This window comes from Rhinolophus hipposideros, assembly GCF_964194185.1.
Source record: "Rhinolophus hipposideros genome assembly, chromosome: 16".
In the NCBI taxonomy this organism is placed as follows: domain Eukaryota; kingdom Metazoa; phylum Chordata; class Mammalia; order Chiroptera; family Rhinolophidae; genus Rhinolophus; species Rhinolophus hipposideros.
Window position 1 is genome coordinate 6,510,642 of NC_138062.1, and position 72,089 is coordinate 6,582,730.

Below are 72,089 nucleotides of genomic sequence, written 5' to 3' on the forward strand. Positions count from 1 at the left end.
GTAAACACAGAGTAATATGGCCACAGTCCAGAGTCATAAGAAAGCTCACCTGGACAAAAATGCAGATTATCAACTAGTAACATTACATTTAATTCTCTTTTGGTATTTGAATATGGCTTTTAAATTTTCTCTCTTCATTGCAGTCTGCTTGTTTACTTCATTGTAAGTGTTTGAAATTTCGTATCATCTGGTTATTGAGAATATACTGGAATTTTGACTACTCAAATTTGATGCTGAACATTTTAATTTTATTAAAATTTAGAAACAAATGAATTGAGCCTTGAGTATTAACAATCACCAATATTTAAAATCTAGATATGTTTCTCATTTTATGCTTTGTAAAATATTTTCATATAATTCTGTGAACAGCTGGAAGAATGGGAATTATTTTTCATTTATAGATGACAGAACAGTGATGTGGAACAAAAACCAGCAAAGCATAGATGCCTTTTCAGGTCTCCTGGACACTCAGTGCTCTTTTTAATATATTACATGCCATTTAAAAAACAAAATTTCTCCAAAAATTAAACTACCAAGAGAATGGTCCTATAGAAACCTATGAAACGAAGTTTTTGTTGTTTTGTTTTTATAAACGCTACATACATTAGCATTGGTGCTAACGATAATTTTGCCAGAAATAAAACACATAAGGTGTGATCACAAAATATGATGAATGCTGCTGCCGAGTGCCATCCAACAGCAAGGCAGGGATCTTCAATACAGGAAGCGGCACGTCAACCTTAGTAATAGTGTGTGACAAGTTTCACTTTGTGCCATGCAGTCAGTTGGGTGTGAGCTACGGTTGAGAGAAGGTGTGTTTTAAAGTGTGTTATAAATCATGGATCACGAACATGAAATTTTGTTTCAAACTCCAGAAAAGTGCTAAAGAAACACACAAAATGTTAAAATTAGTTTATGGTGATGCGGCAGTGACGATAAAGATGGGTTATAAGTGGTTCGAGCGATTTTGTAATGGTTGTGAATCGATTGAAGACAAGGAGAGATTGGGATGTCCTTCAACATCAAAAACCCAAGAGAATGTTGAAAGAGTAAATGAAATGACTGGATCAAAGAGGCAATTGACTATTAGGGGAATTTCTGAGGATCTGAACATCTCTTACGGTTCCATTCAAAGCATTTTAACAACAGATTTGAACATGAGGTGAGTGAGTGCAAACTTTGTTCCATGAGTTTTGGCTGTGCAACCAAAGCGACAGCATTTGTCAGTTTCTTTGGAGTTGTGCAATCCTGCTGCTTCAGATACCAGCTTTTTAATACATGTTATCATGGAAGATGAAACTTGGGTCTACAAATGTGGTTATGATCCTGAGACTAATGTTCAGAGTTCTCAATGGAAATCACCTAGTTCTCCTCAAGTGAAGAAAGCGCGTCCATCAAAATCTAACATCAAGGTGATGTTAATTATGTTTTTTGACCTTAATGAAATTGTGCGAGCTGAGATTTTACCCAGGAACACTATGGTGAGCTCTAAATATTATAAGGGTTTATTAGAGTGTTTAAGAAATGATATGCATAGAAGACAGCCTGAGAAATGGACAAACGGTTTCATCCTCCATCAACAATGCTCTATGTCACACATCGCTTCTGGTACGGCAATTTCTGTCCAATAAAAACATTACGGCGTGTCCTCATCCACTTTATTCACCATATCTGGTACTATGTAACTTCTGGCTCTTCCCCAAAGTCAAAATGGACATGAAAGGTAAACGTTTTGAATTGACTGAGGACATTGAGGCAGCCACAATAGCATAACTTAAGACACTCATGAGAGGACTTCCAGAACTGCTTCAGAAAGTGGCAAGAATGATAGAATAAGCGTGTTTGAAATGAGGGGGGTATTTTGAGGGAATTAATGGCAATGTGTCTTTTACTGTAGTACATTTTAAAAAATTTAAACATTTGCAATTGTTTTTATCATACCTCGTGTAAAAGATTTTTCAATTTAGCTTTTGAATCCTTAGTGGATGGAATTTATGTGTCATACCAGTAAATAGTACTGTTAAACAAAAAACTTGCATAGTTGAAAGCTTTTCTGAAAGAAAGAGTTTATTAGCCGAATGCTCACCAGAAGGTGACCAGGTCCTGAGGCATGCAGTCTAAACCACCAGCATCAGCGCCAAGTAGACAGGACAAACATGTCCACCATCCTGGGACTAACAGACATTTTCATACATGATGTATTGGGGAAGAAAGATGTAAGTCGTTTTGTAAGAGTTTACACTGGCTGTGGATAAGGGGTCGGGAAAATGTGTAGCAGGGACAATACTATGATAGGTGCACAGCTTGTGAGGAAGAAATAGGTACAACTTTTGACTGGTGGTGGGCTGCAGTCCTGCAAGGTCATGCCTGTGCAGGATGTGCTGGCACCCATGGTCCTACAGAAGTTGATTCAGAGCTCCAGCACCTATTCAGGAATGTGAGCAGTCTTTTGCTAGTCGGCCCACAGCTATTAACTGGTTAACTGCTGCTGTCTCTTTCTCTCACTTGCTGCCAGAGGTAATTTAATTTAGGGCATCTCAGAATTTTTCTCTGGTCAGCACAATGCCATTAATCCTCAAGTTTCACCGAAAGGCAACTTAACAATAACTTATTTATGCTTGCTGACTGAGATCTCCGTGAAAAGGGAGGAACGCTTTTTTTTTCTTCTTTTTTTGCTGTTGTCGTTTCAATGAATGAAAACACATTCAGTTGTGGATCTGTGGTTTTGTAGGTGTTTTGTTTTGTTTTGGTTTGTCTTGGTTTGTTTTGGTAAAGACATTGAGTTTGGATCAAGGCGCTGTTCCAAAATCAGTTTATGTAGAATGGCTTATCATATTTCCATCTTCCTTCTTTCCTATACTCCAAGATAACCAAATGCCTTATGGCAGCTGTCCCTTTCCCTACACACTCAAAGCTGTGTTGACAACAAGCCAGATTCTCACTTTCTGAAACTTGCTGGAAATCCTCCCAGAGGTTTTCCTGGCGACTGAAGGTCTCTGCATCCAAATTTCAGAAACAAGAAGAAACTCACGCAGTCATCGGGCCTTCTTTCACTTCCACTGATGTTTCTTCAGGTTTCATAACTGTTTCCCATCTCATAATTAAGAGATAATAATTAAGAGATCATTTATTTCCAAATCTTCCTACAGACAGAACTTTTCCATTAAAATCATGTCAGGTTTTTTAGTTTTTAGATTTTGTAAGGATTGTCGCTCTTACCATAAATTCTTCCTATTACAAAATTCATAAATACTAAACATTGCTTTTAATATAAGTGCTCATTTCTCTTCTTCTATATATACAGCACAGAATAACTATTTAACATTTTCCTAATAGATTTTATGAATTTGGAGGTAATACTGACTTGCCCTTCCCGTTACGGTATTTTCCACATTTTACAATCTCAGTTTGCTTGACTGTTGGCCATGGTCCCTAAACTGCTTTTCCTCCAACTTAATATTCAGTAATAACAAATACAGAATCTTGGCTGTGTCTTTTTACTTACTTTGGTGACAATGAACAATTTATTTAACATGTCTAAAATCATTTCCTTCGTTAAGCATGGGCAATAAAACTTATTTCGTATAACTTGGTAAGGATTACAGGCACGGTAACTGTGTACAGTGCGCTTAGCACAGCGCCAGACACACAGCGCTTGGTAAACCATATTCTCTCCAGGGACCTGAGCAGAGGAGAGCACATCGTTTACAGGATAGTTCTTCTTAAACAGAAAGAGGTGCTAAATGAGCCTTTTACCAACATTCCTGGATTCCCCGGAAAGGGTTTTCTCCCCTCTGTGGCCAGTCACAAGTGCTGCGGGTCCTTCAGCCCTCTACCTGACTTAGCAGGGATGGGCTCTGCGTGTGTCTCTGCCCATTGGCCTGTCCTAAGTAGGCTATTTCTTTGCAATGTCTCCTCTGATTGCCTTCCGCCCGTGTATTCTGCCTGCTGTTCTCATTTCCCCAACTCCTGAGCTGCTGTTACTATCCTTCAAATTGAGGGCACCCAAGGATGGAAACCTGCAGGGCAGCAGAATGAATTTAATCCCGCTGTTACTCTCTGTTCTAAACTGCTCAGCAAGCCAAGAGCAGGTCCTTACAGAAGGCGCTGCCTCCTGCAAGTGAAAGGGTAAGGAACTGTGAAAGCAGTTGGCTCAGTCCCCTGAAGCCACTGCGGGGTTAACGTCCCATAAACACGCCAGCAGCCAGCGTGACATCTCCTCTGCCCCGGTCTGCAAATTCCCAGTGTAACTGAGTCTGTCTTTAAAGAAATTTCCTTTATTGGGAAAAGTAGTGAAACTTAAGATGAACAAGAAACATTCTCAATTCCTTGTGGTAGAAAACAGGTAGGTACTGTTTAATTTCCTCCCAGTAATTCCAAAGAGTTGATGCTTTAATCGGGGAAGGTAGATGGATGTTTTTGCCTGTGGATTGAAACCATACAAATATAAGTTACGCTGCTTGTAAGAAGCTCCGTATGGATGCTCTTCTTTTTCTTATGACCTTACTGTCTATAATTTGATTTAAAGAATTCACCTTCAGTGCAGACACATGTCCCCTGCGAAGGCTAATAGGAACATCAAGGGAAGACTCTTCTGGAAAAAAAAAATTAAAGTTTTTACTACAAATAAAAGATAATTGAAAATACAAATCTGGTCCTTTTCCTCTCGTATACACTGTATTTTTTAAATAAATTTTTAGGGGCAATGACAGGGACCATTTGTGATATTATAGTCAATGTGATTCTAAAGACATCCTTTTTTTCAGAACTTTGTGTACCCTTCGTCCAATACAGGCAAAGTGAGAAGAGATAGCTAATTTTGTTTATTTGGTTCATATTACAATTTTTGTTGTCCTTTAGCTCTTTTTCAAATTATAATATTGTGATGAACCAAACACAGTTACAAATCTTGCAATACTGTTATTATTATAGGTTGTTCTCAAAGATAACTATTTTGCTTATGACATGAAATTGCAGAATATTTCTTCAGAAATTTATTTAGGGGACCAAATGCTATCACTTTGAAGAAGTGTGTACGTATGTCTCCTCTATAAGTCTTGACTTTCAGCTGTAAGATTCACCTTTAGTTTCAACAAGTCTCAGCAATCTCTTCATGGCACATCCCAAATAAATCACAGGTTCCCACTGCCAGACCTATCCTGCAGTTTCATTTTCATAAATAGAATATTTCAAAATATTTACTAGTTGTGGAAGAGAAACCTCGTTGCTAATGTTAATTTGGCTTTTAATCTGCTTCTATTTCTTATTTATCTTCCTTATGTTTTAGCTTCGTTACTAACACGGCATTCATTCATCAGGTGTAAAATTGTGTGCTACCTCTAGTCACTAAATCGAAAAGTATAGCTGCATGAAAACACTGCAATTGATCCTGCTTAGTCAGAAAAGAATCCTTGTCTGCACATAAAAATCCCATTAGTTGTTTTGATGGAATTAATTTATCCCACAAAATCCATAAACCATCAAACAGTCAGCATTTTATGAAGGACTGTGCTATCATTTACACTGACAACCTAGATTGAACGTACATAGGCTGGGTCTATAGTCTTTGTCACAATACCAGAAAAAGCAAAAAACAAAAACAAAAAACAAACAAACACAAAAGAACATCTTATGTAAACTTTGGGGACTAAAAAATGAATATTTTCCCTCCCACTTTCCAAGACTCTTAGCTGGGCTAGCAATTCAAACAACATACAGCAGACTAACAGGTGAAAATCAAATTTTAATAACTGTGAATGGGGCACTCACATGAGCATGAAAATTGCGAAGATAGTGAGGTAAAATCGGATATATACATCTTTTGGACAATGGAAAAGGAGGAGGCAGAGGTCTGAGATTTCAAAGGAAATAGGCAATTTACAGGTAGTTGAAGAAGAGTGGATGAAACATACATGGCAGGTAAATTTTTACTAGTTGCAGAGGGTGATTTAGTTAACAGGCCCCTGCGTGGAGCCTTCCGTATTAGGCTGAGGTGAATATGCTAAGATCTCCTTCTCAGAGCAGGTCTTTCCATCTGAATCTCTAGGGCAGGAAAATGGGGAGAGCAAATATTCTTTCTGAATCGTTTGTGGCTTAATAACCAGGTTAAAATCAATATCCCAAAAGGCAGTTTTAGGATGGCAAAACTTGCATCTTCTTCAGCTATAAGAGTTAAATTAGAATTATTCACACTTAATCAGATCATCAGTGACGAAGGAAGTTATTAATAAATGAATAAGGGACAGTTATCTGAGTCAAGTCAGTTAATTTAGAATATCATTTGCTAAACTTAACAAGTCATGTGGTGGAAAAAGGAAAAAAGAGGCAACTAACGTTTGTTTTGTGCCTCAACAGGTGTTTCACATGTATTAACCTTCATAGCCTTGTAGTGAAGGTATTATTATCTTCAATTTGCAGAAAGGAAGCTGAAGCTAGGAGAGGTTAAGTAATTTGCCTAAGGGCATAATGAGAGGCAATGGTAGACACTGGATTTGAAATTAAGTCTGCCTAACAAAGTTCACACCTTCCCTGTTGCCTGCTGCCCATGCAGGAAGCAGTTTCGCACCCTTAGCTGACACGTGGGGTTGTAACCAGGGAACCTGTAATGAGTGGTGCTGTAACGAATCATGTTGACATGGGTCCAGCCAGTGTACAGATTGGCAGCTGAGGCCTACCTACGTAGATGCAGGAAAAAGGTTAAATGAGCCCCCAACGAATAAATCATATTTTAAAATCCTGAGCTGGAAAACAAGTTCAAAATCTCAAATTATTGTGCTTCAGGGGCTTTTCTTTTTCACCTGGAAATAAATTCACTTGGTAAATAAATAAGAGATATCCCGTGAAGAAATCTGCCTCCACCGTGAACCCATGGGCTCAGTCCCGATCCTTCTCCCAGATGTCAACCATTGTTTCATGCAGACCTTACTGTCATCTTTCTTTTGCAGAACATAAGATACACATTGTTCTGCATCAAGCTTTTTTCTCACATGACACAATACCGTGGAGATCTCTTACTGTTAGTATATAGATAACTTCTTCATTCATATTTTATAGTTAGTGCTCCATTATATAGACGATAATTTCTTTAATCAGTCTCCTACTGATGGACACGTCTTTCACATTTCTTGCCATTTCAATTTTTGTTTCTTTGCCCTACATTCCTCTTTTGTTGGGCAATTTCTCACTTTCAATGGATAAACTTGTATCTTCATCATTCAGACGTGTAGATGTCTGAATGTGAACACTATCAAAGAGGGATTTCTGGATCAGAGTAAATGAACGTGCAGTTTTCTTATGTATGTAGTTTTCTTTACTTTCTTAATAAATAAATTGTTTTCCTTGGGTATGTAGCAGCTTGTACTCCCACCTATTGTGTGTGAACATGCTGATTTTCTCATGCACTTTTTAAAAAAGGGTGTTTTTTTTTAAAAGATCACATTTTGGGGCTTTTGCCGTTCTGATAGATCAAAAAATACTATTTTAGTGTATTTCTTCCGCTATATGTTGTACTTGGTTATTGCTTGTATATGTGGAAACTGCTATTAATACATATTAATTGTGTACCTCACTGCTTTATTGAAATCTCTAACTGCTTATGGTGGTTTTTTAGCTGATTCACTTGGACTTTCCCAAGTATATGATAACAAGATTTGTACGAAGTGATAACTTTACCTTCTTTACAAACTCAACCTTTTCCTTTTTTCTTTTTCAGATTGTAGTGGTTACTAACTTTAAAACGATATTAAATAGTAATGGTGACAGTGAATTTTCTAGACTTATTCTATTCTTGATTTTAGAGGGGTGTGTCTCATACTTCTTAAGCATAAAGCTGACGTTTACACTGAGAAACATATTTTATCCTCTTTCTAGTGTTTTTTATCAAGAACTATTGTACTTTCTCAAATGTCTTTTTAGCATCCATGAAGTATAATACACACACACACACACACACACACACACACACATATCCTCTTTCCCCGAAAATAAGACCTAGCCTGACAATCAGCTCTAATGCGTCTTTTGGAGCAAAAATTAATATAAGACCCAGTCTTATTTTACTATAATACCCAGTCTTAGATTATAGTAAAATAAGACCAAATCTTACACTAATTTTTGCTCCAAAAGACACATTAGAGCTGATTGGTCAGCTAGGTCTTATTTTCGGGGAAACACGGTGTATATATTTCTCGCTGTATTAATAGCTTTCCCAATGTTGAATTCCTGCAATTAATCCCGTTGGTCATGATAAAATACTTTTTAATGTGGTGTGGTCCACTGATTGGTGATGTTTACTTAAGACTTTCCGCGTTAAAAATGAGTGAGATCAATCTGTTGTTCTTTCTCATGTAATCTTTGCCCCGTTTTGGTATCAGCTGACGCAGGCAGTCCTCTCTTTGCACTGTGCTGTCAAACTGTGAAAGTGACCGTGGTACTGAAACTATGCAGAGTGATGATAATCCTTAGACTCTGGGTATAACTTTTCCAGCAGTGGCCTTATTTGTGGTAACAGTTTCACCAGAGAACTTAACTTTTTAATCAATCCATGCTAACTTCTGATATAATGAAACCAACCTTTACTGGCAATGAAAGGTTTTTTTTTTCTTCAGTCTCCGCATACTCACTGTATGTGATTTTAACCGTAGTGGCTTCCTGTCCTTAGTACATTTAAACTAAAAGATCTTAAAGGAACTTTTGTTTGTTTTTCATATTCATCAAACTCTTTCAACATAATTTGTACAATAACTTCATGTAAGCCTAGAGCTCATCCTGTCTGTGCTTTGCTGTGGTGAGTTTCAAATCTTCTAATCACATTTGGATTACTACAGTGTCATCAATTTTCATGTCTTTGATCTACTTTAATCTTTGTTGGCCAATTTCCTCCTTCAATTATCCAGTTTTGTTAAATGTCACAGGGGTTTATCACTGTGACAAGGAAGCTACACAATTACGTGTTTTGCTGTCTGCGTGTGAAATGAGTAAAGATACTCAGTGACCAATCACCAACAAGCTTTCAAAGACGTGACATGGTAGTCACTGATCATCATGCATTTCTGTTACGTACATAATGATTTGTGGACTGAAGAACTAGCAGTGACGCTTTTACTTCATGCAATACTTGTAGTTAATATATCATGGTGACTGTAATTTGAACCCCATTGTTGAGGGACTAGTATTATTTGAACTGAAAATCATGCATATCATAACCATGTAATATGAAAACTGCATACGAAATATTTAAAAGTGTTTTTTTAAAGAACATTTTAGAGTAGTTTTAAAAACATTAGAATTTTCTGTTCTATGTCAGATAGAAGTCCCTTGTGGAACCATCTACTCTTGCTTTTTTTTCCAAGTTAGCTGTGTTTCTTCCATTGAAAATAAAATATTTCAAATTTTAAAAATCTTTTCTGGAGTCAGTGATCGTAAATTATATTGTCCAAGAAAATTGTTCATTTCATCCAGGTTTTCAGATTTATTTGAGTAACATTAAACAGCTTTCGAGGTGTGTCTAGATACTGGTTGTCTACTTCGGGTCTATCCCTTAAAGAAAGTATAGTTTTGCTGCTCTTCTCCCAAGCTTCGGAGACATTCCTACCTGCTCACAGCAGACCTACACTTTTGTCTGAGTATGTGACTTATGTGTGTCTTCTACTAATTACACTATAAATGAGCAGGATTTGTTAGTGTTCATGGTTACTTTTGCATAATATCCAGAAAGAGGAAAGGAAAATTGCCGACTTGCTTTTCATGTTTGTACTGGATATAATCAACTGCTTTTTCAGCACAGAGCTAAACAATTTTGTTATTTAATATGTATCTGTTTACCTCAATACTGTTGGTTTTATACACTAAATTATTTGTGAATTCTTTTGTTATTGTGGCTGCCAGGGTCTTCGTTTATGAGAAAAAGGTGATTATGAAAGGAAAGTATGAGGGAGTTTTTCAGGGATGATGGAACAGTTCTGTATCCTGATGGTAGCAGTGATTCTATGAATGTATGTGCGTGGTAAAATTTCATAGAACTGTAAAATACTGAAGAAAAAAAAGTGCATGTTAAAACTTGGGAAACACAAATAAGGTCTATGGTGTTTTTGTTTGTTTTAATGGTATTGTTTCACTGTCAATTTCCTGGTTTTAGTAAGTGAACTATAGTTATGTAATATGTCATCTCTTGGAGAATCCAGATTAAGAATACAAGAGAGCTCTCGACCATTTTTGCGAGTAAAATTAAAAGTTTGCTAGCGTTTGAGCAAACCCTTGCTTTAATTCTTAGATCGAGTTCTTCATACAGAAACTTAAACCTCTTAGATATTTAGATATACCTAAGAGATAGTAGGAAATTCAGTAATATTGTTTAGTCTCTTCACATTCAAGGTCTTTTGTGTGTTCACCGCCATACATAGTCCCAGCAATTCTTGGTATAAAGGAGGAATAAATATCAGTTAATGAATGAATGCTTTGGAATAGGTTTGTGACCAGAGAGAAGATCTACAAAATCTAGAAATTTAGGATGTTTTATGGTTTTTATTTATGTGTCTTATAGTGTCTTGTTTATAATCCCCAAAACTGTAGAGAAGAACAAGCATGCTGTACAAAGATGGAACCCACACAACTCACAGAAAAAATTATGATTTGTGAGGTGATATACCTAGACTGGTTGATTATGTTAGAATTCTTTGGTTGATACAGAAATCAACGCAAGCTAAAGGAAGTGTGTTTTCAGTATATTAGAATCTCACAGAATTCGTAGGAAATGAGAGGAATGTGGACACGGGCAGAGTTCAAGTCATCTATAGATTCTAGAAAAAGGAGTTTTGTGCAGCAAATAACCTTGGAAATATAGTGTCTCCTTTCAGTGCAGAGGACAGATTTCTTTGCTGTCCAAGATAATAAAGACAGTGGCTCTCTTCAGGGCAAAGGTTGAACACGTTGGCTTGTAGCCCCGTTGTAAAACTGAGGGCTTCCCAGGTTCAGGGTTCCTTAGCTGTGATGTCCGCCTGCTGTGCATGTAACACCCTTCTGGGACTGCCTCTGCATCATCCCCGGAGAGCCTGGGGACACGGAGAACTAATGCAAACATGAAGCTCGTGATGCCTGCGGTGTTCCGAGTAATAAAGTCCTTTGTCTCTGAACCAAGTCATGCGTCGTCTGCTGGTATCTATGAAACTGGCAGGCGGACTTGTGAGCTTGTAAGTGGGTTAAAATCAGAGCCGTCACAATTCTTACTATGTCTCCATTGACATAAGCAGTATAGCTGACGTGTTCTAGCTGGGGTTTCCTAGCGTATACTTCCCTCTCCAAATTACATCCTGAGTCCCCCGTGAGGATTCTGTATTCCCTGTTGGATACTATCTCAGGAACATAATTCAGTGTTCTGTCTTTTCCTACTTTAAAGATGGGGGTGTGATTCAAGCTAACCTCACTGGAACTTAAACAGAATGACACAAAGACAACGAAAACAATTGGTATTCATTCTTCCCAGCTCCCTTAAATAAATATTTCCTGCTATTTTTACACATCCTTTTTCTAGAATCTATAGATGACTTGAACTCTGCCCGTGTCCACATTCCTCTCATTTCCTACGAATTCTGTGAGATTCTAATATACTGAAAACACACTTCCTTTAGCTTGCGTTGATTTCTGTATCAACCAAAGAATTCTAACATAATCAACCAGTCTAGGTATGTCACCTCACAAATCATAATTTTTTCTGTGAGTTGTGTGGGTTCCATCTTTGTACAGCATGCTTGTTCTTCTCTACAGTTTTGGGGATTATAAACAAGACACTATAAGACACATAAATAAAAACCATAAAACATCCTAAATTTCTAGATTTTGTAGATCTTCTCTCTGGTCACAAACCTATTCCAAAGCATTCATTCATTAACTGATATTTATTCTTCCTTTATACCAAGAATTGCTGGGACTATGTATGGCGGTGAACAAAAGAGAAAATGCTTTTTCTCTCTTATTTTGTTTTATTCTCACATTCGTATTTAACTCATAGCAGATTTCTACTCTTTAGTTAAAAAGAGTTCTTAAGCTACAAATCTTTCATGGGCAGAAACCTTGCTTTTCTTTTCAGTTTCTATGATGGTGACTAGTTGATATTAAGTATTCAATAAATATTTACTGACTTAATAAACGAATCTTACTTTCAGTGGGAAGTTGTTGCCATTGAACATCTATCTGCATTATTGGTTACAAGCAATTGTCCACGGCAGAGATTAAAAGCATTAGAAGGGGGTGAGGAGATAAGCCAAGTTCTCTTTGTATTTAAGTGAGGCCAATCTAATAATTTTCATTAGTATGAATGTGGCAGAATACATTCTCAATGTTCAATAGACACTAAAAATCATTCCTTATTAAATAAGAATTTAAGTAGAAAGTATATATTCCACTTAAATAGAAGTAATAAATGTGAAAACTACAAATAAAAAATAAATGTAGGAATAGAATTTAATCTACAATTTAATGAAAGTATTTTTTGCACAAATCAAATGAGATATAATCCATAACTTTAAAATAAGGCAAAATCACAGTCTTCATTGATTGATTTCTGTCATCTCATCTTGCTTTCTCTTTTAGAGTCCCTATTTTTGTTTTAAGATCACATTTTCTTTTATTTTTCATCCTGGTACACTTTTCTTCTTTTACATCATCAATTTTGTTCCATCTGTTTTTGCCATGGATCCAACTGTTTCCGTTTCAGTGTCTATTAAAATGTACATCCCATGAGTTATTACCAGGTCTCAGACCAAATGATTACTGTTATTGCACCAGAAGGACTCATGGTGGAATCTCAGAGAAAGGGTAGGGGAGACGGGGAGTGTTGTGTCTGTGATGTGGAATGGGACTGACAGCTCACACTTACTCTTTTTGCATCCCTAAAAACTGCTGGCTTTCCATGCTTGCTGGGCAATTGAAGGACCAATGGATATGTTTTCTTGACGTTGGTGACAGCTACTAAGTTCTTAAAACAATTGACTGAATTCAACTTAATTGTCTCTAGTACAAAGAGGTTAGGTCAGATTATCAGCTAAAAGCAATCAAGCAGTCAACTACACATGTTCAAACTAATAAGAGATGAATAATTGGCGTGTTTTTCTGTTATATTCAGTACAAACTGAGTGAATAGAACAGATGGGAAATCAGTGATGAGAAAATACATACTATTTGATATTGAGTTTAATCCCTCTCTGAGCTTTGGTAAGCCAAGAGTATGTTTTAACAAGTGGCCTAAAATAGCAGAATTTAAATGTTTCTCACCACACAGCTGTTTCTGAATGAAAAGAAAGTGCAATAAAAAGAACAGTCATTGAATGCTTAGTATGCACAAGACTATTCAAAAGATACAAACATGAGTGAGACTCAGTTCCTGTCTAAAAGATTACAGTGGGAGAAAAGGAGACAATGTGTCTGCTTAATGCAGAGGAAAACATAAAACTCAATATGAAATACCACAGTAATTAAAAAGAAGTGCTCTTTGGCTTGGAGATGGGAACATCGATCCATGTGAGAAGAGAAACATAGTTGTGCAGGAACATAGAATGTTCTAGCAATAGCGAATATGCCAATGGGAATTGGGAGCAGAGGCTTTGGTGCATATCCAGTAGGGCTGAAAGGCGAGAGGAAATGGAAGAAGTAGCAGCTGGAAAGATAAGTGAAAGGCTGTCTGTGTAGGGCTTTTTGAGCCATGCATTGGCTGTGCCATTCTGTAAGAAATGAGACCTATAACAGGGTCAGAGGTAGGAGTATACCATAATCAGAATGATGTTCTGAAAAGATAGCTGGTGGCTACATGTTAAGACTGCACAGGACCGTCTAAAGGCCAGCCGAAGAGTCTGTGCTGTGATCGGAGCCATGCTTGAAGAGAACTGATCTGCCGTCAATGTGTAGGGTTGGACAAGGCACAGAGGAGAGAGTGCTGCTGAAGAAGTGTTCCTAGGAGAATACCACACACTTAACAGAATGGCTAACATGAAAAAAGTGACAATACCAAATGCTGGCAAGCATGCGAAGAAATCAGAGTACTCATATTGCTGATGAAAATGTAAAATGATATCAATACATACAATTACTCTGGAAAAATTTGACTGTCTCTTATAACACTAAACACACAATTACCATGTGACGTAACAATTGCACTTCTGGGCATTTATCCTGGAGAACTGACACCTTACGTTCATACAGAAACCTACACACAGATATGGATAGCAATTTTATTCATAATAGCTCAAAACTGGAGTCCGCATTCCATCGATGGGTGAACAATTAAACTGAGGTACACACATACCAAGGAATACTATTCAGCATTAAAAGAAACACAACACAACTTGGATACATCTCAAGGGAATTCTGCTGAGTGAAAAAAAAAAAAGCCAATCCAAAAAGAATACATACTCTGTGATTTCATTTATATAACAATTTTGAAATGGAGATTAGATTATTTGCAGGAGCTAGGAATGGAGGGGCTGGGTAGGAAGTGGGTAAGTGTGGTAATAAAAGGGCAACCCAAAGGTCCTTGTAGTTATGGAACTGTTTTGTATTCGACGCTTGTGGTGGATGCAGGAACCTACTATACATGCAATAAAATTGAATGAAACTAAATGCATGTGTGTGCGTGCACACAAAAATGAATACAAGTAAAACTAGAGAAATCTAAGATCAGTGGTTTGTGTCAACATTAATATCCTGCCTGTGATACTATTCTGTTGTTTCACACAATTTTGCCCAAGGAGGAAAATGGAGAAAGGGTATATAGGATCTCTCAGTATCATTTCTTACAACTGTATTTGAGTCTACAGTCATCTCAATAAACATTTCAGTTCAAAGGACTGACAATACCAAGTGTGGGCAAAAATGTGGAGAAACTGGAAATCCCATCTATTGTTAGTGAGAATGCAAAATGGTACAGCAACCTTTTAAAGTGTTTCATCTTTTTCTTATAAATGTGAACATACATTTATCTCACAACCCAGCAATCCTACCCCTGGACAGATGAAATCATATGCTGACACAAATATCTGAACAAATGCTCGCAAAAGCATTGCTCATAATAGCCAACAACTGGAAACAGTTCAAATGTCTATCAGCTTGTGAATGGATAGACACATTGTGGTACATACAGCATGAGAATACTGAATACTACTCAGCATTAAAAGCTGTGCTACTCACACAGGCTACAGTGCACCATGAGTGAATCTCAAAAATATTAGGCTAGGTGAAATTAGCCAGGCACAATATTGCCTAGATGATTTTTTTATATGACATTTCTAAACAGGCAAAACTATTAAAAAATCAGACCAGTAATTTGCCAGAGGCTGGGGTGTGAGGAGGGAATTGATTTTAAAGGGGCATACACAAAGACACTTTTTGGAAACGGAAATGTTCTATATCTCAATTGTGGTGGTGTTTATGTTTTATAAATTTGTCAAAACTCATCAAACTACCATATACAAATGTGATTTTTATTGTTTGTAAGTTATACCTCATTTCAAAAAATAAATTTAGGAAGACTTCTGAATAAATGGTCAATATACTGAGATCAACTATTTCTCTATATAGCAACACATAGGAAGTGAAATAAAAGTACCATTTACAACAGCATTGATAAGAAACAAATTACCTAGTAATATATCTAATAGCTATACATACTTCTACACAGAAAACTAAGAAAAACTACTGAAAATAAAGATCTCAATAATAAAAGATATAAGTTCATTGATTAGATTACAATGTATAAACAAATCAATTCATCCAATTCCAAATTGATCTGTAGATTCAGTGTAATCTGAATCAAAATCTTGGCAATTTTTTAAAAATGAAATTGAGAAGCCCATTTTAAAAGTTCTATGGAAATACAAAATGCTAAGAAAAGCCAAGACAATCTTGAAGAAAAAAATGGGAGGATTCACACTACCAAATATTAGAACTTAATATGAAGCCACAATAATTAAATGGATCTGATACTGGCTCAAGGATGGAAAAAAAATGAGGTCTTTTTATCACCTGGTTTATGACAAGGGTGATACTAAAACACACTAGGAAATAGACAATGTTGGATTAAATTGATAATTAAGGTAAAACAATAAAGCTATTAGAGGAAAACACAGACGACTACCATCATGACCTGGGATAGGCAAATATTTATACAACAGGACACGAGAAAGCGTAACGACTAAAAAAGATTAGATTTCATTAAATAAGAACCACTATGAAAACATGCCCTTGAGGGTGAAAGGAAAAAGCACAGAATCTGAGAAGATCTTTGCTCTGTATATATTATAAAAAGCATTCAGATCCAAAACAAAAGAATTTCTACAAACCAAGAAACCTAAGGAGATAAAAGGGCAAATTTCTTCACAAGACAGGGTATACAAATAGACAAAAACCCTATGTAAAAGTGCCTAATTTCATTAGTCATTTCAAAAATGCAAATTCAAACCTCAATACAATACTAATACACAACCAAAAAGAGAAAAAAATTAAACAGCACAAAATGACGAAATTTTGGCAAAGATGTAGAACAATGAGACTCTTGCCCTGCCTGGTGTGAATAAAACTGACATAAGCACTTGGAAAACATTTTTAAATTATCTACTAAAACTAATCATACTCATAACCAGTAATTTCATTCATATTATTAAAATGTATACATTCAGGCACCAGACACATGTATAAAATATCACTGCCTGCAGTACTCTTAAGAGCCGAAAGCTGGAAACAATCCTGATGCCCAGTAGGAGTAAAATGGATTTGTAAAATATGCCATGTTCACACGACGAAGTATTATACATTTTCAAAAGGACAAACAGAACTATATAGCAATGTAAAAGGACAAATCACTGTTATGCAACCTAATGTTAAGGGAAAGAAACCAGCATAAAAGGGATATATTGTTTGATTCCATGTCTATGAAGTTAAAAAAAAAAAAAACTCAATAGTAATCTGTGGTGATGAAAGTCAGAATAAGGGTTTTCTACGTTGGGGGGCAATGCCTGGGAAGGGGCCAGGGAGGTTTCTGAGAGTGTGGTTAAGGTCCGTATCTTCATCGGGATGATGGTTAAACAGGTATGTTCAATTTGGGAAAAATTACAGGACAGCAGCTTAGGCCTTGTGTATTTTCCTGTCTCTGTGTTATAGTTTACTGTAAGTTTATAAACAAAATTGGAGTCAAATGCATTGAAAATGTAGCCTCAGTTCTTTTGGGACATACCATTATATCGCTTTTCACACAGGTAGACCAAGAATAAGTAAAAGCTATAAATACATAGGGAGCTGCTTCTAAAGAATAGAAATGTATTCTTTTAAGAGTATGGTTCTCAGGGACGGCCAGATGGCTCAGTTGGTTAGAGCACGAGCTCTGAACAGGGCTGCTGGTTCAATTCCCACGTAGGCCAGTGAGCTGTGCTCTCCACAACTAGGTTGAAGGACGACTTGGAGCTGATGGGCCCTGGAGAACACACTGTTCCCCAATATTTCCAATAAAAAAAAGAATATGGTTCTCAGAATTTAGTTGCATTTTGCCACTGTGGTAATGATAGTATTTAAGAGTATAAATCTAAACATGCAGTACATTTCAAATGACTTCAGTTTAATATTGGATAATTTTAATTCTCCTCTAATAATAGCAAGATAAGCAGAGGCCTTGCCTATCTTGAAATTAAGATTAGTGCATACATTTGCTTGATGACTGAAAATTTCCCAGGAATTCAGGCATCTAAGTGTTCAGTGTGTATCTCATGACTTAGTTGGAATCCTCCCAACTGCGAGGGCAAAGGAGTGAGGACATTAGTTATTGACAAGTTCTGAGTGTATTTCCTTAGTCCACCACCTGGGAAGCTCCACTTATTTAGTCAACTGGTCTATTTTAAAATTATTTTATGTACATGACCTATTTGTGTTTAAACATTATTAAAATTTTTTTCGAATAAGATTTGTTACTCCAATAAACTTATAAAGAATATAAAGTAATTACTGCAGAACCATGTATAAAATTACCTAACAGAAAATACCTTGCTGGCCTTTTTAGAAACCACTGTTTGGAGTAATAGAAAACACATCACACACACACACACATACACACACACAAACACAACATTGTGTCCTGTTGGGGTAAGCAGGTTATGAAGAAGTGACTCAAGTTTACTGAGTGAAGAATGCATAGAAATTTATTTAGAAAATGAATGACCATGTTTGCAATAAAACCCCCAAATATCAAATGTACGATGGCCATAATACTCTGACCATCAGGGAGCATACATACACACAACTTATTGGAGTACTGCAATTTCAGAGTCATGAAAGCATGACATGGTGAGACATAGTCTGTTAGCAGTAAGGAGAAACAACAAACATTAAGTCCTTATGGAAGCTTTAGGAAGATTTATAGGCTAGATATTTTTGTTTTTCTATCTTCCTTTGAAAAGTATTCATATCCCATTTTTTCATGAATTTGCATGTTTCCAAATCCACTTGCTCAGTATTTATTTAAAATAATAATGTAAAACAATGTACAGTTGTTTTACTGTAAGCATGTCATGCATCTTCTACTGGCTCGAGAATAAAGTTAAAACAAGATATCCTCTGTAAAGCAAATATATTTATTATGCACTTTCATATACATAGGGATTTTTGCTTAATATAATACAAGGAATAAAATAAAACTTTTACAATGTGAAGTTCAATGTACATTTTAGGCTATTTACATACCCCAAACAAATGGAAGAATAAAAAGAAAGTATTTGTGTGTAACTACATTTGCTGCGACGTGTAAATGGAGGACAGTAAGCAGAACAAATAGTTGCATAGCTAGACAATATTGAGAAAAAGTATTTACTCCTGTGTTTGAAGTAGTGAACGATTTTTGATGGGGATTCCAGTAGGGGTGGAGGTGAGGGTGAGGGACAAAAGATACCAGCCATCCTTTGCAGTACACACTGAGTTCTGGTCAGTTTTGCCTTCCAAAACCTTTCCTACAAGCATTCAGGTTTTTATTTTTCATTGTTGCATTTTTTTGTCACTTCTCTTATTATCAACTTGTGACTTTTAGAAAGGGATGGTGGACACAGATGGAATATTATCAAAATGTCGTAAGCACATGGCATCATAGGTGTGTAATGGCATCAGGTGATTTACAAAATTTAAACATTTTAATTTTTAAAATAGCTATTTAGGAGTTTTATATTTCGGGGAGTATTTTTACTATTCTTAATGGGGCAAAAGTCCTTTTCAGTCATGATACTAAATCCCCCACAGAGAGAAATTGGCAAAGCCAGTCACCTCGACACCCTATCATCCTTAGCCTCACTAAAAGGCATTTTTGTCCTATTCCAAAACATAACATACAAACATCCAGAAGAACACTTACTTTTGAAAATCATATATATCTCTTCCTACCAACTGTTTCAAGTGTATACAATATGGATATGAAAACATTTAGCTTTTTGAAAAACATAAATCCCTTCTGTAATGAGTCACATCTTTGCCCTTTGGCCACAAGGTGCATTTTTGTAAAAAAAAAAACACAATAAAATTAAATAAATACAATTCCAATAATTCAAGGTTAATAGAAAAACTGGCAGCTTCCAGGGTTCTTTCTAAAAAAAAAAAAATACACCTAATAAGAAATGAGAGCTTCATCTTCTACAGTAATGTAAATGTACTGTACTTGAGATATGTGTAAGATTGGTTCTAATAATAGTATGTGTTCATATTTATTAATAGAATCATTAACACTTTTAAGGCTACTTTGCAAGAGTCCTATTAAGTGTATTTATTAAATGTCCCATAGGGACAAAAATTCAATACTTGAAACATTCACATTTGAGTTATCAATATTGCCATGTCACCTGACTATCGAATGAACTTATCTCCTATTCCTGATGATGACATAAACAAAATGAGTTTTGCTGACTTTAAGAAAAACAAAAGCCTTACACAAAGATTCAAGTGAAACACTTATCACAACCAATGACACGTTTCTATTTCTGTGAAGAATGCATCACATGTGTCCTTCATATATGAAGATGACGTTACTGACCTCGGTTACTAAGATATTTCCTAACGGTTCTTTTCCAGTAGTAGCAATGATCTTGTGCTGAATCTCCAAATTCTCTTTCCTCATTCCTCCTCCTCAACAGTACATGGAAAGAAGAGAATTTCTGTGTTTTTTAAGATTCTTGGGGCTTACTCAAAGATTAAACCCACAACCTTGGCTTCTAAGTGTCCTTTAACCTTTGCAGACCTACCTAAGCTGGCTCCCCTGGCTAGAGTCCATCCACAAGGCCAAGTCTTGGGCCACGTGCTCATTTGAGCCAGTCGACTCTCTTGTCCTTGGTCACAGACTTCCCCCTTAACCATGGCGCCCAGTCACCCTGCAAGTCATTGTCCAAAGAAGAATGCAGGAAAGGGTATGTGGCCAGAAAAATTATTGTTACCAAATACCAATCAAAGATCCACGTGTGCTGTGACTGACAGTTAGTGGTGTCAGCTGTGAAGGACAGCACACATTACATTCGAGAATATTCATCCAACTGGCCACTGAAATTGAACCAACTGATTTTGAGTGGGGGCTATTTTCCTCATGCCGTGATTTACAAAATGGAGACCGCTGGCAGAAAGAAGCCAGCTACAACTTAACGCTAGTAAATTATATTTTGTTTAACTGGACGGAGAGATAAGGGTAGTCGATGAATTGTTCAGGGATCAAAAATCTACCCTCAGACAGACAGGAGTGGCTCCCTCTACATACACACGCCACTGAGGACATGGCTTTGTCCCTGAGAATTGTCACACCTCAGGAATGATTGTCTGTCTCCGTGGAGGTGGGATGACAAGTGAGTGGAAGGTGAAACTGCACCCCAATGAATGAAACAGAACTTTGTTCTATCACAGTCTTTTTTTTTTGGACACTTTTAGCCAGAGATTGGAAGGATTCTACTGGGAAACCCCAATATAAACTACTTAGAGCAGCTCCCTAAAATACTAGAAATTAAGTTTTTTTAATCTGTCAAGAAACCATTTTTTCACCTCAATGTGGCATTAAATAGAAACTCATTTTTAACCAATGCTGAAGGTGTAGTGAATATAAATAGTTGCATGATTTATTTTATTGAGAGACATTTTTAAAGATACAAGAAACAAGCCATACACTACAGCAATGTAAATGTGACTGAAACAGTAGACTTAAGTTTCATTTGCCACAAAAAGAAAAAAATAAATACAAGGAACACTGCCTTTTCATATATATTTGATCATGGCACATGCACATTTATCAAATCTTAACTTAAAATACTTTACTAAAAATTTTTTCAGCTTTTATCAGGGAACTGCAGTATACATCTGCATTTTTTAAAAAAAGTGCTTATTCTTGTGTAGTGAATACAAAGCACACAAAATGAAAAAAAATTAAGCACACAGGGTTACACTGAGAAGGCAGCCTTACTATTCAGGCACATTACAGTAATTAAGGTAACTGTACTGCAGATATCACATTCTTCTTTTTTTTTTCAGCAATCAACAGGCATTTAATGTTTTCATCCAGTAGCTGAAGAACCACTCCAATCACAATGTCTTCTGTTTCACAGAATAGGAAACTAATGCAAAAGTTAAAAAAAAATATATTAATTTCTACATTATCCTTACATAACTACATGTAGTTTTAAGACCCTCTATAAGAATATATATAGTTACTAGTATGTAAAACACAAAGTAGACTTATCTATGAGAGATTCATTATTTAACTTATAAATCACTTTTAAAGATTCCACAAAATGTTTCTTAATTCATGTGTTTTGCTGTTTAATTTACATATTTACACTTTGCCTTTACAAAAGATATTATGAGAGCTAGAGGATTACACCATCAGAGCTAAACATTATTAAAATAAATCACATTGGAGAGTGAATTAACTACTTGACACAAATCATTTTGAATGAGATTTGACCAGTTATTTTTAGATTTATATTGAAAGATGTTTATTATTAGAAGGTATAGGAAATTTATTTGCAATTATGTTTCATCTAAAATACCCCTAAAATATATCTCCAAAGACAAAGGAAGCAAATGAAAGGTTTCAATTAGCTACAAGGAAAGAGTAAAGTTTTGTTAGAGGAGGTAAATGATTAAGCAAAGTAGGATAAACATACTGCAATAAAAGTTAGAAAAGATTCCTAATGAAATCTTTGATTTATCTCCAATATGAGAAATGTGCTCCTAAAAAAGTACTCAAAATATAAAATCATGTATCTATTTCCCCATTAACTTCCCCTAATAATTAATGAAGCATCTATTGAGGAGGAAAGAAGAAAAATGTCTGTGTTTACGTAGTAAATACGACTTTGAGCCTTAACCATTTAATCCTTAAGTCTAAATACAGTGGACCATAAAAATCCTCTTGCCAATAAGTCAGTTTATCATCTTTCCACACCTCTTCTTGGCGTGTGCAGACTTTACTTGGGAGAGTCTTAAGAGATCTGTGATAATAAAAATGATCTTTTCCTGACTTCTTCCAGAGTGAAAAGGAAATTAACATTTACTGCCGGCTAAGCACTACCTACACTATTGTATTCTAACTAAGAAGTGACTGTTCTGGAAATAGCCCCTCCCTCTGTTACCACCCAAGAACTTGTAAGAGCGAAAATAACTGCATAGGAAGGAATTCTTAATATGAGATCCAAAAATAGTATATTCGTTTCTTCATTCAGTCGCTTATTCAACCCATTTTTGCTGAGAAACCACTATTCGTACAAGCAGTATCCCAAATACACAGAATAGAGCAGTGAATGAAACATAAAACTCCCTACCCTCACAAAGTTTACTTTAAGGTGGGAGGAGACAAACATAAACACAGTAATAAATATATAAAGTATGTTAAATAGTAAGTACTTTGGATAACATAAAGCAGGAAAGGAGAAAGGGAGTGCTGGAGGTGGGAGAATTCAAATTCAAGAGAGCGGCAGTAGGAGGTCTTGCTAAGATGACATGGGCAGTGATTAGGTGAGGGAACTGACTACGTGAGTATTAGAGAAGAGTATCCTACGTGGAGGGAACTAGACTTCTGGCATTTTATTCTGTATGTTGATGAAGTGTTACCTTTTACAATGGTGTTTCCTTTTTATAGTTGAAGCTAGGGTCAGAACCCTCCATCTGAAGCTTCAGGGCTTGTTTAAGGCTTAATTCCGTCTCCGAGGAAGGATATCCTTCCAACACTTCCTGATGCCCTCTATCTTGTATTGTTCGTGGGACTGAAACCCTACCCAGAAAAACCTGGTTGCTCTGAAGATGGTAGTTTGGATTTGTCATTATTCCATTTCTCTTCTTCTGTTCCCCACTTTGTTGGTGAATCAGGAACTGTTGCTGAGACCGACCAATTTCTTGCTGAGTTGAAGGTATCATAATTTTGCATTGAGATTCTGCTGGCATTTGTTTAGGTGGCGCACTAGTCCCAGATTTGGCTGCAGGCCCTCTTGTATCAAACTGAGTCATTTCATATTCTAAAACCTTTGGCTGTGAGGAATTATTTTGTTTAGCTTTTTTCCCAGCTGACCCAGATTTGCTGGAATTTTCTGACTTCCCCCCTTTATTTGTTTTAGTTGACTTCAAACTGGGCTTTACTTGACTCCACTCAAATTCACTGCTCGGTGAATTATGGCTCTGTCCCAAGGACTGTGTTGTGGAAGACGGGGAAACAATTGACTGTCGGCTTCTACTGCGTGGCAAGGAATGCTGCTGAATTTGTTCTGTAAATGACAAGTTATGAAAGCTATCGATGGGCACCGTTTGAGCCGTTGCTGTAGATGAAGTAGTTCTCAAAGATGAATTTTTTGAGCTTTTCAGGGAATTATTTGACAGTGATGACTTCTGACGATCAACTGTCGAGTCTGGAGATTCGGAAGGAGAACTGAACGCATGCGCTGGCCCGTTGGGGAAACCACGGAGTGAAGGCTGGGTGTCCCCTCCCCCGGTACTGCCTGAGCTGTTGGACTTCACTGTTAGTGACTGCATTTTTGAAGATGCTGATTGTAGAGGTTTTTGCTCCATTGTGTGAACAGGAGAGGGGGAGCAGCCATTCAGACTGGACGCACCGTATTTTTCTAGTAATTTAATTATTTGAGAGTGTCCGTTTTTGGCTGCAACACGCATGGCAGTGCGTCCAAATTGATCTGCATGGCTTGGATCAGCACCGTGCTCCAGTAAAACCTGCACGACATCCATGTGCCCTTCCTGGGCTGCGATGCAGAGAGCAGTTGCACCTTGATTACAGGTGTGGTCGACAATGGCACCATGTTCAATCAGAAGCTGAACCACTTTGACGTGGCCCTGCCAGGCTGCCGACTGCAGAGCAGATCGCTTTTCATTGTCTGCAGCATTGATGTCAGCATGGTAGGTTATCAGAACCTGGACCATCTCCAGATGGCCTTGCCAGCAGGAAACGTGAAGTGCTGTCCTTCCTTCGGCATCACTTGCTTCTACATTGGCACCATTTTCTAAAAAATACTCAGCCATTGCAAGTTGGTTTTCCAAGGCCAAGATATAAAGTGTAGGCCTGCCATCGGCGTCTTTGTAGTTAACGTCAGCCCCGTGGCTAAACAGCAATTCCACAACGTCCCTGTGTCCTTCTAATGCAGCGACCCGCAGTGCGTTTCTACCGTCATAACCTCTTTGATCAACGTTGGACTTGTTTTCCAGTAATATTTGAACACAATCATAATGACCCTCTTGTGAAGCCAGTATGAAAGGTATTCGTCCATCATTATCAATCTCATTTGTTCTAGCACCTTGCTCAATAAGCGCTTCACATATTAAGCGGTGACCTTCAAAAGCTGCCATGTGCAATGGTGTCCAGCCAGCATCATCTCTGTGGTTTTCGTCTAACCCGCGATCTAGGAGAGTACGTACGACCTCGACATTTCCCTGGGCTGAGGCTATGCTGAGCACCGTCCTGCCTTCACTGTCAATGCTGTCCACGGCTGCACCCCAAAACAAAAGCGTGTTAACCACGGAAGCGTGGCCCATAGAAGCTGCTGCCAAGAGGGGCGTCCGGCCATTGTTATCGGTGTGGTCCACGTCTGCTCCCCCCTCTAGAAGCAAGTCAACCACGTCGACGTGGCCTTCGTAGGCAGCTACCAGCAGTGGGGTCATGCCATCTTTATCACAATGATCGACTTCAGCACCTCGGTCGATTAAGAGGCTGACGACTGACGCGTGCCCTTTGCTTGCGGGCACACAGAGCGCAGCTACAGAGAGCGCAGTCCTGCCGTCCGCATCCTCGTGATTCACTTCCGCCCCGTGGTCCAGTAGGTGTTCCACAATCTCTCTGTGTCCCATGTATGCAGCTGCTATCAAGGCAGTCCTACCTTCGTTATCGGCTTTGTTGACTTCAGCGCCGTGCTGTAGCAGATTCAGTACAATGTCCTCGTGTCCTCCCCAGGCCGCCGCTCGCAGAGCTGTTCGGCTGTCAGCGTCTGCACAGTCCACTGTCACACCGGCGTACAGGAGCGCAGAGACCACCTCGGTGTGCCCGCCCCAGGCGGCGGACCTCAGCGCCGTCCAGCCATCTTGATCAGTATGATTAATGTTTGCTCCACACCCAATCAAACAATTAACCACCTTGGTATGGCCTTGTCTAGCAGCCAAGGTGAGCGGTGTGTGTCCATGAGCATCCTCGATCTCTAAATCTGCTCCCCTGGACACAAGCAAATTCACCACATCAAGATTGCCGCTGTACGCAGCGTTAGCCAGTAGTGTTCTCCCGTTGGAATCACACTGATTGACTGACGCACCGTTATCTAATAAGGTCCGGATGGAATCCTCTCTTTCTAAGGCCTGACGGACTATGCATGATGTGCGGTCGTCTTCACTGTTGACATGCGCACCGGCTTTAACCAACAGCTGGAGCACTTCTTGTTCCTTGGGAATTAAAGTCAACAGGGAGTCTCTAACAGGTGTCCCATTCCATATCATCCACAGAGCTAACTCAGCTGTCTCCAACTGTAAGTTTGAATTAATTAAGTGCAATGCAAATTCTTGGGCTTCCAATGGTGTTAGAGTCTTGGCTTGACAGGTATAACTCATAGCCAACATTCTGTGTCCTTCTGCTGCATTACACAGATACTTCTGGGTGCAATGTTTCACGTCCAGAAGCCACTCTGCAAAACTGTAGTGAAACAATATCTTAGTATTTCCCAGTCCATCAACAAGAAGTTTGGAAAGGACGTCTAGCTTGCGTTGGAAGTCTTCCAAGGTTAATGACATGTTTTTGGTCCATACTGCATGATATAATTCCGTTATGGTCAAAGGTCGGCAGGCTGCTAGAATCACATTCAAAATGGGCTGAACCTTTGCAAACTGTTTTCTTACAAAAAGTCTTTGACACAGCCAGAGGTATAGACCATTGAGAGTTCCTGGGATGTCACGAATCTCTCTTAGCATAATAAAATTTTCTACAACTCCATCTAGAACGCGTTCTAGATAAAGAAAGCACCCACTGCTTTTAATGTGCAGTTGATTTAACATCTCTGCAGTTTCTTTTGTGAGGTGTTGTCGCAAAGCTTCTTCTTGATCTAAACGATGAAGAATGTACTGCTGAACATCCTTAACAATATATGCTTTCCGAAGGTCATCTAAACTTATTTTTCGAAAACCTAGAGAAAAAACAAATAGTAGATGCCATTAGTTGAAAACGATTAGAGAAGTTGCCAAATACTCCAAGAGAATGTCTTCAATATATAATAAACTAGTAAGCAAATACATCAATAATAAATCAACTAATATTAATAAATTAATTAATATTTACTAGTATATAAATCAGTTTTCAATCTGTAAAAACACATTGATGGCAGATAAATGATTTCATTTTCTGATCTATAAATGGAACTATTTCTTATTCTTTTAGTGGCTCGGTGCTCCTCTCAACTTCAGTGATAGCTAGTAGGTAGTCTTACATGTATCCATAAAAGCATGTCAAGATTTTCTGAACTCTCAGGTAATTAGGAAAAAAAGTTTCAGGAAACATAACAAATAAGGTTTGTTTTGTTTTCACAAGCTGAACTTTTTCATATGAAAAATTTACATATTTCCATCTATATAACTAAATGTACACTAGCTTTAATTAGGGTATTGAATATTTATATCTAATTAGAATATCACGGTCAGTGCCTTTAAGTAACATTATTTTACATGTTAGCAAATTAATATAATTAAATGTAAGACTGTCAATAAATAGCTTGAACCTTAAGATGCAACTTGGTCAAATTATGCTAACAAAACTTCAGCACTGTAAAAATAAAGCAACTTAATAAATTTCAAACCAACAGAAAAACATAATAGTTATAGCTATATGAAATTCACTTTCAAGTTTTTTAAAGGGAACCATAATTTCATTTTCTGAAGGGTGATGATATCCTGATTTATAGACTCAAATTTATTACACAAGTGTGTATTCATCTTACAGAAGAAAAAACTGCTGAGTGAATGAACTTTCATAGGAGACATAAATCTAGAAATTCAGCAAAGATTAGTGATGGTCAATTAAGACTGAGTAAAATACTCTTTTATGTCACCTACCTACTAGATGTCAGGTAGATAAGACTTTTGTGATGAAAAGTCAATAAGGAATTTTGACCAGATTTGCATTTTGAAAGACTACTTATTCTAACATCACTAAAGTGGGAGAGTTGGAGTGAGTTAAAACTAGAAACTACCTTTTAAAGAGGCTGTGAACAAGTCCAGGTAAGAATTACTAGGGGCCTGAATGACCACAGCAACAAAGATAAAAATAAAATGAATGAATTTGGGAATTACTAGTAAGAGCTAGATTGCATACGGCTTAGCAAGTACAGAGAAGGAAAGAGAGGAGGAGACAAAGTTAACATTAATTTCTGGCTTGATCGAACAGAATAGAAAAAGAGATCACTGAAGGATAAATAACAGGTTTGGAGAGAAAGCTGATAAATTTAGTTTTGTGATACTAAGCTTGAAGTGCTTACATGAAATAGATAAATTTACTGAAAACACAACCTACCAATAATGACACATGAAGAAATAACAAAAGAGAGTTGAAAAACTCTAAATCTATATAAAAAAATGGAATCTGTAATTATATATATGTAAACATATGTATATCTATACATACAATTGATTAATTATACATATAATTATTTTCAACGGAAATAATTTCAAAAGATAAATTTTAATTATGAAAAAAGACACTCTTGATCTAAAGAGTTTAAAACATGCCTAGAAATTTAGAACAAACTACATTTACCAATGCCATGAGGTAGCCTGCCTCCAAATCATTTTTTGTGGATTCATTTGCTCTTGGCTTTATAAATTCATTAAAATAATTGGCATGCTGCTAATAAGCATTTTAAAAAATAATAACTATCTTACATTATACAGTATTCTAGTTTCCAAAGTGATCTTGTAGATGCTGATTAATTTACATGAAAGATCATAGTATCTATTATGAATAAATACCTATAATTTAAACCCACTTAAGATTATCATGATTGAAATGAGATATTAAGTTGGTGCAAAAGTAATTGTGGTTTAAAAGGTTAAAAATAATTGCAAAAACCACAATTACTTTTGCACCAACCTAATAATTAGGCTAGAATCTAAGTAACACCTCCATAGTAAGAAACTCAGTTCCTGAGAAAAAAATAAAAGAGATCAACAATTTTTTAGAGTCAACTAGTTTTAAAGCAGCACTTCAAGTACGTATCATACCAACCCCTTTTGATGTCAAACCTATGAGGTAAGTTTCCCTACTTATAAAAATGAAGAAGCCAAAGCTCAGAAAGGTCAGGTGAATTGCCCAAAGAAGTGCAGCTGGTAAATCATAGATACAGGATTCTGACTGTTTTGACTTTGAAGTTTGCTCTTTTCATTAAGATAGAAATGGGCATAAAAAGTTGTGAAAGAAAATGCAAGTGCTTCATAGCGGAGTGAGGGTTAGAGAGTAGAAATGGGATTGATTCTAAAAGAAAGCAGAGAAATTTCATAAAGTATAGATATAAAATGTTCGCAATTAAAAACTAAAACTCTCCCACATCTAAATATACTTAGTAACATGAATTTAGAATCAGTTAACTTACTGTTCATCACTAATGACAGTTATCTGTTCATTAATATAGAACCAACAGTATCTGTTAATCAACAATTTGAGTACCTTAAGTTCAAGTTACTGAAAATAACTTTTTTTATATTGCAACTTCTGACCATCATATATGTCCCTTCTTATGAACATGCACAATTTAATGCACTGCCATCAAAACACCTTTTAAAAAATTGTAAGTCTGACAAATGCCCCCAAATTTTAGGGGAATAAAGACATGATTTATAAAAATGTCGGACTACTTCTCTGTTGCAGCATTTTTTGTATTCTTACTTAAGACATTTCTCAGAATATGAGACTACTCAGTGCTGGTGACAGTAGAATGATAAAATGAGAGAACCTGTGCCGTATTTATAAACTGATGCTCACTGCAATTATTTATTATTCTGAAGAACCTATGGGGATGGAGAATAGAAAAATAAAACCTAAAAGCCCAAGAATAAGAAAAATAAAACCTAAAAGCCCAGTGAATCCTGGCATATTGATATACTAATAAACTATATCCATTAAAATAGTTATATTTAAAAGACAATATAATGACACTGAACAGCTTATAAATTTTAAATTAACAAAGCAGGAATTTGAATGGATATAAAGTATGATCTATCTCAACTAGGTAGGATAACATATATACTAAATTTAACCCAAAGTGTGAAATTATTACTTTATCTCTGAATGATGTACTATTTGAGTATGTTGTCATTTAACACATTATTTATATGGAGCATGTACTATTTTATAATCAGATTAAATAAATATGTATAAAAATCTTCAAAAATCTTTGAAATGGGCTGCTCTTTCAGTCCCATAACAAGTGTTGATAGCTATTAGCTTATGATAATACCTGCATTTATAGTATACGAATTCTGCTTAAGTGCCAAGTAGATTTTCATTAAAATAATCTCAAATCGTTAAATAAAAGTGCTACTGGTCAGTATAGTATCTAAATGAGGAAAGAGGAATTCTATTTCCAAAATGTTACATGCTCTAATATGAGTAGGTGAACTCATTTAGACATAGTAAAAATCTTAATGTTACTGCCCTGTGGTCATGCACCTGCCAGTTTTAATTTTGAATGCATAGGTCTTAATTCAAAACCCATAAATTTCAACTGAAAACATTAGTAAAAAGTAGGAAGGGATGTGCAGGACATTTATAAGAAAAACTGAAAAATCTAAGTAAAAAGCTGAATAAATGAAAAAAATAAGTTATGTTCATAGATGGAAAGAAAGCATATTTTAAATCTCAAACTCTTCCTAAGTTAAAATAAAAATTTAAACCAAATTCAATTATTTCTCTTTGGTTTATATAACTGATAATTATAATTTTAAAAGTATGCTATTAAACTCAATCGGGAGGAATAAAGTAAAAACATATAATTTAGAATAATGACATTGATGGCAAAGAGATCTAAGAAGTAACTGTACCAGAAAATTAAAACTATTAAACCAATATGGCATTTGTATAAAAATGCTGACAGTTTAGAAATACATCAATAACACACTGACATCCGCACCCATACCTAAACTTAATGTATGATAAAAGAGGCATCGCCAACTAATGGTAAAAAGAGTCAATAAACAATGCTGAAAGTAGATTTGTGGTTTGGTAAATTATCCTAGTAAAGACGATACATTAGATTACATGTAACAGGCTTCAAAAGAATTACAACAGCTCTCCCCTTATCCACAGGGGATAATTTCCAAGACCCCCAGTAGATGGCCGAAACCACGGATGGTACTGAACCCTATATATGACATTTTTTCCTACACATACATATGTATGATAAACTTTAATTTATAAATTAGGCATAGAAAGATTATCAACAATAACTAATAAAATAGAACAATTATATCAATATAATAAGTTATGTGAATGTGGTCTCTCTCAAAATGTCTCACTGTACTGCACTCACCTTTCTTCCTGTGATGATGTGAGATGATACGGTGCCTACTTGTGAGATGAAGTGAGGTGAATGACGCAGGCATTGTGACGTAGCGTTAGGCTACTGTAAGGTTACTTGAATGCAAACAATCCAAAAACCACGACAGTGGATCTGATACCCAAGAAGCTACTAAGTGCCTAATGGGCAGGTAGTGGATACAGCATGAATAAGATGGACAAAGGGGTGATTCACATCCTGGGCAGGACGGAGTGTGATGGTGAGAGAGTTCATCTCGCTACTTAGAATGGCTCACAACTTAAAACTCATGAATTGTTTATTTCTGGAATTTTTCACTTAATATTTTTGGACCACAGTTTACCGTGGATAACTGAAACTGCAGAAAGTAAAACTGGAGGGACTACTTTATTACAATTTTTAAAAGCTTATGGAAATAGTTGCAAAAAATAAAAGACTATGAAATAAAAGCCCTGTTAATAATCAATATGAATACCACTAACTTCCTGAAGGAAACATATGTAAAGGTGAGAAAATAATAAATCATGGAAAAAAAAAACAGACAAACTGATAAAATAAGCATGGAGGGAAAGAATTCAATAGTAAAGAAGTGTAAATAATGATACCATATTTTTACATACAAAATTTGCAATAGTTTTTAAAAAGATATAATTCAATACTATGGAGGTTCATATAACCCAACATTCTCAAGTAGAAATATAATGCAATATATACCTTTCTAGAAAGCAATTTGGTAATATGTATTAACAACTTTAGTAATATTCTTCAACATTTACCCCCAAATTCCAAATCTATCACCAACAGAGATATGGTCAAATGCTTTTATATAGCCCAGAATTTTCAATAATTAGCAAGATTTCAGGAGAAAGGGCAGAGTAAGAGAATCTGACCATAATTCAGTTCCTTCTGATTCCTTCTTAGTTCACTGCTTTTTTTGCTAAGACATGGTTCAAAGAAACAACAAATGCATTTATTTGCACGTAACTAAATGCCAGCTTTGTTCCAAGCTGTTCTAGATGCTGGGAAGATAGAGCAGTGGATAAGACAAGGAAACTTCCTATTTTTACCGAGACTATACCCTAGTGGAGGAGACAGACAAATAAGTAAACAAATATAAAAATATAAACAAATTTTAAGTAGCCATTAGACATATGAAGAAAATAAAATAAGATATAAAGAATGACAGCATGTGATTAAATAGCTGACGAGGCAAAGACATAAATAGAAAAACATGGAAGACACCAGTGTGAACTGACATTTGAGCAGAGATGTAAGACAATAGGAAGTTCAGAGGATCAGCAGTCCAGCCAGAGGGGGCATCAACCACAAGACCCTTACGCAGAAAAAAGCGGATCTGAAAATCACGAACTGATGGGAGTGCAGAGAAAAGTGAAATCTCGTATGTTGGTAGGAATACAAATTATTTCAAGCAAAGTAGATACCAATTTGGCAAAATGAACTGAATTTCAAAATGTACACACTCCGTAACCCAGCAACCCCGTGTCCAGGTTTATAATTTAAACCTTTAGCACGTGTGTCCGTGAAGCTGTGCACAAGCATGTTCACGGGACATTTTTACGAGTATGTCCATGAATTGGACGATGGAAAATAAGCTAGAGATTTCTTCATGGAAAGGAGTAGTATATAGCAGTGAAAAACAATAAGCTGTCTTTATAAGCAGTCATAGGAATTGGGCTCCAAAGTAATGTTTTTAAGAAAAGGGGGTATGATAAAAATAACAGCAGCGATACATTTATGAAGCACTGACAATGTATTATTAGGCTTATTCTAAATGCTACACATGGAATTTGTCATTTAACTTCACAAAAATCCTATAAGAAAAGTGAATAGGAAAGTACAACCCCCATTTTATAAATGAGGAAACTGAGGTACCGATAGTATATGTAGTTGTTTAAGGTCACACAGGCGATGAATGGTAGGAGCTAAGATGGGATATGCAGTGTTTCATTACTTTAAACTATAAAAATACACAGAATGTAAGTATTACTTGAAAGGATATGAAATAAACTAATGATACTGGTTGCCTCTATTGCAGGTCAGAAAGGAATCGAGATGACAGAGCAAAAGGGGCTTCAACTTTATCTGTGCCTGACATACTAGTAAGTACTACACAAGTATTAGCTATTGTTATTTTAATCCCCAAACTTTTATTAACAAAATTTTTATCAAAAACGAAAATGGATACTATCATGGAAACAAAGTGCTGCCATCAGTAGCAACGAAATCTAAAAAAGACAGCCTGACAGAGAGAGGAAAGCTGGTTACAGGAAATCATTTTATCAAATTAACAAGGTTTCAGCATATTGTAAATTGTACAGAACTGAATGTATAGAACTACTTAAAAGTGACATGGCTACTTAACCAATAACTTAATTATTTTCTCTCTAATTACACTAGAAAGTCTGTGAGTGGTCCTTTTATTTCCCAAGGCACAAAGAATGCTTTCCCTAATCTATCAGGAGTAACCACAACTTTATTGTGAAAGTAAGAAAGTAAAACAGTCAAGTCAGAAAAAAAAAGTAAAAATAGAAAAAAACTAACTGATCCTGTACTCTTTCACATCATATAGATCGTTTTCTCACACAACAGAGGTTTTAAAAAAAGGATATATGACTATTTCCAGAGGTAGCCCAAAAGGCTATTGACACTTTCTCTCCTTTCACACCAGGAAAAACGTGGTGGTAACTGGTAGTGACTTTTCAAAAGGCACATTCACTGCTCTCAAGATGCTCAGTCTAGTTAGAAGAAATACCACACGGCATAATGGGCGCAGTCCTACAGATACACAGCCGCTGACATGGCACGGAATGCTCCCAACCTTTAGTCAGGAAGTAGGAAAAGGTAATGCTAAAGGATCTTAAAACATTCTACGGCTTATTTTGAATACAACTTTAAAAAGCTATAGTTGAGAATAGCTGCTAGAAGGAGCAGAAGCAAAACCAGATTCTCAGTGGCATACCCTCGCCTAAGAAATAAACACACTCATTCAAGGAAAACCATTTGAGGATGGCAGGAAGTAGTCGTGCTTACCGGTAAACATTTTAGTAACAGCCTTGCTCTGTTTTCGGGCAGAACAGAGAAGCAGTAGCCACGGGGGAAAGAACTCGTGGTGACCAGCTAACAGCTCTGCCACAGTCCCAGATAAGCTGGTGGACGTCTGTTCACCGTCAGTGATGCTGCAGCCTTCATCAACCGAGTCCACAAGCAGGTACAGGCTTTGCTGGGGAGGCTTCATTCCCAAAAGAGGCAGCAGGACACACCTGGAAAACACACCCATACAAGCGGTGGGAGTGTTGTTGGCTGTGATGTTAACATTTCGTAGCCAGACATTAGTATTACTAGTTATAAATCTGTTCTAAGACATGAATTAAGTGTTTAGAATAAAAATATTGGACAGGTTTCAATTCCTTACTTTAAGGAGAATACGGCTCCAAAATAGTTCACAGTTCCAATAACACTTACCACAATAAAGTGTATGAGTGTGTGTGTATTAGCAATTCAACATAATTAGGGAGAAGGGCAGTAGGAACTTGAGGAAACTAGATTTCAATATTCTCTTCCTAATATTTTGAATCGATAAAAAGCTTGCATTGTGTATAACAATGCTAAACTGTGTTTCAAAGGGGGAAACACAAATTTGAGGACCACTTTTATAAGAAGAATCAAAGATTCTATAGAAGTGTTTTATCATGTCTCTCACAAAATGACTACTGTATACCAGCTTGTCACACAAATTTTATTTGGAAAGATTGCACAAAGATAAACTATAGTCTAGGGCCCATTAGATGTATCTTCAAATTTCAATGTAAAGAATAAATTCATGGGTTTAATTCCACTGAATATACTTCCTACTCACATAATTTATAGTACAGTTGAATATAACTTTTTCATAACTAAAACAATGCTTATTCATTTTCAACAAATATTTGCTTAATGTGTGCTATATGCTAAGGTGCTGAAACATACAATAATGAAGAGGACATAATCCATGCAGTTAAGAATGCCAGAAATTTAGAGATAATTCTTCTACAACTCTCTTCTTAATCTTTTAACCTCACAGCAACCAAGATCCAATTTACTTTGTCCTATCAAATTTCTTTATAAAAATCTCTCCAGCCCACCTCAGTCTGTAACAGCATCACCCTAATCCCAACTAACACCATCTCTCTCACCTGGGCCACCATAATAACTCCATGCCTCCCAGCACTCCCTTCCAGAGTTCGTACAGCAGCAAGGGTACCCTTTCCAAAATGTTACTCCAGCCACAGTAGTCTTCTTTATTAGATACAATCATACAAGGACCTTTTCCTTTCCAGTTTCCTCTGCCTGGTATGTGCTTCCCTTCTCTCATCATGTAATTAACTCATTAGGGAAATACAAATTAAAACCACAGGAAGATACCATTAGAATTGCTGAAGTAAATGAAACCCTGAATTGCTGAAGTAAATGAAACCTGTTAGAATTGGTTGGAGTATTTCAACCAAGAAACCCTGAAAATACCAAGAGCTGGCACTGATGCAGAGCAATAATACAGCCATTTCCAAACGGTACAGCCACTTTGGAAAAGTTTTGCACTCTCCTAAAAAGTGAAATTGACCCAAAATCTATGGGATGCAGCAAAAGCAGTCCTAAGAGGAAAATTCATAGAAGTGTAGGCCTACCTAAAGAAACAAGGAAAATGGCAAAGCAACAGTCTATCTTTACGCTAAGGGAACTGGAAAAAGAACAGCAAAATAAGTCCAAAGGGAGTACAAGAAAGGGAATAATAAAGACAGAGAGGAAATAAATGAAATAGAGACAAAAAAAAAATACAGAAGATCAATGAAACCAAGAGCTGGTTCTTTGAAAAGATAAACAAAATTGACAAACCTTTAGCCAGATTCATCAGGAAAGAGAGTGAGGACCCAAATTAATAAAACAGAAATGAAAGAGGAGAAGTGACACCATATACCACGGAAATACTAAAACATTTAAGAAAATACTGTGAGCAACTAAACGCCAACAAATTAAGACAATCCGGAAGAAATAGATAAATTCCTAGAAGCATACAATCTTCCAAGGCTGAATCAAAAAGAAACAGAAAGTCTGAACAGACCGATTACTACCAACGAAATTGAATCAGTAATCAACAAGCTCCAAACAAACAAGAGTCCTGGAACAGATGGCTTCACAAGTGAGTTTTACCAAATATTCAAAAAAGAATTGTCACCTATTCTCCTCAAACTATTCCAAAAAGTCCAAAAGGAGGGAAGGCTCCCAAGCTCATTTTACGAGGCCACTATTACCCTGATCCCCAAACCAAGACATTACAAAAAAGAAAACTATAGTCCGATATCCCTAATGAACATAGAAGCAAAAATCCTCAACAAAATATTAGCAAACCAAATCCAGCAATACATTAAAAAGATCATACATCACAATCAATTGGGATTCATTCCCAGTATGCAAGGTTGTTTCAGTATCCGCAAATCAATTAATGTGATACACCATATTAACAAAATGAAAAATAAAAATCATATGATCATATCAATAGATGCAGAGAAAGCATTTGACAAAATTCAACATCCCTTTATGAAAATATACTCTTATCAAAGAGGGAATAGAGGGATCATACCTCAACATTATAAAGGCCATATATGATAAACCCACAGATAACATCATACTCTATGGGGAAAAGCTAAAAGCATTCCCCTTAAGGTCAGTAACAAGACAAAGATTCCCACTGTCACCACTTTTATTCAACATAGTACTGGAAGTTCTAGCCACAGCAATCAGACAAGAAAAAGAAAAGGCATCCAAATTGGAAAGGAGGAAGTAAAACTGTCATTATATGCATGATGCTATATACAGAGAACCCTAAAGATCCCCCCATAGAAGTGTTAGAACTGATAAGTGAATTTAGTAAAGTAGCAGGATACAAAATTAATATTCAGAAATCAGTTGCATTTGTATACACCAATAATAAACTATCAGAAGAAATTAAGAAAACAATCCCATTTACAATTGCTTCAAAAACAATGAAATACTTAGGGATAAATTTAACCAAGGAAGTAAAAGACCTGTACTCAGAAAAGTATAAGACATTGAAAAGAGAAATTTAAAAAGATACAAATAAATGGAAACATATACCATGGATAGGAAGAATTAATATAGTTAAAATGTCCATACTACCTAAGGCAATATATAGATTCAGCACAATCCCTATCAAACTACCAATGACATTTTTCACAGAACTAGAACAAATGATCCTAAAATTTATATGGAACCATAAGACACTGAATGGCCATGCCAATCTTGAGAAATAAGAACAAAGTGGCAGGTATCACATTACCTGACATCAAATCATACAAGGCAATGTAATCAAAACAGCGTGGTATTGGCATAAAAACAGACACACAGATTAGTGGAACAGAATAAAGAGCCCACAAATACAACCATGCCTATGTGGTCATTTAATCTATGACAATGGAAGCAAGAATTTACACTGGGGTAAAGACAGTCTATTTAATAAATGGTGCTGGGAAAACTGGACAGATACATGAAAAAAAAAGAAAAGAAACTGGACCACCTTTTTATGACACATACAAGAACAAATTCAAACTGGACTTAAATATAAGACCCAAAACCATAAAACTCCTAGAAGAAAACATAGGAAGTAAATTTGCAGACATTACCCTTAGTAATATTTTTACCGACATATACCCGCCTGGGCAAGGGAAGCAAAAGAAAAAATAAACGTGTGGGACTAGATCAAACTAGAAAGTTTCTTCACAGCAAAGGAAACCATCAATGAAACAAAAAGGCAGCCTACTGAATGGGAGAAGATATTTGTCAATGATACATCTGATAAGGGGTTAATATCCAAAATGTATTAAAAAAAAACTCATACAACTCAACACCAAAAAAACAAACAACCCAATTAAAAAATGGACAGAGGACATAACGAGACATTTCTCTAAAGAAGACACAGATGGCCAACAGACATGAAAAAATGCTGAACATCAGTAATCATTAGAGAAATGCAAATAAAAACCACAATGAGATACCACCTCACTCCTGTCAGAATGGCCATCATCAATAAATCAACAAACAACAAATGCTGGCGAGGATGTGGAGAAAAGGGAACCTTCATACACTGTTGGTGGAATTGCAGACTGGTGCAGCCACTATGGAAAACAGTATGGAAATACCTCAAAGAATTGAAAATGGAACTACCTTATGACCCAGCAGTTCCACTCCTGAGTATTTATCCAAAGGAATCCAAAACACTAATTCGAAAAAATATATACACACCTATGTTTATTGCAGTGCTATTCACAATAGCCAAGATATGAAAACAACTGAAATGTCCATTGATAGACAACTGGATAAAGAAACTGTGGTACATTTATACAATGGAGTATTACTCGGCCATAAAAAAGAATGAAATCTTACCATTTGCAACAACATGGATGGACCTAGAGAATATTATGCAAAGTGAAATAGACTGAGAAAGATAAATACCATATGATCTCACTTATATATGGAATCTAAAGAACAGAATAAATGAGCATACTAAACAGAAAGACTCAGGGATACAGAGAACAAACTGATGGTTGCTGTTAGGTTGGTGCAAAAGTAACTGCGGTTTTTGCAGTTATTTTTAACCTTTTAAACTGCAGTTATTTTTGCACCAACCTGATAGATGGGAAAGGGATGGGAAAGGGGGAGAAGGTTGAAGGGATTAGAAAGTACAAATAAGTAGTCATGATATAGTCATGGCGATACGAAATACAGTATGGGGAACATAATCAATAATGTTGTAAAGATTGTGTAGGGTACCAGATGGGCACTGGACTTATCGGGGATCACTTCATAGACTGTGTAATGCCTGACCATTGTGCTATACATCTGAAGCTGAAATAGAATGATATTGAATGTCAACTATACACACGAACATACAGCAATGGGATGTGGAATAGAGCATAGTAAAGATAGTGGTATTGTAACAGCTATATACGATGTTTGAGGGGGTGGAAGACGGGGGGGGGAGTTATTACTTTGTGAGGGGTGTAAATGTCTATTACATTGTTTTGTATACCTGAAACTAATTAAAAAATAAAAATAAATTAAAAAGTTAAACGTACTATATGACAAGCAATCCCACTTCTAGGTGTTTACCTAAGTGAATTGAAAATGTATGGCTATGCAAAAATCTGTACATGAATGTTTACAGCAATTTTATGCATAACCCTTCAAAGCAAGAGCAATCAAAATTACTGATTCCCATCTACTTGAAAATAGTACATTAATTCAAGTTGCTTTGCTTCCAGGAGATAGTAACAAGCCAAAATTCTGAAGTACTAAATGCTCAAAAATCAGACACCAAAATACAGGTCTGAAAATGAATGAACTGTTAGATATGTTAAAGCAGTTTGGCTTTCTGATGGTAGAGGATTAGTTAGCAAGCTATAATGCATTTGTCTTCTAAATCAAATATATGTATAATGTTTGTTAATTTATTTTCTCTTTAGGAAACCAAGCGTTTAAAATATAAAATTGGTAAATAAACACAATTCTGCTAACATTTCCTGAGTGATTACTACGTATGAAGCACTATGCTAAGTGATCTCTATGGACTTACCTGTTCATCCCTCACAACAATCCTGTAACATAGATACCATTATTTCCATTTCACAGATTAAGCAGCTTGCAAAGTGAAGCAAGAAGTAAGTGGCAGAAGTGGAAATAGAATTTGATATGTTTCAGAGTTCTTCTTAATTATTATGCTAAACTGCTTCTGAAAATATAAAAAAGTGACATATAAGATATATTTAAACAAGAAAAGTTCTTAGCATAACCTGACTAAATCAGGCAAGTGCCTAATTTTTTAGCATTTAAGTTATCTGAAAACATTTTCATAGAAGAAACAAAATTATATAGTTTAAGGTCTTCTAAGTGAATATGATACTTTTCAAATTTTACTTTCCTGAGAGGATTAAACATTCATATTTGTTTGCTACATATTCTGTACTAAAAGTCCCTTGTCTCAAAACTGAAATTCCGGAAAATTAGTAGATGGTAGGTGTTCTTAATAATTTTGCTACAATTATTAAACGATTCATGTCAAGGGTTAAATTATTTAGCTCCTGAATTCACTAAATTGGGATCTGTAGTTTATTTTTTGTGATATATCAGTATTCCTTTTCAATATATAAAGATTGCTCCCATGAGTTTCATTCTTTTCAGTTACCACATTATACACCATGCAGAATTATGAATGGTTATTGACCCCCCAAAAATATCCTTAGAATTAAGGCTTTTCAATTTAAGTATCAATTATTTTTTACATTCATTATCTTCCTGGATATTTAAGGAACTTTTATAATTAAATTATACGTAACATTACCAGATTACCCACTTTGAATTCTAGAGTCTGAAATCTCACCACTATCTGGTTGAAATTTAACATCAAAGCAACCATAAACCTAATCTCTGTTTCTATGAGTTTATTTCAGATGCCACATATGCATGAGATTAAACGGTATTTGTCTTTTTTTGCCTAATTATTTCACTTAGCATAATACCCGCTAGTTCCATATATGTCACAAATGGCAGGATTTCCTTCTTTTTATGGGTGAGTAGTATTCCATTGTGTACATATATCTCAATTTCTTTATCCATTCAACTCTCTATGGATACTTAGGTTGTTTCCCTATTTTTTTTTTCCTTAGGAACAAAATTACCCATCTAATACAACATTAAAGTGTATGGAACAGGGGGTAAAGAAAAAAATCACTATCTCCAATCAGGAATCAAATATTATGTATTAATTTTTTTTATAATCTAGTAAGTATAGTTTATAATTAAAATAAGGTCAGAAGTTTGGCCAAAATGTAGGATAGAATTTCTGAACTTTTGACCAAGATGTTGTAAGTAACATGCTTTCATGAACTGTCTTCCCCATTCTGAAATATTGCAGAGAAATATGGAATAAGTAAACAAAAAGAAAAATATAACCAGTCAAAGTGGAAATATAACCATTTCAAAGTATAAGAAACAGAAATGAAGCATGATACTGTGACTGAGCCTAAAACCGTATTCATTAAAAAAAAACCCACTAGGCGACAGCAGCCTGGGGAAGTAAAAGGGATTGCAAGTTCTCCGACCTCCAGCAACAGGACTCACTGTCTCCAACTAGGGGCTGGAGCGGGGCTCTCGCTATGAAATACTGAAAGAAAGAACAAAAAGTGCTGTAGACCACCGTCTAGGGCGATGGCTTTTAAGAAGTATCAACAAGGACACAAAGCCAGCCTCAGGGGAGACAGGAATTTAACCAAAAAAGATCATGACTCAGTGACTTAATCTACAAAATTGATAGTATCGCTTTCGAGTAGCAACTGCGTATCTTAATTATTAGCCGCCATTGGAGACCACACTGAGGGTGAAGAGTGTGGAGGTAATAGGAGCAATTAGAGCAGGGAGAACAAAGAGGTATAAAAGGTGATGGGCATCCAAAAAGGCGAGTGGATAAAAAAGAGAAACTCATAATGCTCACAAAGAAAGCAGCAAACTCAACAATCAGAATATGTATTCATATCCAAATGACAGTAATTTATAAAACTGCCAAAGAATTTAAAGGAAATGTATTAGTGATGTTCAGAGAAATAAAAGAAGGCAAAAAATTGATTTAAAAAGAAGTTATTTAATAAGCAAAGGTAGAAATCAAATAAAACAGTACAGAACAAGAGAAATCGTCTTCATTGGGACTTCCACTGCCAGATAAAATGTAGTAGGTGGCAGCAGCCCAAAACTCCCACTGCAACAACTAGAAAAAATGGATAAATTACAAAATTTATATGTTTAAAGACATGAGAGGGCTGCTGAAGCAAGAGAACAAGATGAATTAGAATTCCAGAGGGTGGGTGTTCTTCCAAAATAAGCAAAAAAAAAAAAAAAAAAAAAAAAGCACCTGCTGCTTTCTTCTCAGAAGTCATTTGCTGATTTGAGAGGCACATACTGATTTTAGGTATGGACTGAAAATCAGGCTTGGCTCACCCTGGGTGTGTGTGTGTGTGTGTGTGTGTGTGTGTGTGTGTGTGTATGTTGCCCCAAACAAGAGGTTGCTTTTCCATAAGGTACATTTGCTAAATTCCAGCTGTGTTTTTAAATGCTGGGGAACTAGGCCAAGTGAGTCTAAAATCCAGCATGAAGTCTCCCATCTGTAAGTTGGAGACAAAATTCTGCTAAAGTAAGGGTGCTTGCTTCAAACACAAAAGCCATCACCTTCAAGAGATTGGTTAGAGAATTTGAAGCTACAAAGGGCAGGAAGTAACGAGCTAAATATAAATATTTGTTGGGGAAGAAACAAATTATCAACAGTCTTTTTGGAACTCTCCATTAAAAGCTTAGAAGAACTACACCAAAATAATAGAAATAAACCGACAGTCTTACCAAGACTACAAAGGAGCCACCGGCCCACCTTGATCCCTAATTGCCTCAGCTCCTCACCATATCTGGCCAACTGAAGAAAGGAAAAACCTTTTTTGATGAAAGACATTATCTGGAACTCAGCAATCATTTACACACTGTCTGACATACAGTCAAAAATTATTAGACAGGAAAAGGGCAGGAAAAAAATCAGGTAACAACACTTCTCACGACCTCCATCTACCACTTCACCCAGCTCCAAGCACCAAGTCTCTCACCTGGATTGCTGCACTAGCCACTTCCTGGTTTCCTTGCTTCCACCTTCACCATTACAGGTCTCAACTCAAGCCTTGAAAATGGTAAGTCAGGCGGTGCTACTATTTAAAAGACAATGGCTTCCAGTGTTGTCAAAGTAAAAATGAAAATGCATGTCCTTAACAACAGCCCCAAGGCCACACATTGTACGGCTCCTCATTACTTCCCCACCTGACTCCTACTACTCACCCCCTTGCTCACTCTGTTAGAACCACACAGGCTCCCCCTTGTTTTTCGTGGATAATACTGTCCACTTCCACTGCAGGACTGGAATGCTCGTTGGAGACTTCCTTCGGAGCACCCTAATGTCCCCTATATAAATAGCAACCTCTGCCCTGACCTACCCAGCACCGCACACCTGTCCTCCTTACTCTGCTTTGATTTTCCACATAGCACTTACTGCCAGGTGATACGCTACACAGTGTCTTCCTAACTGAGTTTTTCTACCAACCACCCAACCCAACCCTCACAATGTAAGCTCAATAAACACAGATGATATTTGCCACTTTTATTTACTAATATATCCCAGTATTAGGAATGACACCTGCTGCACTCCTTGTATCCAATGTATACGAGTATTTAAAAAATCAATAAATGAGTGAATAAACCAGAGTGGGAGAGAGAACTCAGAAATACATGTGTATATGTGTACGTGTGTATGTGCGTGAGTCTCTCACTGTGGTCATATTACTAAGCAATAGTAAAAGATGAGCCATTCAACTAGTGGTGCTAGAACAATCAGGTAGAAAACACGTTTTTAAATATTAATACCCAAAAAGGCCAAATCATAAAGGAAATCATACAGAATAGTGATATATTTGACTGTATTCATTTTTTACATTTCAAAACAAATTCACAAGCAAAATGACAAGTCACAGAATCAGAGACATTTAAAATAAGAAGATACCATTTTGCATTCATTTTACAAAACAATAGACAGGTGTTGGTGACCTGGTCGTCATGGAAATCCAAGCACATGCTACTGTAAGAATATAAGCTGATAGAATTTTAAAGGGTAGTTTGGTTCTGTTTCAGAGTTGAAGATGAGTACGCATACCCCATGATCCAAAATTTCACTTCTAAGTATGCAACTTGAAATCACTCTTCATTACACCTAGAACATGACCAGAAGGTACCAAAACAGGTTCTTAGCAACACTGTTGTGAAGTTAAAATGCTGAATACATCTTAAATGAGTATCAACATAACAACAACAAATGAATTATAGCATAAAGAATGACTATATACTGTATAGTAAAGAGAATCACGTAGATCCACAAATAACATGGATAAACATTAAAAAAAATGTGAACTCAGAAAACGTTGGAGGATAGTGCTAGTCATATAGCAATACCATTCATACAGAACAGTGGTTTTCAAAGTGTGTTCCGGGGATCCCTGGGAGTGTCCAAAACTCTGGACCCTTTCAGGGTCACAACAAAACTAAGAGGTTATTTGTCTTTTTCACTCTTCTTCTCTCTCAAGATTATAGTGTTTTCCAGGGCTGCATGCAGAAGCAGATACCATAATCCATCTGTCTTTTATTAAGGCTAATATTAAAAAGGTTTGCAAAAAATGTAAAACAATGCCACTTTTAAGTGTTTCATTGTTGTTGTTTTGGACAATACAGTTACTCTTTCATTAAAGTTTTATTTATGCTAACATACAATCGATTTATTAAATATATTAATACATATTTTTTAAATTTATCAGTTTGAATTTCAAGTAAGCAAATATTGATAGATACAACTCACATAAACAAAAGTTCTTTGAGGTCCTAAATAATTTTTAAGAGTGCAAATAAGACTTAGAATAAAAAAGTTTGAGAACCGCTGATAGGGAATTTAAAAATGTACCAAACTGGAGCACATCTCAATTATGTGTGTCAACATATGTATCTTCCTATGTAGTCAAACTGCACATACTTGAGCACATCACGAGTATGTGTGTAAACATACGTGTCTCTCTATGTAGTCAAACTGCATACACCAAACAACATAGATATAAGTTCATAGGAGGGGTCACCTATGGGATGTGAGTAGGTCAGAATTAGGAAGAAATACCTAGGGGGCTTCCAGTGTGGATTCTTCTTCTTTAAAACAAAACAGAAAAGCCAGATTTAAAGCAAATGTGGCAAAATAAGTAGGTACGTGTGCAATTGTTTTCCTATTTTTATTTCCTTTCCTGTATAACTGAAACACTTTGGAGGTAGGGTAGATCTAATGTATCATATCCTCCACAAATTTTTTTTTCTACAACCATCTCTTCCCCTTTGGTGCCATTTGTTTTTCCATTTCAAATCCTGTGAAGTCCATGGGTTTGCAAACTGCTTCTGTCTCTAAAGTAGCAATTTAACAAACATATTAAAGGAGATTCAAGCTACAAAAGTATTTTCTCCTTTGGAAGTGAATATGAATTTTACCTAATAAAACACAAATTGTCAACCTGACAAATTATGTTTTAAATTAAAATACAGTCATAGATTAATTCAAGAAATAGTTACTGAGTCTCTACTAAACTCGAAGCCCTAGAGATACAAAGGGCACAAGATAGGCAAGTACTGTGCTCAGTTCAGTAAGCAGGCAGGAAGTCAAAGAAAACAAATGCAAAACATGATTCCAGATCATGAAAGACACTGAAAATTAAGAAATAAAGAAAACAAAATGAGATGATGTGATTTAAGAAAATGACCAGGTGGGTAGACTTCTCAAGACTCAGTGGAGTCTGAGGAGGTGACAGTAAAGCTGCTACACTTAAGTGATACTAGAGCCAGCAGCCATACAAACCCTGCTGGCCAGAACTTGACCTATTTCAGAATATAATAAGGGCAGTGAAGGTGGAGAGCAGTGAACAACGATGAAAGCAGTCCAAGCTGAGATCAAAGGCGAGGCAGGCGCTGGACAATGCAAGCTTAGACCTTATGCTAAAGGTAATGGGAAGCCATGGGCAGGTTCCAAGCTTGGGAAATGACATCATCTGGTACTTGAGCTGCTTTGGGACGAGGCACAACGGTCCTGACAAGACCAGGGAGACGGCCACTGGAGGAGTCTAGGCACGAAGTACCGGGAGTAGTAGCAATGGACATGGAGAAAAGTGGCGGTACAGCAGCTGATGGACTGAGTGGAAGGGATGAGTGGATTTGAGGAATCAAGGAGGGTTCCTAGATTTTTGATGAACATTAATGATTTTCTATTTGAAATACCATTTCCTTAGTTTTTGTATCATTAGCTATTTCCATAAAACCCACTGTCGTAAAATAATCCTCGATGCTTTCTCCTGTGTCTGTGCTTGTTGACCTGCTCTAGCCTTGGAGTCAAGCGGCTGCATGTTCAGTCTGGTCTGCTGCACGTCTCTGTCCTCCTCCTTGGACCAACAAGCTACAGACCACGTCCTTCTCACGGTGATGGCAGACACAGAGATGACAAAGCCCGACCTTTCATGGGCATTTTAAGCCTCTGTTTGGATCACGTCTGCTAGCATCCCACTGGCAAAAGCAAATCACGTGGCTAAGCCAAAATCAGAAGGCAGACGAGTATACTTCTCATCTAATAGAAGGACCAGCAATATCAGATGGCCGAGACCAAGGATGTCTGGAGAGGTGAAGAACAACAGCACGTACTTCAATCCACCAGTTTCGATGTATTCAAATCATGAGTCGTAACTATAGAAAGTCACCAGTTTCTGGAAAGCTCCAAATCGTTTTTCAAGATATCCACAGGTAAGACATAATTAATTCTCTTAATTAATACTTATTTTTATTAAGCAATTACATGAACATGTTCAAATTCTATTTTATTACCAAACACTATATTTAGCTGTACATGTGGATAGTAGGAAAAAAATTAACACTGTGGTAAATTTCTGAGATAGGATAATATGAAAGAGAGAAACTGGTGTGAAACTTAAGACAATTATATATGGTATGGTCAAAGACATCACAAGGTCAACTAGAGCGACCTAATGATCGGCCACCGATCAGAATGCACTTCAAACATATTTTTAAGGGCAGAAAAATAAGTACTTTACTTCATAAAATAAAATCATTTTACTGCATAGAAACCATATTACTTCATAAGAGCAAACCTTGCTTCCATTGTGTTTAGTTCTTTTTCTGGAGTTTCTCCTGCTCTTTCATTTGGGACGCATTTCTTTGTTTCCCTGTTGTGGCTCCCGCCCTGTGTTTGTTTCTGTGTTATTAGGTAGATCTGCTATGTCTCCTAGTCTTGGCAGGGTGGCCTTAGGTAGTAGGTGCCCTGAGGGGCCCTGGCAGTTTTCTCTAGCCACCTGCTCCAGGACTGTCCCCTTGTGTCAGTTTTATGTGCGCTCCTCTTATAGTTGAACCTTGACTGCTACTGGCATGTCAGTGGGTGGGATTGACCCTCAGGCTGAGTGGCTGTGGGGTTTGGCCACAGCTTATAGGCTGTGGGATTTGCCCCAGTGGGCTCTGGTGTTTACTGAGACTGCCCTTTGCGTTTGCTGCTTGAGAGGCTAATTGGGCAGTGTTCTGTTGTGGTCTGAAGCCAACCTCCAGGCATATTGGTTCTGGGGTCTCTTGGGAGGGACTCCAGTGCCGGCCCAGGTCACCCACTGCCTGTGACCAGCGGGGGACTACGTAGGAGGAGCTACAAAGCAATCTCCAGTTGTTCGCTGCCTATGCTAAACCTGGAGGCATGTGGGAGAGGACACGCTGTGAACCGAGGACGTCTGCCACCAGTACCAGGCCTGGGGTAGCTCCACAAAGAGCCAGGACACCCTGAGTCCTGCTGCCACATGCCGGCTCCCTTAAGGTTTGGTCGCTGGCAAAGCCTCATGTGGTATCCAAGTGGGGTGAGGCAGGGTCTCAAGGAATCACTAGAGTGGGAAGAGTTGTGGTTACCAGGTCAATGTAGATTCTGCTTTGGTGCCAGTGCTGAGCCTGGAATTGACTCAGCAAAAGTCTCAGAGCACAGGGAAGCCAGTCTTTGCCTGCCTGGGGGCCATGGACTCAGATAGTTTTTCAGGAAAAAGTGCAAGGCGCGCGAGGCTGGCTGCTCATGGATGAAGTGTCTTTGGCATCGGGGGAGTTGGGTGGAACCGGGTCCCAGTGAGTCAGCATGGTGGAACAAATGGAGCTCACCAGGCCAATCAGATTCAGATTTAGCCATAAATGTAGGGGGAGGGCTCACCATATTAAAAATGGTAGCCGAATGCCAGCTGCATTGGAGGGAGGAATGGTATGGTGACTGTCCTCGAGGCCCCAGCCAGAGGCCACACACCTCGTCGTTCCCTGTATGCCTCTGACGGCCCCCTCACCCCAATCATTGTTCCTCCGCCCAAGGTGAGTGCCTGTGAGTGAGTCTGTGTGCCAACGGTTTAAAGAGGACGTCTGGGTTTCTCGCTGCTGCTCGTCCCGCCGGGATGGTGGGAACCTCCAGTTTTTCACAGCCAGATGTTGTGGGGTATCCTCTTCCTGGCACCGCCTGGAGTAGGGCTGGGGCCCTTTGCTCCTCTGGGGGAAACCTCTGTAGTCAAGGTATCCCTCCAAAGTTTCATCTGCCACACGGAGGTTTCGGACCAGCCCGTTCGTGTCTCTGCCCCTGCCAGTCTCAACATGGCTTCTTCTTTACATCCTTAGTTGTAAAACTTCCGTTCAGCCAGACTTCAGATGGTTTTCCAGGTTTCTTGTTCTATAATTTAGTTGTAATTTTAATGTGTTCATGGAAGGAAGCAGGTAGTGTTTATCTACTCTGCCATCTTGGTCTCTCTATGAGACCTAAAGACACTTTCACAAGATCTTTAATCTGACAATATTTAATGGATAATAAGTTATCTTAAACAGTATGTTATACAAGACAGATAACGGAAAGGGAATATTTTGCCTTGAAAATATCCCATAACTGAGGATTAGAAGAAAGCACCCTTTCCTGTCCCGTTCTGTTTCTCGTCCCTTTGTTGAGTTTGCCAAAAAGACGTGGGAGTCAGCTGAGACAGAAGATAGGCATCTGGCCACTTAAAACTATCTGGACCAATGCCATATTCATACATGCTAAGAAGCAGACCGCAGGTTAATAAATTAATAATCACTACACCAGTTTGGTCTGCATTTAAAACTGACCTAAATGATACAACATTTCAATTTCCTTTCTTATGCAAGAGCTTCAGCTGTCCTTCAGTTACATTCAGAAATATTCTAGATAGGTAAGTAGCATTATTCAGTTATTCAAATGATAATCATTAAGCACTTACTATATGAAAAGTGCTGTTCAAGGCACAATGGTAAATACAAAAAAATAATGAAGAATCATGTCATGAAGAAACATATTTTTAAAGGCAGCAAAATCAGTATTTACTTAATAAGTATATACCTAATAACAGAGATAACAGGAGATATATGCATCACTACAAAAGAAGCAAAAAATCTAAAGAGATACAAGTGAAGAACTACAAATGTTCAAGGAGAAGCAGATAAATAGAAGACACCACCATTCAGATTCCTATTTAACATAATAATCAAATGTCAAAGTTTGGACTTTCACTTTCCAAATCTAAGGAGCCATTGTTACCTTTCATCATTAATACAACTTTTTGTTAAACTCTAAAAGTTTAGAATCTTTCAATCCTTAATTCTTCATCAAAATTTTATTCCATTTACACTTAATTTGTGGTGCCCCAGAAGATGTTTAATGAACTATCAACATTAAATAGAACAGAATCTTTTTACTCAACATGGGGAAAACTGACATCATATATAGAAAACTCACACCTGGTCTTGCAGATTGTTAAACATAAATAAAACTTAGGAATAATATCTACCAGGAACAAAAGTTTGTATTTCCCAGTTCCACATCTAAAAGTTTCAAGAGCCATGATAGTAAGGTTCAGAAAGAAGTTTCTGGTGGAATGAAATAACCATCTTTAGTTGTGCTTCTCAACCAGTCACAAGACCCAGAACAACTCCCCTCCCGCATCCCCTAGCTTAGGTGCCTCAATCCTTCTGTTGTTATTATCTACTTGATCTCTGTCTCCCTCAAAATATCAGTTCTTTGAAAACACTCATCTTCTGCTCACGGTCCACGTGTTAAATCACATCTGTCCTGCCTGAAAAATTACACTCTGATTAAAATTCTCAAAGGGAGCATATTTAACAAGCTAGTCACTAATAGAACCAACAATAAAACTCAACTATCTGTCCAAACTTAGAGATCTAAATCATCTAATGCCACAGACTGCAAAAACATTTCTTTTTAATTTTAAATTGTGTTCATGTTTACATTTGACCATGGTTATATTACAGCTTCATAGTCATAGAGGAAGTGTATAGCTAACGAATTATCAGAAACAATTGATCCAATACCAAAATTACCTAATTTTTTAATGATAAAGAAAAAAAGTGACCCAGGCTTTTGAAATATCCCGTGGCGATTAAGTAAAAACACCACAATGTTCCAAGCAGAAAGACAGTTTTCTCTACAAAGTATAGATTGGGAATACAAAGTGATTAGCTCTTCTGTCAATCAGAAAATCAATTATCAGTGTGGTTTTTACACACAGCTCAAGTTGCGTATTTCCTTTCAATGAGTTAATAACTAAAATTCACACAGGAAAAATATAATGAGAGCCATCTGAGTGAAAGGATCTTTTTCAGAAAAATCTATGATACTATAGAGAAAGATCTACTCAGGATCAGAATACATCAAAAATATTCAGTTATCAGACATTATTTTAAATATTTAATAATATTAGAAATTTACATATGAATTCTAATAAAATAAATTACAATGTTACATAATTTCGTTAGACTAAGTTTAACTATTTAGATAGGCTCTTTGTAACTAATTTTCTAAAGGGTCAACACTTCCAAATCCCTTCTGAAATGACTTATAAGAAATGAAAATTGAGCTCTTCAACTAGTGATAGTATATTCAGAAAAAGCGGAAAGTCAAGAGGAAGAGTTGTTGATGTAGAGACTTGAAATCTCTTTAAAAAGTCAAGTTTTACATTAAAGACTGCATGACTGATTTCATACACAGCGATTCCATGTTGAACACTGTCTTTCAAACCTGGCATCTCATGATTGTGCCACTGGTATCGCCTAGCAGATTTCCTCACTGATGTAGGAATGATACAATCATTTTAACCCAGATTTTGATGGCTAACAACAGCAAAAGACAATAATAGATTTGCCCTGAGTTTTACTGGGTGACACACATGAAAAAATCTGCAAGACTCTCACACCTCTCAAAGACATATCCCTTTGGCTGACTTTAATAAACCCCTCCCATATTTGAATTCTATACCACTATTCATCATGATCATTCCAGACCACCACTCATCACATATATGGGTCATTTGAAAGGCACACTCAAACCACAACTGTGACACCACCTCCCCACCCCACCACCCCAGCCCTCCAAGAACTTCTAAAGTACGCTTCTTCCCTTCAAGTCCTCCAAAGAATTTCAATGATTACAAACCTGCATGTGTACACATGTATTTCAAATCCCAGCTCTGCCACTTACTAGCATGTAACCTTGGACAAATTACTTAGGCTGTCTGTGCCTCAATTTCCTCATCTATATAAAATGGGACTAATAACAGTACCTCCTTCAAAGGACTGTTATGTAGATTAAATGATTTTAATATAGCTAAAGAACTCAGAACAGTGACTGACACAAAGTACTTGCTAATTTAATATTTTCAATATCACATCAAAGTTCATATACTTCATACCATTGTATATGAGGACGTCATAAGAACAAACAACTTTTCATAGCAATTCAAATCCTGCTCAAATGACTCCTAGAAACACACTCATACAGACACACACAGTAACCAGTGCAGATTACACGTGCATCTTTAGGAAACAAATTCCTGCCAGCTAAGAAGTACTTATTGTATAGGGGGAAAAAGTATATGGCAGGCTGATTAATTAAAGCAGCAGTTAGAGGCCAGCAAAAAATAGCAGTTTGCCTCCTCCTCTTACAATGGGCAGAGGGGTGATATGCAAAAAATTATTTTCAAGGAATCATGCTTTTTGTTTTAACACATTTTGAATCTGGAACCACTTTGAAAAGCAACTTAATCACTTCTTAGACCAATCCATTTACCATGGAAAAATGCTTAATGGAAGTTAGGAAACTCATTTTTTTGTATCACTCATTAAAAGTATTAAAATGATGCCCAATTTTCATTATTTTATAAATATCCTATATTTCAAAACATCACTCAGATTTTGATTTTGATAGGGGAATAAATCCCAAAACACATTAGCAGATTTTCCTTACATTTTCAATAATCAGTGGTCTCTTTCAAAGAGAATTTATCTAAAGAAATTATAATACTAAAAACAAAAAAGATAGTAGATTTTATGCTGAGAGTTCCTCTCATTTTGGCACCATGTATAGTTCGCCCTTTCTGAAAATACAGCTCAGTTTCCAGAGAGCTAATGTTCCTCTCTACCATAAGAACAAATATTCCTTACCGATTATAGGTAATATTAGAAAAGTATATAATTAATTGGCATAAATTTGAAAACTAATGTTTTTGCTGTGCTTCAAGTTATGTTATTAAACAAGTAAAAGACATACTTTTAACCCATATGCTGTACAATAATACAAAGCTTAAATTTTGTTCCTTCAGTATTCAAATAAACAGGTTCACTCACAACCACAGATTATCGCCAACTTTACAGCAGTAGAATATATAGGTAACCCACAAAGTTGAAAAACAAAACTGAAAAAATGTAAAAAAATGTAATCTTTTGCATGGAAAGTGGAACACCATGACATTCTTATCTTTACCTTTTAAATGCTTCAGCTGGGTTCCTCTCACATTCCCCAGGCTGTAAGAGGCCTTGGATGGCTGGATCCCTTAGCTTGTCCTCATATCCTTGGAGTAGTCCACTGTGGCAAATCTGGGCAACGAGACCTCTGATAAACCCTCCAACACACAAAGTATCCGAGTCCTGGGCTTTGCAGAAATGAAAGGCCAGAGCCTGGCGATGTAAGCCTCTCTGCAAGCTTGTAGGTGAACTTGGCCACAAGAGCTCTGTACATAGGGCTGTCTTGCCACTGCCAGGCCCTCCTACCAACAACACACCCCAGGCAGCTCCTTTTCCAGAGACAACACTAGCATTATTCCCAGAGTTCATTAAAAGGGGTGGTGTGCTGACAGCACTATTGCAGCAGTTAGTTTTCTCCTGGAGGCAATGCTGAAGCTTGTGGAAAACCCACTCCCTACAGTAAAACTGCTTCCCCTGCAGTAAACTTGTTTGAGCCATTTTGCAGACTTTCTCTTCCCAAGGATTAGTCATAATAGGCTTGTTATCTTCAACATTTGCTGGAATCAGGGATACATCAACACAGGTCTTTACATCCATTAGGACGTAACTTGCATTTGAATGACAGAGTAACCAGTTATAGTAAAATTCAACAGCCGCAGAGTCCCTTTGTCAGTAGAATGTGCATGACTTTATTTGACTCTTTATTCTTGATTATCAGCAGAGAATGTATTATTAGTTTAATTGTTGAACTGGTAGAAAATTGCCTGGTACCAAAGCTCAGTAATACTTTTCCTGTATCTTGATGGGTCACATAACTCCATGGTTACAACCGGAGTTTATGTGATTGTTGATGTTTCAACTATGCAGATGAGATAATACATCTGGAAAACTAAAAAGAAAGCCCAGTTTTTCAATTTGTACAAAATGCTTCTCCAGATTCCAAGTGTTGATTCAGTATCTGAAAATCAAATGCAGAAAAGGTGTCCATTATTCTAAATGCCATCAAAGAGGTTACATTTATACAGTAGGTAGGTTGAAGGTCAGCCACTCAACTACTAGACCCTGCCACTTTCAGGCACAGTGGCAACTGCCAGGGAGGGAACTGTTTCAGGTGGCAGAAACGACAGACCACTGTCAACACTTCTTAGTTCAAAGCATGCAAAGAATGCGTTTTTCAGAAGCTAGATTCTTAATGAACCTGTTCACAGGTTTTTCTTTGCAAGATGTCCTGGGAATCAACAATTTCCCCAAGTAACTACAATCAAACAAAAATACCTTAGTGCAAAATACCATATGTTAAAAGCTTAGTTATCAAAGGATACGATATACCAGTCAATCTCAAAAATCCACATACTTCATCTTTGGCACTTTCAAAAAGTTGGGACAATTACCCCAAAATCATGATTACGTTTTTCTTTCTGTATTTCCCTCCTCTGCAGTTGTACTTGCCTAACAGCTACGTTTTAATCACGTTACCCTCACTGTTGAAGGGGTAAAAAGACCAGGTGCACACACGGAGACATCCTTGAGTCAAGCCAAACAGGTCTTTCCACCAGCTGGGGAGGCAGGACAGCGTCAGCGAAGGGCGCTCTAATTCGCTGGCACCGTCAGGCCGGTCAGGACCGTGTGTCCTCAACTAGCCACACTTCTTTGTTGACAGTTGGCGAAACCTGGGGGATGGCGACCAGGGGGAGAGCCTGGACGGCGGTGGGTGAAAACCAAAAGGGGAAGGGGGACGATCTCAACGAAGGAGAAACCCCACCCCGAGTACCCCGCGCACCCCGTCTCGCTCTCCTCAGAAGGTAAAGGTGAGGGGTGCCATCTCCGACTGTGGGCTGAGACCGGGCTGCGGGGAGAACGCCCTCCGAGGCAGACAGGTCGGAGGGGCAGAGGGCTTCAGCGCTGCAGGGTGTCTGCCTCCGTTCCGGCCTCCGGGCCCAGCTACAGACAAAAGGAGCTCCGGGATTCCCAGCGCCGGAGCCCCGCGTCCGTGCAGCCCCGCGGAGCCACAGGGGGGCCACCGGCCACCGCGGGAGGCCCCGGACAGACGGCGCGGCCGCCTCCGCGCGAGGTCTCCCCGGCGCGAGGTCTCCCGGCGCGAGGTCTCCCGGCCGCGGCTCCAGCGCCCCGGCACCGCGCCCCGCCCCGAGCCCGGGGTGTGTCCTCGGAAGGGGGAGGGGTGCCGACGTCCTGGCCACCCCCGCCGAGGGGTCGCCCGGGATCAGGGTCCGCTCGGCGCCCCCCGCCCACGCGCCTCGCCCGCCCCCGCCCGGGCCGCGGCGGAGCGGGCTGAGAAGTGGGGTCTGGGCTCCGAGCCTGGGAAGGGTTTGCGCGTGGGTCGGGTCCGCGCCGCGGCCGCAGCCCCCGAGCTTCCCCCACCGCCGCCCCTCGCTTACCTCAGCCCCGGTCGCCGCGGTGGCTGCCGCGGACTCACAGCCTCAGACACTTGCTTCCCCGGGACGCCGCCGTCGCCAGCGCTGCGGGGACTCCAGTTGCAGCCGCCGCCTGCTCCCGGCCTGGGGCGCGATCCCAGCTCCGGATCCTCCGCTTGGCTCCTGGCAACTGCCAGTTCCAGCTGCCCCAGCAGCCCGGTCGTGCTCCTCCCAACCCCCACGGGCCAACCGCCGCTGCCGCCGCCCGGGCAGTGACTGTCTCAGGCAGCCTGGGACCCGCCGGCTCCGCCCCGCCCCACTCCGCGGCCCCGCCCCGCTCGCGGCCCCGCCCGCTCGCCCAGGCCCCGCCCCCGCCAGGCCGGCGGGCTTTCTTTGCTGCGGGCTCCGCCCCCTTTCCGCCCTCCCCCACGGCGCGGGCAGGCAGCACCCGTGCCTGGGCGTGTGCCCTCGCCTGGGACCCGCTGCCGGCTCTGCGGGGAGACCTTTCTGCAGGCGGCCTTGGGGCCCCTCCTTTCTCCGGGTGGGGGGGTGGAAGGAGGCGGAGGCTGCGTTCTCGCGTCCCCGAGCTCACGCGAATGGCTGCTCCCACCCACCCCGTCACCGCTGGGCCCTGAGCCTTCCTTTGTCTTCCAGGCCGAAAGCACTCGCTGGCTTTTGGGGCCAAATCCGCTCGTAGGAGGGCAGCTTGGCAGAGAGAGTTACCCCTTGCCTCTCTCTTAACCCCTTTGACCCAAAGGGCCACTCCACACCCGTCCTTCTCAGTCGCCTGGGTCCCCTTTTAATCCATTAAATTCTGGTAATGCTTTTACTTCCTCAGCCTGGTACTTAGAGAAGCAAGGAAAGGACTGGGAAGAATGTTGTAAAAATAAAAACAGAAGGGGTATAGGGTGACGTTCCCACCTGCCTCATGAAAAGGGCAGGGACCACCAGATGGAGGTTGAAAGTAGTCCTGACCGGGTCTCTGACCACTGCCTTTCTGGACAGTTGGATGACCTGCAGGGGGCACAATAGGGGGAAAGGTCCTTGGTGGAGGTCAGAATGTAGTCAGATGAACTGCCCTGAAGGGTCTGACCACCGGCAATTACTGTTGAATTAGGCCAGTTGTTTGCACTCATTTATCTTTTATTCCTGGATTATTTAGATTTCAAATTTCTGTTCGGAAAGTAAATGTACTGTCAACTGATAGAGTAGAAAATGTACTATCTTTGTTATTTATGCTAAAACCATGAGTTCTCCGTTAATCTGAATGTATTTCACAAATAGTAAGCCAATTTCCCATCTGGTTTTAGGAATTTCCAAGTATAGCTATCACACTTACCTAGAAAAATAGATAACCAAGTAGATTGTGCATGAGCTGACTTTTCCATTCTTTTATTCCCATCCTGTCCATGCCATTTGAGGCTTGTTGATTTTAATATTTAACTTCCCCTTTAATTCATTTACTGTGAATTCTGAGGTTCCTTTCTAAACCACGAGCAAAATGGGCAGCAGAATATAAATTCTCCAGAATTAGGGAGATGAAAAGTGATTTTTAAAAATAGTTTCAATTTACATTTGCTTACGCCATTTTAATTACTACATAATTTATTTATAAAGCAAGCTTGCATGCAGCTTTATAGTCATTGAATCCTTCAGTTTCATGGTTGTAAAATTATATGTTTAGAGAAAAATTTAGAATAAGAAATATGCCATTATATTGTTTCTGTTAAACTATTTGCTAATATGTTAATTAAAATAATTTCTGCCCAATAGAGAGAGAAGTTACAGAAACTTTTGGTTTAGTGGGTCTATTTTTTTATGATAATTAACCATCATGGAATGCTGTTTTAAATAACGTCAGTATAACTAAGCTGTAATTAATCTTCAGACTCATTTAGAATTTTTCTTTTCTGCTTTAAAGTTTCATTTCACATTTCATTTCTATGGGTTTTTGTTTTCTTTAATTCCTTGTCTGTAAGGTGGAATTATCATTGAAACATCAGGAGGTTCATGCTTTAGGAAAATATGGTTTTGGTCAGAGTCACCACATATAACTTCATAGGCTGTGTTACTTACTGCACAACTGCAAGTGACAACATTCAAATGGACTGTGATGCATTTCACGGAGACTAGAGAACATCAAAGTAGTGGGTGCCATTACAGTTCATGTTTGAGCACCTGTAACAAAACTCCCTTCCAATGGTTGGACACATTGGGGCTTGTTTCTCTTGTGTAATAAACAGCCTAGATGTCATGGCTTATGTAGGAGCGCTACAGGGCCGTTAAGCATTTTCCTTCTGACTTTCTCTTCTACCATGCTATGTCACCTCATGGAAGGGTGACCAACGTGTTCCAGTTTTAAAGCTGAAAGTCACATATTTAATAAACCTCCTTAGTCTTCAGTAAACCAGGACAGTTGGTCACTCTACGTGGTCTCCAGATGGCGTTCTACCTCCAGCTTCTCACTCATATATCTCCTGTCCTTTGCTTATCTTGGAGACAGGAAGAAGATGAAGAAAGAAGTAGAGAATAAAGGGTGAGCGGCACCTATATCAGGAAAGTGAAACTTTTCAAATAATTCTCAGCACACATGTAATTGACCAGAACTACACAAAGTAAGCTGGAAAATGGATTGCAGTAGCCAGGCACACTGCTGCGCCCAAAATTCAGGGTTCTATTGATAGAAAAAATGAAGTTCATTAGGAAGACAGTAGTATCCGCATAATTTTGTGACTTTCTCTTACAAATGTTCAGCATCTCTGGGGCAGGAATGGAGAAAGCAGACAAGGAGGGCAAACTAGGGCTGGGAGTATCACAAAGCTAAGGAAAGGCATTATTGTGAGGTGTGCATAGGACTATTGAAATGGCTCATCAGGCAACGTATACTGGGGAAGAAGTTCAATAAAGCTAAGAAGAGTGTCACCTACTAAGAAAAAGGATAGACAGACAAGACATTTAGAATAAAACATCAAGATTCCTTTTAAATCCCAAGGGAAATACCTATATGAGAAAAGACAATTCTTTTTTATGTTAATGGCATCAGATTATTTGCCTTCAATTTAGTATTCACCAAGTGGTTTTGTTTTGTTTAACATTCTGAACTTTACGGAAGAAATTTTATTTAAATTTGTCTTAAAATTATAATATATTTCTGTTGCACTGATAGTAAATCAATAAAGACATTGACAATGGAAATTTAATACAAGAGCAGGTGCCAAGTTGATAACTGAAGGATATTTAAAAATTTATTTTAATAAAATTATGTGTGCAAAGCTAAGCTAAGGAGTTTAATGTCATGTAACAATTGAATGAATCATAGATTGAAAAACAATGCCATTTATCTGTAAATCATTAGTGACAACTGAATTGAGATCACCTTCTATTTAAATTAGACCATATTTAAACTCATATTAGATACATTTGTTCAGACTGGAAATAAATAGGGCAACGAAGATACAGAATAGATGATACAGATATGTAATTTTTTTTGAGTCAAGACACAGTGAACATAAAATGACCAGTTTCTCAGGAAAAATCCTCCCCCATGAGAACTTTTAAAGTTCAAATTGGAGATGCTATATATTTGTATAAAGAAGGTCGAGAAATTCCATTGACAATATTGCAAGAATTTTTGGAAGAAGAAAAACAACAAGATAAGCTCACTAGGTAGCTAAAGAAAGCGGTCAGTCCCCAGTCAGTATGCAGTAATTGCCACATCTGGTTTGCAATCTGCTGAGGCAGGTAACTTGCCTCTCAAGTAAGAGTTTCTAGATTGGCACTCTATTTCCTGCACTGGTGTAAGTCAGTGTCACCTCCAAAGGATTTCATACTTCTGTAAGCCAAGGAGTAAAAATCAAGAAAATGGAGACATCAGATAGGAATAGAGCCAAGTAAATATTATCTGCACAAACGGCTGCCTAACCTGAAGAAACTGAATGTGGATTTAGGCCTGTGGGCTTTTGTATTGATAAAATGAGCCTGGAAATTTTAACTTCTTCAGAGATAAAACCATATATCATTTTGATTTAATAAAAATAATTCAAAAATGTTTTTAAAAAATTACAAAAATACTGTTAAATAATACTTTTTTGAAAATCACTATTACCTCCTTTGACTTAGTAGTAGGAGAAAAATATCATTAAAATGTTGGCAGAAGTCTTCTTTTTTAGCATATTTGTCAAAAAGCTCTGTACTAAAGAAGGTAAACTTGCTTTTTACCTCTAAATCGGCTTTTTGTGGGGTTTTAGATTTTTGGTGTACCAGTTATCTGTTGCTACATCGTGTCCCATAACCTAAAGCTTGGTGGCCTAAAACAACACAGATAGAGTAATTTCTCACAGTTGTGTGTGCAGACTGATGCGTCTGCTGGTCCCCACTGGGCTCTCTCACGCAGTTGCATTCAGCTGGCTTCACTCCTGTGTCACAGAAGTCCAGATTAAGAAACCCTGATTTACGAGTAAACAGCTTCCCTTAAATTCAATGTGACACGTAACATGAATAAACAGGAATACAGATACACACACACATACATACACATTCATCTCCACTGGCATTTTTCTCAGTATGAGGTTCTGTGTTTATCAAAAACTATGTTTTTACTCAACATTATTGGACTTTGAAGAGTTAAGTCTCAGAAAACTTGAATATCATAGTTGAACAGATTGATACTTTTATTTTGAATGAAATATTACTTTATAAATTAATACATAAAAGACAGTATTCTCTTTTCTAGTTCTATAAAAAGGTTCTGATTTTCATCAACCTGTCACTCTATCTCTGATTAAATTCTTTTAAATGAAGGAGGTTAAAAACAAGTTTTTATATTCCTCAGTCATTGGTGGTTGAAGGAACTTCCCTCAAACAGACAAGTGAAGTAGAATTTTTGCTTAGTGTTAGTTTTTGCTTAGTTTTAGTTAATTATTAAGGAATTAACTAGTGTGTGTTGAAATGTACATCAGCATGACCATTTTTCAAAAATAATTTATGCTTAATAATTGACATCAATACTATCTTCTCAAAATATATTTCTTATTTAATGTAATCTTTGCAATGTGAATAAATATTATAATACACGGTTGTTTAATTTGGCTAAATTCCAGTTTAAATGAAAGAAGTCTATTTTATTTTATTACTTGTATTTGTTTACATACGTTTACTATTTGCTTCCAGAAAAATTTAAAAATGTCACATAAGTAAGTGCCAGGCATTTCAGCCTATAATCTGTAATTGATAAGATAAAAGCAAGACTTTCAGATACGTACACAGGTTACATAAAGGAAACTCTCACACGGTTCCTGAAATGTGAAAGGAACAAGGTGCTGCCTTTTGATGACAAAAGACAGAAGCTGGAGAGAGGAAATTACCTTAATCAAGGTTTCCGTAGAAATAACTTTTGAGACATTCATCGTAGGGAGGTTAGATCAGAATCAAAGTCCACAAATTATACACTAGATGTAAATGAAAAATCCCAGTTTGGAGGATTTGATGCACCTTTGATGACTTTGAAGATGGAGACAGGGCCGCTGGCAAGAATTGGAGAGTGGCAACAAGGCTGAGAGGGACCCCAGGCCAACTGCCAAGACGAATTGAGGTCTTAGTCCTTTTACTGTAGAGAGCTAAGTTCTGCCAATGACAAGAATAAGCCTGGAGAAGGACTTTGAGTTCCAACTGAAAATAGTCAGTAGATGCCTTGATTTCAGCCTTGAATACCTTGAACCCTTCTGAGCCTGCCTGGGCTTCTGCTGTGCAGAAACTGTGAGATAAGAAGTGGGTGTTGTTTTAAACTCCAATGTTTGTGATAATGTATGTTGTAGCAATAGAAAACTAATACCGATTTTGGTACCAAAGCTATTAATTTAACAAGTACCCCCAATGTGGTGAACTAAGATTGTTAGAATTTTGAGGAACATGATCGAAACAGCCTAGAATGCTTCAAAAAGACTGTTAGAAATATTGACACTAAAAGTGCTACTGGTGAGGACTCAGAAGGAAGTGAAGAACATGTTACTGGGAACTGGGGGAAGGGAGAACCTTGCTAGGTAGCAGCAGGAAGTTGGGGAAAATCGTTTCCTAAAGTTGTGTAGTAAGCAGAACTTATACATGATGAACTTGGATATTGAGTTGAGGAGATTTCTAAGCAAAGTGTTGAAGATGAGGCCTGGTTTTTTTCTCTCTGCTTAGAGTAAAATGTGAGAAGAGAGAAAGAAATCAAAGAAAGAACTGTTACACAAAAAGAACCAGGACTTGATTTGGCAAATTCTCACCCTACAATTGGCAAAAGATGGTAAAATTAAAAAAAATTGCTCCTGAAAGTGTGGCACAGAGTGAAAGCTGTGCGGTCACTGTATAACCTTTTGCTGCAAACCTGGACAGATCAGAAAGTCAGGTATCCAATCACAAGAGATTAAAGGTGTGCCTCATTGTCCCAATCAAAGCAGACAGCCTCAGAGAAACTCCTTTATTAGCAGTGTCCCTCCACCACCTTAGCTGAAGCCAAAAATAGAAAAGGAATTATATCCAAAAAAAAAAAGAAAATCTGGGGATGAGCCTTTTGTCTAATGGAGTGAACCCCTTGAAATCCACATAAAGCCACAAAGTACTTGGTAATATTTTATCAGCAGGAACACTTCCGGCTGAGACTGAAAGGGACAGAAACATATGTCATAAAGGGAGACTCATGGCATCCCAGAATCTTCTGGCAGGAAGCAGGGGCCAAGAACACTACTCAGCTACAAATAGGATCTACCTTTCATGAAAAAGGATTACCTGGATTCTCATAGTCAGCGTTTTGGACATCTCATGAAACAAACTGATTCCGTGTAGAGTTTACACCATTGTCCCACTCAGTTAGAGCTTCCTGAAGGGCAAGGACCATGCATTCTCCTTATTGTACTGTCCACCTTCACCCAGTACCTTGCTTTGGCATTGTTATTCCTCAGCAAGAATGTTGAATAAATAAATGTACCATGACTAATGCAGAGGACCACAGAGCTACTTTTATAAAAAACAACCTCATTTAGCACACCTAGAACATGATATTTTCATTCTAATTCAAATGAACCTATCTTCCCATCCCACACAAATCTGTTCCTCCTCCTGGATTTGCTCTTACTGTTTGGCTACATCATCCACTTGGTTGCCCAAGGTAGAAGCCTAGGAATCACCCTACACATTTTCCTTTTCTTTACTCTCCCTCCTAAACTCTGTTTGCTCTCCTAACTATTTTTCATATTCATCCTTACTTCTCCTTTTCATCAGTACTGTTTAGCTCAGATTCTCACCTCTCTCTTGTCTTCCTACTTCCAGTCTCAATCTTATGCATTCCATCTTTCACACTATTGCAAAAGTGATCTGTTGAATTCAAAAACCTAATATCATGCTCCTTTGTTAATTGTTTTTTCCTGTGGCTGCCCCTAACCTGTGTAAGAGCTAAGCAACTTTGTATAATTCTTTGTGATAGGACAGCTAACCTTGGCTTTTTTCCCAAGTACACTTCCTGCACACTCACTTACTTGAGCTCTTAAGACTTCCATTCCTTTGGAAGCATTCTCTGTAGAATACTTCCTTCTCACATTTTCAGTTCACTGGGAAAACTCTTACATAAACTTCAGCCTTTGGTTTCTTTGTGAAACCTTCCCTGATTCCTCCATCAGTCTTAGCTATTCCTTCTTCTGTGTCCACACTATGTGTGGACAGCCTCTTCCATTAAAGCTGTCATGGTTTGTTAGTCTACTTTGCCATTGGACTCCTTGGGGACACCAATTATTTCTAACCTATACAAGTATACCTTTAGAATGTAGTGGAATGTATTTCACAGAGCCATTCAATAGGTACATGATAAATTTTTGTGAAAAAGAATTGAGGAACAAATTAATATGAATGATTGGAAATGAAACCTCTATATTTCTTAAATTTTAAGTAATCTATTCCGTTGTCAAATCATCTCTTAGGATGTAAATGGGCCATTTAGCATTATCTTTGCTCATCATAAACAAAAAGCCATGAATAAAAATTATGACACAAATCAATAATAATATAGCCAGAATTTTTATTTCTTTTAGTAATAAAGAGTAAAATTAGTAATCAACACTAAACATAGAATGCTAAATTATGCCTAAATTTACTGTTTCATGAAATTGAAAAAAATCACAAAATTTTGTAGTTTCTAAATGTGAGACCTTAAAACACATTTATGTTCATTTTCAATGATGAGAATAATTGAGTTGTGTTTTTTCTTAATAATCATTATCATTTTTGTCCTCCCAGGGCCCTTATAATCTAAATCTGTTAAAGAGAAAGGATGAAGATATGTCTGTCCCGGGATGATATGTAGATTTTATGCCCTTAACAGAAAGTACGTCATAGTAGTAAGAATATTATACTTCAATAAAAAGTAAATATATTTTATACCACGACAGTTGAATTGGGTAATATCCTGTCTGTGGTTCCCAACTTATAGACCAGAAATACTCTTAAATCATTTTGAGAGTATGAATAAGCCCCATAAATCTTATTATTATGAAGCTGTAAGCTTTATTTCTCCACGGTAGCTTACTTTATGTTCATGTCACGTTCTCCTTTTCTTTGGTGATACTTACTGTTGGATCTCTGATTACTACTTTGTAATATCACTGCATAACGTTTTCATCCCACTTCGCTGTACCCTGCAGGGCATGGTGGCACACGTGGTCAGGACTGGCCTGCTCAAGGCAGACCTCTTGGACACATCACTGTGCTAATTCCTATGAGTGAACATTTTTAAATTAAGGACTATCATTCTTTTCCCAAAAGTCTGGGGTCAGTGAACTGTGTTGACTGAGGAAAAATGAAAACCTAGTCATTCTAGTGGACTGCAGACAGCAGGGGCAATCTGCAGGACCTGTGTCAGTGACCTGTTTCATAGGGTGCAGAGCGTTGTTGTGACAGCTTTGCACAGAGTTCATGCCCAGAATATGTTGTTATATATTTTCTTAAGAAATGTGTGTTTCTGTTGTGCAAAAAGAAGAAAAGATGATTTCTCAAAAGACTTTAGAAGATGAATAACCCAGATGTAGGTTTTTTTTTCATAAACTCCCTATGTGAGGGAAATGGTAAATACGCATGATGAACAACTGGAGTTTTCTGCATTATGGGTATTTATACTTTTGAAGTTCCCTGTAGCTTGGCAGATGCATTTAATTCAATTGGTAGATTAGAAAATAGAACAATGAAAGCTGCATTTCACAGGAAAGCTTCTGGATAAGGAAATGTATGCAAGGCCCAGTTTGCTTTCAGTTTTAACCACTTTTACAAACATTGTGGCTAAACCCATGTTACCTTTTCTTGACTCTTTGGAAGTTTTCTGACTATTGTTTTCTTAATAGGAGAATAAGAATCCAGTAATTTTTTTTAGTCTTGCATTCGAACTCTCTTTTCTATGTAGTCAATAAGCATGGCTTTGTTTCCTAAAGAAAGAAACATGTTAAATATGGTCCACACTATAAACACAACTAAAATTCAGAAGCACATTTAAAGTGATGTCACCATAAACAACTCAGCCACTCAAAGATAAAGACATGACGTGTTCCCATTTGGTCTTCATGACTCGCCTTGCTCTTGGCCCAAGTAACGTCGGAGGGTGCTCTGATGTCTCTAATCTTATCTCCCTGTTCTAGGCCAGACACATTTTGCAGCTAGTGTTCTAAACGATTTGCTTTATAATTAATTTCTCTAAGGTCTGATGTCTAAAGTAAGAATAACATTTAAACAGTTGCTGCCCATGCACTAAAAACGGAGGGCCAGGCAATATCTCTAGGGCTACCATCCTACATCTCTCTTTCTCTCTCTCTCTCTCCACCGCAGTAAAATGTGTTCATGTGTGTAGTGTCTTTTTGGAAACAAAAGGAGAAAATGAAACATTTATTTTGAGGTTCTGTGCCAAGCATTCTTCAAATACATCAATGTTAGCAACCCAACACCAGGTCCCTGCAGTCGTCTCAGTTCTTCGGGAGAACCAGGAAACATAATAGGGAGAGAGTCTGTGGTCAGTGGGAGCTGTCAGCGCTAGGCTGTGGATCGCGCCATCCACTGTGCCAAGAGAACGAGCAGTCTATTTTACAGTTTAGTAGTAAATGCTCTAGATGCAGACGTACAATCAATTCTTTTTCGATGCAAGTTGTTTTCAGATGATTCAGTGTAGTTTAGCATTTTATTTTCAAGGTCTGTGTTACAAAACATCACCAGTTCACATCTTAAACTTCTCAATGCTCAGTTCCTGGTTTCTAGTAGCCAATTTTACCTGCTTAAAGACATAGGCCATTGAGACTACTTTTCACTCCTTTTTCAGTTGACTTGAATACACAGTAAAGGCCAGAGACACCAAAACAGTGGTTTGTGTCTTCTTATATTCTCTAGCTCCCATTTCACTGCACACAGTTCCCATGTTGTCAGAGAAATGTCTTCCCACAGGGATGGGCCGGCTATGTGAATAGCGCTCACGTTTATCTTGCCATATTTTAGAACTTCATTGGACGTCTTTCAGTTACATCATTCTTAAAGGCTTTTCATTCTCTAGATTACAAAAGAGAAACTCAAAGTCCTTTGTGCATCACATCCAGAAAACACTTTAAATAGGATTACTAATGGTGTTAAATGAGTGATGCAATGTGTTTGGAAAAGAAAAAAGGAAATCACCAACCAGTTCTCGATGATTTCTCCTTTTAATTCCTAGGCTACAACACCGAGAATTTGATTGAGCAAAGGTTTCCTTTCTTCCTCCCTTTAACTCCAATTTTGTTTGCAAATGAAATTAAACTTAAAGTCATTATTTGAAATTATCCTCATTGTATAGCAAACTAATAACCTGAACTCGGCAGATTCTATTAAATTAGATTTCACAATATATAACTTTATTGGATTTTTATTTCAATTTATGAGAAATGTAAATAGCAAGCGGCTTTAACATGAAGCTTATGAATCTTAAGCTTCAGGGCTCCTCACTTGTACAATCCACTTCCAAGTCTCACTTCTATTTGTTCTCGAGTAGTATTGACTATTTCTATGCAAGCTATTATATTATACTGACAATATGGTTTATACCAGGGGAAAACAGCATTTTTTTTCCCCACTAGTCCCTATAATTTAAAATTTCCTGTCTATTTTATACTATTTATTCAAAGAGCATTACCTCTTTTATCTCATAGAGGCTATTGATTTTTTCTTGATTCGGCAATTACAGTTTTTTTTTACTTTGAGAAATCAACTTTAATGAAGTATGAGTTGTATATTATAAAAATGCACAAGTCTTAATTGTACCACTCTGACAAATGTATATACATACCCATGTAACCACCACCACAATTAAAATCTAGAACAAACATTTCCATCTGGGATAGAACTTGGAATGCTCTAGCATGCCCTTCTCCATGCAATGATTCCCCTGCCTCAGGCAAACAGTTGGATTTATTATTTTAATTTATCTTTAAAAGACTATTTTTAGAGCAGTTTTAGGTTCACAGGAAATTTAAAAGGAAGGTAGAAAGATTTTGCTTCCTTTCCCCGAGTATGCATCGTCTCTTCGTTTTCCACGTTCCCCACCACAGTGGGGAACAATTGAGAGAACCTACCCCGACACACCACAATCTCCCTAAGTCCATAGTTTACTCTGGGAATCATTCTTGGTGTGGTACATTCTGTGAGTCTGGACAAATGTATAATGACATTTATTCATCATGATAGCATGCAGAGTAGTTTCACTACTCTAAGAAATCTCTCTGATCTGTATATTTGTCGCCCCCATCCTACCTCCTTGGCAATCACTAATTTTTTTTCCTGTCTCCACAGTTTTGCCTTTTAGAGAATCAGATAGTCTTTTCATATTAGCTTCTCTCATGTAGTAATATGCACTTAAGTTTCCTCCAAACCTTTCCATGGCTTGATAGCTCATTTCTTTTTAGTGCCAAATAATATGCCATTGTCTCGAGGTACCACAGTGTATTTATCCATTCACCTACCGAAGGACATCTCAGTTGCTTCCAAGTTTTGGCAATTATGAATAAAGATGCAATGAGCATCTGTGTGCAGGTTTTTATGTGGCTATAAATTTTCAACTCCTTTGAGTAAATACCAAGAAGTGTGATTGCTGCTAAGAGTGTGCTTAGTTTTGTAAGAAACCTCTAAACTGTCTTCCACAATGGCTGTATCATTTTGCATTCCCACCAGCCATGAATTCGAGTTCCTGTTGGACCACATCCAGCATTTGGTGTTGTCAGTGTTTCAGATTTTGGCCGTGCTAGTAAGTGTGTAGTGGTGTCTCGTTGTTTTAATTTACATTTTACACATGTCATCACACGATGACATGTGATATGGAGCATCTTTTTCTATATTTACTTGCCAGGATTTTTCTAGGCTTTGATCTGATAAAGTGAGGGGTTAGATTGAAGAATCTTTAAGGCTCTTCCTACTGGCATGTTTCCGCCTTTTGAATGGTGACTGTGGTGGACAGTCACCATTGGTAACTACTACTGTGGTGGTAATTACCACCACAGATGGTAAGCAGAAACAAAAAACAGATAACTTCCCCATTTGATCTGGAAGAAGTCCTAATAGACTCTCCTTTCTATAGCTATTTTGTAAAAGTTTTTCTCTCTGCCAGAGGTGACACTTCACTCTCCCTTTCTGACCTTTCTCTTTAGGCTAGAATTTGCCTAAAATGAATCTGATTTCTGTCTTTCCTTCTTTGAGCATGGTTTCACTCACGTCAAAATGTTGTCTCTTCACTCCCCTGCACTGCTGGAAGGAGATCACGTAAATTGACCCGGCTCTTTTGGAAAACATTTTGGCATGAAGGATCAAAATGCTTAAAAATATCCATAGTCTTTTCTCTTATAATCATATGTTCAGAAATCTGTCTTAAGGAAGTAATTCTAAATGTTCATCATCAAGCTGTATAATTTATAGTTGCAAAAAATTGGAAGTAACCTAAATGTTCAGAATAGGGGAATGGTTGAGGCATAGTCTACTGAGGCGATGAAATACTGTGGTAACAAATGGTATTTAAGAGTTTGAAATAAAAACTTGGGGACTGCTTAATTTGCAAAATGGTAAATGGAGAAAGTGAGATACCTAATCGGTGTGATTTCAACTTAGTAAACAAAAAATGAATAGAAAAATATTTGAAAAGACACGTATCAAAATGTTAACAGTGGTATTACTGGATGCTGGGATTCCTTCTTGCACATATTCATCTATCTATTTTGTATTGATAAGCTTTTAGTATTCTCAGAATAAAAATTTGATAGAAATATAAAAAATTATAAAAATGAAGATCTTTTTCACCTCAGTATTCACTGTGTTGTTTCTGCAGCAGCTGCTCATGGTCATGGTTTGTTGAGCTGCACTAATATGCTTTTCAAGTCTCCTGCCAAACAAAGATTTCTCAAGATTCATCAGCTTCCTTCTCCTCATGACGTTGGAGCTAACTACAGCTTTCCCCATTGCAACTCTCAGCTCTTGAAATTTTAATTCATTTTTAACACATTGCAGCTATTACGTGCAGCTCTTTCAAGCATCAGAGTATCCAGTAACTCCAGAGTAAACTCTGGGAAAAATTGTGACGTGGGTGGTTTGTCTTCTTCAACACCCTACCTGTTTCTCATGACGCTTACCCAGTCTTTACTTCTTTCTAAGTTTATTCCTCTGCCTGTCTGACTACTGTTGGCTTCTTTCTGGACTCCACGGGAACCTGCCCTTCTCTAAGAACTATTCCTGTTTCCAGCTCTTCTATAGTCGCTGCTCAAATTCACTTTCCACTAAAAGTGACTATGGCTTTCATTTCTTCAGTATCTTAATCTTAAAGTAAAATATTATACATAATATTTTACATATATTTTGCATATCTATTTATGTTAGCAAAGATTAAGACATATACACACGTGCGAGTGTGTGTGAGTGTATCACATTTTTATCCATGCATCTATCAGTGCACACTTAGGTTGTTTTCATATCTTAGCTACTGTGAATAATACTTCAATGAACATGAGAGTGCAGATCTCTCTTAAAGGTAGTGATTTCATTTTCTTTGGATAAATACTCAGAAGTGAAATTGCTGGATCATATGGTAGTTCTATTTTTAATTTTTTGAGGAACCCCCATACTGTTTTCCATAGTGGCTGCACCAGTTTACAATCCCACCAACAGTGTACAAAAGTTTTTATTTTATTTTTTTCATATCCTCACCTGCACTTGTTATCACTTGTCTTTTTGATCATAGGCCTCCTGACAGGTGTGAGGTGATATCTCACTGTGGTTTTGATTTGCATTTTTCTGATGACTAGCTCTCCCTGCCTCTCCCTGAACCCCAGTCATGCGGATCCCCTCAGTGTTCTGGATGGAGCGAGAACAAAGTAGGCCTTTTCTCAGCGTTGCTCACAGCTGGGGATACTCCCACCTCCCCACCCCATGGGAGAAATTGCCAGGGGATCTCTGGGCACTGAGTGGTGCTCCCCTGGGGGAAGGATGGCATGAGTAAAGTAAAACTCTTCATTTCACCCTCCAATGCTCCTCATCTCACATTTTTCTACTCTAGTGGCGTGCAGGGACTTCTGAGCTGGACTCTGGACTCCTAAAAGGTATTTCTCTCTGTGACTGACCATCACACTAGTGTTCTTTTGGGGGGAAGAGAATAGAAAATTATTTCATCACCTCACTAATGTCACTCCACAGCTATTCAGGGACAGAGAACTAACGTTCAGATTACACAAAGTCAAAAGAATAGACAGTGTATCAGTGAAAAAATCTCAAACTCATGAATTAGTAAAAACTTTTTGAAAAAGTCTATTATTTTGAACTATAATGCGCAAAAGATGCTATATTGTAGTTATTACAGAGTAGGAAAGCTACTCTCTTTTGCCCATCTGACATAAAGCTCAATAATTAAAATGTTTGATTCAGTAAAAAATATCTGGTGTTTTACATTCAGAAAAAATATGTAATAATTTAGAATAATTATGAAAAGAACAGACTACCAAACAACTTGAATTAAAATATGAATTAGGGGTTGCACGATTTATTCTTTACTTGAAAAAGATACAAATCTATTTCACTTGCATTTTTGTCCACTTTTGTAAACAGTTTGAAGAGGTGAAACATCATGGAACGTTACATAACATCTCTAACATAGCTTCTGGCAAACTAATTGATGAAAATATCATTAAGGGATAATTCTTATGTGCAAGAATCAGCTTGCAGAAGTTGAGACTAACTGTTCTCAACATAATTAAATGATTTTGTAAATCCTGATAATAGCACCAAACAATAATATTGTGTTAGGCTCTATTCTAAATACTTAACATATTAACTCATTTAAATCGTCAAATAACCCCACTGACAGTTGATGCACAGAAAGTTTAAGTAGCCCAAGATCACGCAGGTCCCCAGAGGCAGAGCCCGGACACACACTGACAGAGTCTGGCTCCAGAGTCTGTGCTCTCAGGAGCATACATCCTTCTTCAGGGGGGTTACATGGGACTGGGTTGACTCACGCATGCTATATGCACACAGGAGGTCATTTCAATTAAATATATCAAATCAGTGTTGGCCTCGCTGAAATCTCTTTTTGCCCTCATTCTTCATTGACAAATTAATTGAAATTTAATGCTGTATAATATTATTTAGTAGTTTTTGGTAGTTCAGCCTTATCTATCTATCTATCTATCTATCTATCTATCTATCTATCTATTTGTTTATTTTTAATGAGAATCAGATTCAGTGGACGTTCTTATTCAAGTTCTAAGTCTTTTGATATTCAGAGCTTTTGCACAGTGCCTGGAATTTAGTAGACGTTCAATAGAATCCTTGTTGAATAGATAAATAATAAAATGCAAGGCATACTATTAAGGTGATAGAGAGGGCTCAGTAACTAGTCACACTCTTCTGCTCAAGTTCTGCAGTAATGACAATAAAGACAAAGATTGGGTGTTGGGAACTTAAAATTTCACCTCTGATTCTTCCAGCAGACATCAGAGAATGTCGTTGATGTCTGCTAACAGATGTAATATTTAAGAACACGTAATCTCTTATATTCATTATTTGTTGCTGTGCAAACATTATGTCAAGAATTAACAGCTTATCCTGCAATAAGCCCGTGTTATATCACATTTTCTGTGGGTGAGGAGTTCGGAAGTGGCTTAGCTGGATGGTTCTGGCTCTGGGTCTCCCGTGGGGTTGCGGTCAAGAGGTCGCTTGGGCTACAGTAGGAAGTTCCATTGTGGCTAGAGGATCTCCTAAGAGAGCTCGGTCAGCTCTCTGACAGGTGGATGCTGGCTGTTGGCAGGAGGCCTCAGTTTCTTTCCATTGGGATATTATTGAATGTGTTCATGACATTGGCAGTTGGCTTCCTCCAGAGGCAGTAACCCAAGAAAGAGCAAAACAGAAGTCCCAGTTTCTTTTATGGCTTTGCCTCAGAAGTTACACACTGTCATTCTGCATTATTTTATAGGTTTTAAAAGTCAGACAGATTCAGTGTGGGAGGGTATAATACAACGGCAAGAATACTATGAGGCCTGAATTTTGGTGACCTTGTTGCATGCTGCCTAACAGAACCTCCCGTCACTAGCAATTTTAACTGGGGTAGGCCTCCTCCAGAAGTCTCTGAGCTTGCCGCTTGTTGAACTTGTTGTTTCTCTGAACACATCAGAGAAAATGCATGACTTTCTACAGGACTCACTACCAAAAAAGAGAGGGAATTGGGGCCCAATTATGTGGGCCAAGTGTTTCTTTCTCCAAATTCAATAGTCTGATAAGTGGTCCCAGTTCTCTCAAGCAGAGAGAGAGAGAATGAGAGAGTAGCAAGAGGCTTGGAGTGTCATAAAGGGGGGATATATTAAAAGTGGGAAATAATAGTCCCACCACTAATGCATTATACAAATTTATGAGCATAAATCCTTAAATGTAGTGTCTTCATTCATAATGTTTTGATGGAAATCAAATAGTTGCCTATCTTTGAAAAGTTCTTTGCGGTTGAAAAGCTCTTTATGTTAATTTCCTCATTTCTCTTTAACAATATATTATCCCCATTTTTTTAGATAGGTAAAAAAGAATACAATTAAAGTAATAGATTTATTTTATAAGATGTCATAATACTAAGGATAAATTCATGCCAATTAAGCTCAGTTATATCTAGAGCTTAATTAAAGCT

The 72,089-nt window shown here is 37.7% G+C and overlaps 1 protein-coding gene across 3 annotated transcripts; it reads right to left on the minus strand.

Moving 5' to 3' along the window:
• Positions 1–18,583: 18,583 nt before the first annotated feature.
• ANKRD50 (ankyrin repeat domain containing 50) lies at positions 18,584–55,234 on the minus strand. 3 transcript variants are annotated; one of them, XM_081075660.1, is made up of 5 exons: positions 54,941–55,234; positions 52,564–53,502; positions 34,092–34,321; positions 23,095–26,645; positions 18,584–21,596 (listed from the first exon to the last, which is right to left on the minus strand). In XM_081075660.1, exons 2-4 carry the CDS (start codon positions 53,139–53,141, stop codon positions 23,098–23,100), a joined length of 4,356 nt encoding a protein of 1,451 aa, XP_080931786.1. In that variant the 5' UTR covers positions 53,142–53,502; positions 54,941–55,234; the 3' UTR covers positions 18,584–21,596; positions 23,095–23,097. The 3 variants fall into 3 exon arrangements, with proteins under 3 accessions (XP_080931786.1, XP_080931787.1, XP_080931788.1); XM_081075661.1 differs by having other exon boundaries at positions 23,259–26,645; positions 54,941–55,228; XM_081075662.1 differs by lacking the exon at positions 54,941–55,234 and adding an exon at positions 39,685–39,840 and having other exon boundaries at positions 52,564–52,605.
• Between the last annotated feature and the right edge of the window lie 16,855 nt (positions 55,235–72,089).

What these genes read in the sequence shown, in the direction of transcription:
- ANKRD50 (XM_081075660.1), bottom strand. Translation starts at nt 53,141, where the DNA reads ATGGATGTAAAGACCTGTGTTGATGTATCCCTGATTCCAGCAAATGTT. An exon ending in CCAGCTGAAGCATTTAAAAG is followed by an intron (nt 34,322 to 52,563) that starts GTAAAGATAAGA and finishes TGTGTTTTCCAG; the next exon opens with GTGTGTCCTGCTGCCTCTTT. An exon ending in TGTTACTAAAATGTTTACCG is followed by an intron (nt 26,646 to 34,091) that starts GTAAGCACGACT and finishes TTTTTTCTCTAG; the next exon opens with GTTTTCGAAAAATAAGTTTA.